Raw genomic sequence first — 72,089 nt, forward strand, 5'->3', positions numbered from 1 at the left:
GTTTTAAAGAACTATTTCTTAACACTTTGGCATTAAGTGCCAAGGTGTTTTTTGTTCGTTTGTTTGCTTGTCTTATTGACAAATCTTCACACACATACAGTCCCTACCTGTATCAGCTGCACATCTTACCGTGCGGGAATCGCCACTGGGCAACCAGACTCACCCACACAGAGGCAACCTCCAGCCCTCGTTCAGTTCCCCACTCACATCGGAATTGGTCAACAGTGCTACTCTTCAGTTGGAAGAGAATGACACTCTCTTTTTGAAGTTAATTTTAGTTTATTTCAGCATAAAACATGTACAAAGCTTAAAATGTCAAACAATATTACCAGGCTTATAATGAAAACACAGCAGTCCCCCAGCCTTGCCGCCCGGGTCTGATTCCCACTCCCTGGAAGCAATGACTTTCCATCCTTTCAGCTGTTTCTTCTCCATGTTTATAAATACTGTGCTTATGCAGGTATTTCCCAATTTTTCCACTTTGGACACTAACTATTGACATTTAACTTTGGATATTTTGGACTTAGCCATTTTCTTCCACCATTCACATAATGCCTCCTTCAAATGCCCACAATGATGCCATATTTTAGTTGTCTTCATATTTTTAACATAAAGATAATATATTGTATATGATTTTTTTCCTGGAACATGCAAACACATACCTATATTTTTAAATGGCATCACTTCAATCATTGGAGGAGTGTAATAAGAGACAGTCCATTAGCTGGTTTTGATAGACATGTTTTTCTTCAATGGCACAGGCTGGCCCTGTAAAGAAGGAAGTAATAACACTCGTTGGCATTTTAGTATTCCAGATTTACATAATCATAATAATGCAAACTCTATTAGTTTTCCACTCTTCAAATCACACCCCAGCCCTCCCCACCTCTGAGGCAAAGAGTACTTGACTTGACTATGGTGACAGAACTGACCACGGATGCTAACATTTTTATTTCGTTATGGAAAAGTGAAATAACAGATAATGAGAGATGAGGGAGGAGGAGATGGAAGGAAGGGTGGTGTGCTAATATCCTCCAGTGACTCAATCGGGGAGTCAAAAGGTACTGTATAGATGGAAGAAAAAAATTCATATATGAGATAGATACACAGAGGCAACCAATAGAAGAGCTAAATTATCAGTCAAAAAATGGGTGGGGTGGAGGAAAGGAGGAAGCTAAACCCGTGTATATTTTACGGAAGTGAATCAACAGAGAATATCTTAAACTGACCAAGAAATTAAAAAAAATAAAAACTCACATAAGCATGAGATTTAGAGTTCAGAAGTTCACTACCTGAATGATTTTTGAAGAGATAGTTGAAATTAGTGGCCTCTGCAAAGTGAGATGATTGCGGCTGAGCATTGTTGGTTTTCATTACAAATACTTCTCTATTATTCTTTGGTGTTTTTTCACCTTGTGCATATATTATTTCAATTGTTAAAATGTAAAAAATGTAAAGAGTGGAAATGCATTTAAACAGCACCGTTCTTAAAAGTTGCATTCAGCGTAACACAAGAGCCATAACTACAAATGTTCATTTTGCAATGGCAATTTGCGTTATTATTCCTTCAAGAATTGCACATTTTTTCAGGCACTTCTTTTAATGGTAATATAACCTTCATAAGTCCTTTGTTGTGAAACTTACAAAGTTAGCATTGATGTGGGCAATGTAAGAGGAGCAGGATAATGGGATAATGTATTTTCATTGCACTTACTCTTGCTACAAGGTAAGTGTGCCAACCACTTAAAGATTAAGAAAAGAGACTGCACAGAAGTGAGAAATGCTCCTAATGATGTACCTGGTTTCTTGTACCAAGTCCTACTTTTAGTCTTTTTTATTAACTTAACCAGGTCTCTCTTTCTTGTCCTGGTCCTTCCCACATCTGGAAAACTGGGTTTAGTGTACAATTAGAGATTCAAACTGTAACAAACAGCTTTGGGCTGCACAGACAGGTGTTCCATGTTGTGTCATTAATACATTTCCTTCATCATCCCTTACTCTCAGTCAAATTTCTTGGTCAGGAGGGAAAGGGACATTGTCCATCTTTGCAAAGAATATGGCCCTGAGTAGGCTTTCAATTTGTTGAAGGAATGAAAATTATGGCAAGACCTCTAAGACCATCCACAATCTGAGCTCGACCAACTTTTCCAGCCTTATCTTCCCTTATGTGTCCCTATACCAGGGACATGTGGCCACTCTCCATTTCTGGAGGGAAGCACATTCTGTGCTTCAGACCTTTGCATATCCTGGAGCCTCCACTTAGAATGCATTTCCCCACCTTCCCAAGGGGATATCTTCTAGAACCTTCTTCTTTAAAGAAGCCCTCCCCCACCCCCCACTTCTGCCTCCCCAGGCTCCTTCAGGCCGAGGGGATCCCCTCCTGTGTATTCGCAGCAACCTCCATCATCCTGTCACTCAGTGGAGGCTCCTTGACTATCTCCAGCAATTGCCTCCAGGCACCTATTGCAAGGAAAAAGCTAAAGTGATATTTTACTTTATGCTTGTGGCGAACATATAATCCAGGAGCTTGTTAAACTGATTGAGAAGGACATTTGATGTGCCAGCAAGGGCAAAGGTCAGGAAAACATCGCCACTGAGGGTGCAGCTTTGAGACGTAAGTGCTCTTTAGATGCCAGTGGCCTGTGGGTTAGTCATGAGGACTGCTTAAGAGAGGACTGCCAAAGCCCTTCCATGGTCCGTCGTGTGCACTGTTCCAATTAGCTAGGCTCAGCTATGAACAGATTTGTACTGTGTTCATTTATTTTTGATATTATAGCATTATATTATGTATATGATATTATAACATTTTATAGTCACTTTTAAATGTTTTACTATGGAAATTTTCAAGCATACATAAAAGAAATGAAAATAGTATAATAAACCCTTGTGTACCCATAACTAAGCTTAATAAGGGTCAACATCTGCCAGTCTTATATCATCCATCCTTCCACACACCTCCTCCTCCTCCTGCCATCATCTCCTTCCTCCACCACCTTCTTCTTATTCTGTGGAAACACTGTTAAAGCCAATCACAGGCATCATGTAATGTTAGCTACCTCTCAGGGTATGTCTCTTACAGGTAAGTGCTTCTAAAATAATAATCACAATATACCCTACAAAGTTAGCAAGATTTCCTAATGCCTCCTAACTAGCTAGTCTGTGTTCAGATTTCCAAAATTATCTCTTTAAATGTCATTTTACAATTAGCCTGATCTAATCAGGATCCAAACAAGTTCTGCATGTTGAACTTGCTTATGTTTCTTGTCTTTTTTAATCTTTGAGAGTTGTAATTTGTCCTAATAATTTCTTCCATTCTGAATTTGGCTGGTTTTATCTTCATGGTGTTGTTTAACCAACTCCTCTAGCCCCTGAATTTCCTGAAAAATGATAGATTTAGAGGTTTGATTAGATTCAAATTCAATTCCCTTGGTGGGGCTGCGTGCTTTTCTATTACTGTAGGCAAGAAGACACCTGTGTATCTGGTGGTCCCAAGTGTAGTGACCGAAGACGGATCTGGGTTCCAGTGTTGTCAGCCTGATCCATTCACTGATGATATGGTTTTAAGTGTCCCTAAAGCCTTTGTAAATGATCTTAGCGTATGTATGTGTCACTGCCTCCCTGGGTGTGTATTTATATCATCACCAGTCTTAGCTCTAAGAGTTTCCTCTATTTATTCTGCACTTTCTCAGAATTTCCTGCTCAATCTATGATGCTGAATAGCCACTCCTGGAATTCCTTTTCTTTTTTTACATGGGCAGGCACCAGGAAATGAACCCGGGTCCTCTGGCATCACAGGCGAGCATTCTTGCCCGCTGAGCCACCGTGGCCCGCCCACTCCTGGAATTCTTGAGCTCTCAGATTTCACACCTGACGGCTCCCTATCTCCAGTTAGTTTTTGAGTTGTCTACACTCAGAGTCACAGAGCTATCTAATAGGAGTCCTGCCTTGGTAGCCCATTCTAATGGTTAAGCTGTCACACAGAGTGGTAAGACCTTCCTTTTGCCCCCTTCCTGAAGTTGAGTTCCTTCTCCTCTAGTTTGAGGCTCAGTAGGGCTGAAGAACAGCTGGCCAGCAGACCCTGCAGACAGGGATTCAGTAAATAACAGGAGGCTAACACAAAGCTAGGTAGTGTACAGGCTTCGGTAGTTTATGGAAAGTTGGCAAGGACTAGCATATGTTTTATTGCAACGTCTCAGCTAGGATTCTTATTTTTCTTTTAAAATTAAATACACCAAAGTATACCTAGGGTGTTATATAAGATTCTACAAAGGTTCCATGCACTGGGTAACTTTCCAGAAACTTACAGCCTCCAGATGGGCCCTTGGGCCAGATAAGTCTTGAGGTGCAGAGGACCTGGTGTCTCCAGAGCATCAGCTAGTTCCATCCCCTTATTCCATATTATCGACAGTCCCTTCTGACATGAAAAAGTTAGAATGGCCATAGCCCAAATACCCCTAAAGAGTGCAAGAAAGATCAAAGGTGATGGTGGAGTTATACAGAGAAGGTCGGGTTTAACAAATGAGTATGATTGCTGAGTCATTTTATTGATATTTCTTTTAATCCCTGCTGTTTGGGAGCAGCTAGTAGTAGAAACCTAAAAATGTGGAATTGTAACCCATATCAAAGTCTGAAATCTATTCTACAACTAATTGTTGCAATGTGCTTTGAAATTTCTTGCTTTTTGTATACATGTTATTTTTCATGAAAAAAAAATCTTCTAGCCTCCAGTGTTTTGGAGCAACTAAAAGGAAAATTCTAAAATAGTGGAATGGTAACCCATAACAAACTCTTAAATCTACTCTGTAGATTTAATCTACTACTTGCTGAAGTGTACTTTAAAATCATTGCTTTTTCCTTATTCTCTTTTTATATATGCCATATTTAACCAAAAAAATGTTTAAAAAATTAAATATGGAAAAATATGTGTGCTTTTTTGTACTGTAAATGTCCAGAGAAGATGAACAAAAAATAACCTGGTAATTTGTCAAAGCTCATAGTTAGTGTTGTACTTATTTGTGCCCTTGATATATTAGCAGAGACCTATAGACTTTAAAAGTCAATCAGCCTTTGTACATTTTACCATAACAGAGAGGAAAGATGGAGCAGCAAGGAGAGAGAAGAAGGAGCAGGGACAGTGGAACAAAAGAAACTCAGACAAGGATGGCAGGAGAGGAGAGGAGTGCTTGAGTTTGTGGATCAAAGCAGAGCATGAACCAGGCTTCCAGACTGTAGATCAGGGCTAACCGATGGAAATACAAAACAAGCTGCAAATGTGAGCCACATAGGTAATTTTTAATTTTCTAGTAGCCAAATTAATAAAAGTAAAAAGGAACCAATGATTCATTTAAATGATATTTTATTTAATCAGTATATTCATAATATCAACATTTCAACATGCAATTAATAGGAAAATTATTAATGTGCCATTTTACGTTGTTTTTTTCCATGCTAAGTCTTCAAAGAAATTTCAGTTCAGACTAGCCACATTTCAAGCGCCCAATGACCACATGTGGTGAGAGACCACCGTTTTGGATTGGCACTTTAGATCTTGCCCAGTCTGCTCAGCCTCTTTGTTTCCAGACTGTTATAGTTTCCAGTCTATAAAACAGAAACCCTTCAGACTAGCCACATTTCAAGCGCCCAATGACTACATGTGGTGAGAGACCACCGTTTTGGATTGGCACTTTAGATCTTGCCCAGTCTGCTCAGCCTCTTTGTTTCCAGACTGTTATAGTTTCCAGTCTATAAAACAGAAACCCTTCTCTCTGCCCTGATCCCTTCAGAGGGTTGTATGAGATGCATAGCAGCTAATCAGGGGTGTCCTAGTTTGCAAGCTGTGGGAAAACAATATTCCAGAATTGGAACAGTCTTAAAAAACGGGAACTTAGTAAGTTGTAAGTTTATAGTTCTAAGGTCATGAAAATGTCCAAATTAAAGCAAGTCTATAGAAATTCCAATCTAAGGCATCCAGGGAAAGATATCTTGGTTCAAGAAGGCCGATGGTGTTCAGGGTTTCTCTATCAGTTGGAAAGGTACATGGCAAGATCTGCGAGCTTTTTCTCCAGGAATCTTCAACGGCTTCCTGGGGGGTCTGTCCGTTCTGGTGGCTCTGTCGGAAGATTTTCCAAAATAGTTCCTTCTTAAAGGGCACCAGTAAGCAACCCCACTTTTGAATGGGTGGAGACACATCTCCATGGAAACCATTTAATCAAAAGTTACCACCCACGGTTCAGTGGGTCACATCTCCATGGAAATAATACAAAAGCCCCCACTCAGCAATATTGCGTGAGGATTAAAGAACTTGGCTTTTCTGGGGTATACAACTGATTCAAACCTGCTCAGGAGTGAATGTGCTTTGTCAGCTCAAGATACTGGGTCCCTCACAGACCCTTAACTTGGGGGATGGAAGACAGCATTGCCAGCACATACGAGCAGAATTAGTGGATCAGTCGCTTGCCCATGCACCTAGAATTACCATATATTGAACTCAATGGGGAAGTGGCTGCAGCTCACAGACATCTCAGTTTTACAGACCAGGTAAATTTGACGACAAAAATTGGAGTAAGGAGGTGTGACGGTGACTCAGTGGTAGAATTCTCACCTGTCATTGCCAAAGACTTGGGTTCGATTCCCAGTGCCTGCCCATGAAAAATATATATAGGGTAATGGAGAGGAAGTGGTTAACTGTTGTTTTGCCATCTACTATCACAATGATCCTTTTTTTTTTTTCAAATGAAAGAATACTTTAATCTCAAGCATGGTAAGATGAGAAAAACAGGCTTCTTGTCCTCAGAGAGTTCATACAACAGTGGGAGAACACATAAAGGAAAAAAGGTATATAAAGGTATAGACGAGTATTACTAGGACCCTTGTATTTGTAAGTGCTGGAATGGCTTAAGCAAAAAGGGGGGGATTTATTGCTTACATAACTAAAGCCTTTCTGGTAGACGTGGCTGCCAGCCCAGTGGGCTGCAGAGCTCCTCATCTCTCGGCTCTGCTCTATCAGTCTGGCTCTGTGGAGAACCTCAGCTGCCCCAGGCTCACGGCCCCCAAGATTCAAGTCCAGCAGGAGAGGGAGTGAGTGTGCCTGTTTCCAGTGGCTCACTGACTCTGACTGGGTCCCAAGCCTGTCTCTGGACCCATCCCTGTGGCCCCTGGGATGGTCTGCCCTGACTGACTGCCCAACACACATGGACCAGGAATGTGAGGAGAATGAGTCCCCAGAGGAAAATGAAGAAACTGTTACCCAAATTGGGGTAGAGAGATGCTGGATGGCCAAGAAGCAATGATACGCACGAAGGATTATGGGAACATAGAAAAGATGTGCTGGCATCATGGTGGGCAACCTGTGTAGTCACCCAGGGCCCCCCACCTTAGAAGGCCACCCCACCAGGTTTGATGCCCTGTGGTCACCATTTTGAAATTCTTTATAATTTTTTTAACAAGGGGCCCACATTTTCGCTTTGCTCTGGGCCCCACAAATTAAGTAGCTAATCCTGAACGTGACTTTGGTGCTGAATTACAAAAAAAAAAAAAGCAATGTTTTAAGTGTAGAAAGAGGGTGTGAGAATGGGGGGGAAGAGGAAGTTCTTGACAGAAGGGTCAGCATGGGCCAAAATGGAGAGTTGTGCAAGGCTTCAATGAGACGCTGAAACCACCATGTTTGGCCTCGTTGGAGCTCCTGGTGCCTGTAAGAAGTGGCCCCTGCCGAGGCTGGAACAGCCAGGGTGGACTGGGAGGGACCTTTGAGCAGAGACAGAAGGCTGGCACTCAATAACTATTTCTTGAATTAATTAATAAATTCAAATGAAGTACAACTTTGGGAAGAGAGGATTTTCCAATATCTTGCTGACTCAAAAGAGACCATTACAAGATAGCTGTTGAATTCCCCGCCTCCTTTTCCCACTACAAAGTAAGGCTAACTCTCTACCGTGTAATTTTGGTGCCTACTGATCTTTCTCAGGCTGGTTGGCAAGGTCAGCATTCCACCTCTGTGACTCCAACATCCAAATATTTATGAATCACAGAGATGTTTCTAAGAACGTGTTTTCCGATTGTTTACTTTCCAACAATAATAGTGTGCTTTAATTACAGAGATGACGTTTTAAAACCTAAATAGAACAAGCCTCAATTGTGTGGGCGTTCATTGCTTTGGTGATAAAGGAGAAACAGACAGTGACTCAGGTGGAACATCTGTTTCATTTTCACTTTGTGTTTCCGCCAGTTCTACATGTTGGGACATGTAACAGCGCCAGGGCAGAGGTGTGCTGTGGGGAAGGAGAAAGTTAAAACGAAGGCTTTGTATGTGGGAAAGAAAGCACACAGTCCCATCTCACCCAGCCTCTCTTTGCCATTGGCTAACATGCAGGGGGGAAAAAAGAAGGTGGTTTTCCTCTGGCACAAGTGCTATGAGCTAGTAACGGCCAATGTCTTGTTGCTGAAGGCTCTAAAGGAGTTCTGAAGAGACAACCATGGTTTTTCTGATTTGAGAATCTCTTTCAGTTTCCACCGCAATCTTATTTCAACTGAAACATAAGAGAGGAAATTAATGTTAGGGTATCTGCTAGGTGGTAAGAGCTGAGCCGTTGTGTGCATTGCTCATTTTTGTGCTTCCAGGCACCTTGAACAATGCCTGGCATGAAGCAGGCCCAAAATAAATGTGTGATGAAGAAATGAAAAGGCAAGTCACTTTTTCAATCAGGAAGCAGACGCTAAATGTTGGGACTTGAGGGGAAGAGGGGGTCTGGCCAGCCAGGCACAAAGCCATCTGGGCCTCCTAGTGACTGACATCTGTGTGACTAGGGACATGTCTCCTCTACAGGAGCATATAGGGAATAAAGGCAGGAGCAAAGGGGCTCTTAAAGAGTGACGACACCATCCTGGTCATCACCTTCATCATCCTCACTGCTTGTAGACACAGAACTGAGAACCAAAAACTCAAAGAACTATTTGAGCAGTTCTTTGAGTCTAAGTAGCAGTCTCATTTACTGATAATTTGTTATATGCCAGGCACTAAATTACACTATATCTCTCGCTATTGTTCTCCCATGCACCCTGCACTGTAGGTCATACTAGCTCCATTTTACAGATGAAGCAATTGAACCTAGGGGCAAAAGGGAAGAGGTAAGTAAATTGTCCAATGTCCCAGGCCAGCAAGTGGCAGAGTTGTGACTCTCACTGCCTCCTGCTCAAACTCCTTGATTAACACAGGAGAAATCTGAACCCCAGAGAGGTACTGAGGTGATTCAGTTAGTCCAGAGCCAGGATTTGAACCCAAGTCCTATGTTATTTCCACTTGACTGCAGCATTCTCAATTCCAAGTGAACACACTTTGGCTTTCTTTTTCTTTTGTTTATGCCAATCAATGTCAGGTTTAGCAGCACGAAAACTAACTGATAAGGATCAATTAGCGATTCTCAGGCTCCACTTTAACTCACACCTCCATCCATGAGGGTTTCCCTGAGTTTCTTAAGGGCGGGGACTATTTTATTCTTTCTTGTAGCTCAGTGCCTGGCATACAGTAGGCATTCAGTAAATGCTTGATACATTTAAATTAAGCCAGGATTTGATTCAATGGACTCTCAGTTCTTAGTATCCTTTGATGGCAGGACTGGACGAGAGTAGGCAGCTACAGCCTTTGAAAGACACAGGGTAATATTAATTTTTACCATCATAATAATACAAAGTTTATACTTTTCTCTTTTAAGGATTAACATGCTCTTGTACTTGGAAAAATTGGAACATTCAGAAACATATTTAGTGGAGAAAAAAGTCACCCAAATTTCCACTGTCCAAAGTATAACACTTCTAATATATTATGGAAATGTCTTTCTCCTCTATTCATGTATTTTTCCTCCTTATCTATAATTTTTTTTAACTTGTGATTGTTCTGTTTACAATACATGCATCCTACTTTTTTAAAGCTTACATTATGACTAAAGCCTTCTCTAGCTTATAAGCTCATTGTAAACAACTTTTAAAAAGTGGTATAGCATTAAAAAATAATAATAATAATAACATCTCATTTAAATGAGTGTCTATGCCAAATCTCAGTTATCCCAGGCTTAGGATCATTAACTTCTCCTGTACCTGGGTAACCATTCCTTGCCCCCTTTATCAGAAAGCTAATTGGGGTCGATGTTATTTCTAAAGCCTGAGAGGAAGCACAGATCCAGCCAAGAACCAGTGGGGACAGATTAATGTGGTACTTGGTGTTTGCTAGCTGCTGGAATGCATCACACCAGAGACGGATTGGCTTTTAATAAAAGGGGATTTATTTCATTAGTTCTTCAGAGGAAAGGCAGCTAACTTTCAACTGAGGTTCTTGCTTACATGGGAAGGCACAAGGAGATCTCTGCTGGCCTTCTCTCCAGGCCTCTGGGTTTCAACAACTTTCCCCAGGGTGATTTCTTTCTGCATCTCCAAAGGCCTGGACTGAGCAGCGAGTGCTGAGACGAGGTATGCTGGGCTGCTTGGGCTGTGCTACGTTGAGCTCTCTCATTTAAGCACCAGCCAATTAAGTCAAATGTCATTCACTGCGGCAGGCACGCCTCTTAGCCAACTGCAGATAAAATCAGCAATACATGAGGGTCACATGCCATTGGCTCGTGTCCACAGCAATAGAACTAGGTGCCTTCACCTGGCCAAGTTGACCCCTGAACCTAACTACCACACTTGGTAATTAACAGAACACGTCCAATAGTCCAGAGCCGGCTACATTGCACCCAAGGGCCCACTCGGCCACCGTTCCACCCTCTCTCCCCTCCCTCCTTTGAGCCTTCCAGCTTCTGTGATCTACCTGACATGCCGATGCCCAGGGGCTGCCCCCTTTTTTGACATCCTGTTGCTAAGCACTCGTGTATCCCAAAAGGAGCCCATTAGTTTACCCCCACCCCTTGTCCTACAATATCAATCAGCCTCCGTAACCTGCCTCCCAGCTCTATACCCTAGAACACTTAAGGGTGTCCTGTGACCAAGCAGTACCCAAATCCTAAGGCCTCTGCCTTGAAATTTCCCCCAAATCATCCTCTCCTCTTCCTCCTGCTGCCCTGACTGCAATTCAGGCACTGCTGCTTCACTCCCGAGGCAGACTACGTGCCTGCTTTGCCCCAAAAAGGAGGAGGGGAGAGCACCACTCTCCGCCCAAAGTGAGAAAAGCTCAGCTTCAGTGAAGGGAACCTGAATTTTACAATGAAAAGATCTAGGGGTAAAAAGCTATTTTATGTCAGCATACATACGAATATTGTGTTTGTGGAAAATGTTTAATTTTGAATCAACGACGTAGGGTTGGGGATCCCGCCACCTTCTCAGTTCATCTGGCCTTGAGTTCCATCACCTCACCTGCCCAGTGCTGCATTCCTGATGCTTTCACCTGCATTTCCTTTCAAAGAGAAAAGTAACCAATAAACACACCCTCACTGAAGAGAAAAGCCAACCTCCCCTTAACTCTTGTCCTTCTCTCCCAAATCTTTACTCCCGATATGGCTGTGGTACTGTTGATGTCTTCGTGTTCCCATAGCCCATAGCAGGCAAACATAGTTTTCCTTCTACATCCTGATATTAATAACTCTTTGTACAAGATTGATACCTTTCAAGTAGTCCATGCAAGAACTTATTTATATTTGCAGTGTTAATTGGTGGGATACATGGCACTATACAACCCCTTTCAATCATGTTCACCTTCAGTATGGCAATGTTACTTACAGACCCATTAATGAACTGCCTTCACTTCTATCCATTCCCTTACATTTAAGTTCAACCTCATTAGCTAATCTTTCACCCATCTCTAGCTTCTGTATATTTCTAGGTCCCCTATAGTCTACATTATAAGCTTCTGTATTTCCCTTTACTAAAGTTATAATGGCAAAATATATAGTATCTGTCCTTTTGTGTCTGATTTGTTTCTCTCAGCATTATGTCCTCAAGGTTCAGCCATGTTGTCATATGCTTCAGCACCTCATTTCATCTTATTGCTGCATAATATTCCATCATATATATATATTCACATTTTGTTAATCCACTCATCCGTTGATGGGCACTTGGTTTGTTTCCATCTTTTGGCAATTGTGAATAATGCTGCTATGGACATTGATGTGCAAATGTTTGTTTGTGTCACTGCTTTAAGCTCTTCTGGGTATATACGAGTAGTACTATTGCTGGGTCATAGGGCAACTCGATATTTAGTTTTCTGAGGAAACGCCAGGCTGTCTTCCACAGCAGGTGTACCATTATACATTCCCACCACCAGCGAATAAGTGCTCCAGTTTCTCCACATCCTGGCCAACATCTGTAGTTTCCTACAGATGTTTAGTCGCAACCATTCTTATAGGCGTGAGGTGGTATCTCATTGTAGTCTTGATTTGCATTTCCCTTATAGCTAATGAAGATGAGCCTCTCTTCATGTGCTGTTGAGCCATCTGTATTTGCCCTTTGGAAAAATGTCTGCTCACATCCTTAGCCCATTTTATAATCGGGTTATTTGTTCTTTTGTTGTTGAGTTGTATGATTTCTTTATGGATACAGGTATTCAAACCTTTATCCAGTATGTGATCTCCAAATATTTTCTCCCATTAAATTGGGCTGCCTATTCACTTTTTTCACAAAAAACTTTTGAGGCAAAGAAGCATTTGATTTTAATGATCTATTTCTTTTCTTTCATTGCTTGTGTTTTGGGTGTAAAGTTTAAGACGCTATCTTCTATAATAGGCCTTGAAGATGTTTTCCTATATTTTCTTCTAGGAGTTTTATGGTACTGTCTCTTATATTTAGGTCTTTGATCCACTTTGAGTTAGGTTTTCTCATACGCTATATGTTGGGGGTCACATTTCATTCTTTTTCCATATGAGTGTCCTGTTATTGCAGCATCATTTGTTGAAATTTTTTGGGGGCGGGGAGGAGGAATCCTCCTCAGCCAGGAATCCTACCCAGGTCTCCCGCATGGGAGGCAATGAGTTAGTTTTTGTATAGGGTATTAGATAGGGGTCCTCTTTCATTCTTCTGGCTTTTGATATCCAGTTCTCCCATGCCCATTTATTGAAAAGACTATTTTGTCTCAGTTCAGTGGATTTGGGGGCCTTGTCGAAGATCAGCTGACCATAGATTTGGTGGTCTATTTCCTCACTCTCAATTTAATTCCATTGGTCAATACTTCTATCTTTGTGCAAGTACCTTGCTGTTTTGACCACTGTGGCTTTATCATAAGCTTTAAAATCAGGAAGTGTTAGTCCTCCCACTTCTTTCTTCTTTTTTTAGGATATTTGTAGCTATTCAAGGTCCCTTTCCATTCCAAATGAATTCGGTAACTACTTTCTTCAAAGTAGGTTACTGGAATTTTGATTGATATTGCACTGAATTTTTCGACCAGTTTGGGTAGATCTGACATCTTAACTATGTTTAACCTTCTTATCCATGAGCAGGGAATGTCTTTCAACCTATTTAGATCGTCTTTGATTTCTTTTAGCTAGTTTTATAATTTTTAGCGTATAGTTCCTGCTTAAGTTTATTCCTAGATACCTGATTCGTTGGGTTACTATTTTGAATGGAATTTTTTCCTTAATTGCCTCCTCAGGTCATTGCTTCTATATAGAAACATTACTGGTTTTTGCACATTAATCTTGTATTCCACCACTTTGCTGAATTTGTTTATTAATCAAGTAACTTTATGTTCTAGCTTTTGATAGCTGTCAGAATGCAATATACCAGAAATGGAATGGTTTTTAAAAAGAATTTAATAAGTTGCTAGTTTACATTCTAAGGCCAAGAAAATGTCCAAATTAAAACAAGTCTATAGACATGTCCAAACTAAGGCATCCAGGGAAAGATAATCTTGGCTCAAGAAGGCCAACGAATTTTAGGGTTTCTCTCTCAAGTGAGAAGGCACATGGCAAACACAGTCAAGGTTTCTTTCTCATCTGGAAAGGCACATGGCAAACACAGCATCATCTGCGAGCTTTCTCTCCTGGCTTCCTGTTTCATGAAGCTACCCAGGAGGCGTTTTCCTTTTTTATCTCCAAAGGTCGCTGGCTGGTGGACTCTCTGCTATGTCATTCTCTGCTCTCTCAGAATCTCTCCTTTTCTCTGAAATGTTTCTTCTTTTATAGGTTTCCAGTAAACTAATCAAAACCCACCCAAATGGGTGGAGACACATCTCTATCTAATCAAGTTTAATACCCACATTGATTGAGTCACATTTCCATGGAGATAACCCAACCAAGTTTCCAACCTATAGTACTGAATAGGGATTAAGAGAAATGGTTACTCCCACAAGATTGTTTAGGATTAGATCATGGCTTTTCTAGGGTACATTAATCCTTTCAAACCGGCACACTTTGTCATAGATTTCTCAGAATTTTCCAAGTATAGTACATGTCATCTGCAAATAATGAAAGCTTTACTTCTTTTCTGATTTGGATGCCTTTTATTTCTTTTTCCTGCCTGATTGCCCTAGCTAGAACTTCTAGTACAATATTGTGCATCTCCTTTCCCAACCAGTCCACCCTCATCCCTGCACCAGCAATGTTCCTGAAAAACATCTGCTCGTGTCTATTAAAAGCTGAAAGACTCTGTGACCTGCCTTTGTCCTCGGGGCATAATCCAAACTGATTATTACAGTCTGCTGGTCTCCCTCTCCCCTACACACTCCAGCTCAGCAACCACCTCCTCACCCTCCAAACACTGGATGGGTGTTCGCAATTCCACACTGTCATCCAATCAATGCACATTTACTGAGGCCCTACCATGTGTCTGCATCTGTGCCAGGAGCCGGGACTAAGCAAAGAGCTGAGCAAAGCACAACCCTGGCTTCCTGGCACCCACAGCCTCTGCCTCTGCCTTTCTCTGTGACTGGAATACCTTCCCTCCTCCTCTGCCTGGATAACCCTCAGCCTTCAACATCCAGCTCAAAAGCCACCTCATCCATCAGCCTTTGCCAGCTCTCATGGCAGAGTCCTTCCTGCCCCACTTTAGCTCTTATTACACTGAGCTGTAATTATCTCTTGCTGAACATGTCTCTCCACAAGCTGGGAGCACCTGGAGCCAGAGATGATTCACTGCCTAAGCCCTGACACGGAACCAGCACATAGGAGGTTCTCTTTAAATGTTTGCCCAACAGGCACATTTATTGAACATCTGCTACGTGCTAGATGCTATTTCATGTATATTGATTTGCCACCTAAACATGGCTTTTAAACTCCTCGAAGGCAAGGATTCTCTTATATTGTCCTGGTCACCCCACCGCTGAGAGCACATCTGGCTGCAGGACACATTTTGGTGAATTGACTTGATAGGTATGAACTCACCGGAGTGACTCACTCTACCATCAGACACTCCAGTTTCAAGCACAAGTTCATCATCAGATGATTTCAGTCCATCATATTTTGGGAAACAGAATAAAAGTCCAAATAGCCCTACTCGGTTTACTTAGTCAATAGCAGGGTTTTTGTTTGTGGTTAAAGCAAATTATGGAATAATTGCACATTTGGCAGAGGGGACAGTATCCCAGAGGGCATGAGGATCTGGAATTTGGCAAGCCTGAATCTTCTGGGACTTCAGGAGTATGGATTTTCTGGTAAGGTCAACCCTAGAAGGGTCTAAGCACTCAACAAGACTTTGGTGAGGTGGGGGGTGTCTGTTTTCAACAAGGGAGGCAAGAGTAAAGAAAAACGAACACATATAAAGCTCCCTTAAGTTTGGGGGGCAGTATAGCTTAATAAAACTTTGAAGTACATCAGACCTGTGTTTGACTCAAGTGCCTAGGAGCAATTTTCTTAACTTTTCTGAGCCTTGGTTTCATTACCTATAAAATTGAATAATCATACCTATCTCACAGGGTTATTACAAAGACAAAATAAGATACTGAGTGTTTTTAAAGTGCTTACCACTATATCTGGCATGTAGTATGTGCTCAGTAAATAGTACTTGCTAAATATGACCTGACCACACATTACTTTTTTTTAATGTGTTTTTAAAATCAGTAAGTTATAATGTAAACTATGGACTATAGATAACCATATAATTATATTGTTTCATCATTTCTAACAAAGGTACCATAATAATGCAAAATGTTAATAGTAGGGAAAATTGTGTGTGGGTGTGTGTGAGGGTGTTATATTGGAACTCTGAACTTTCTGCATGATTTTTCTACAACTACTCTAGTTTTCTTTCTTTTTTTTTAAATAATTAATCTATTTGGTAAGTCAGCCTGAGAGATAAAACTCTCCATTGGGCTCTAGACATTTCCGATATCTCAGGGTTCTTGGTGGCCTGTTAGCTTCATGGCTAAGGCACAAAGAGGAAGAAAAGTAACTTTTATCAAGTGCCTGCTATGTGGGAGACTTGAGAGTCCACCGTTCTTTAATCCTCAATACCATTTTGTAAGAGATTTAAGAACGTGCACAAAGCAAAATAGGAGGTGACAATGTGGGATTTGAGCTCAGCTCTATCTGAGTGCAGGTCCCAGGTTCTTTCTGCCATTCCTGGCTCCTTCCCCTCCACCCTCTACTGTCCCCACTTTCCAACCCCAAAGATGCCATGCATGACCAGCCACCAGTGAAGGTTCCTGAAATGCTAGCAGACCCTATTATTGCAATCAGCTTATTGTCACCTTGTTCGCAATCTGGCAAATGGAGCATCTCCCTAGCAGGGGAAAAAGGAGGCTTAGTAGTGCAGATGACTGCAAAGGTTCCTATCCACGAGCAGGGAATAGCTTTCAACCTATTTAGATCTTCTTTGATTTCCTTTAGCAATGTTTTGTAAGTCTCAGTGTATAGTTCCTTTACACCCCTGGTTAAGTTTATTCCTAGATGCCTGTATCTTTTGGTCGTTATTTTGGATGAAATTTTTTTTTCATTCAAAGTGAAATTCTCAGTGTGAGAATTTACTATTCTGAGATTGTGGGGAGCTGCTTTTCTTCTCTGAGCTCAGTTTCCCCATCCAGCAAACAAGGGTCCTAGACTGCATGAAGTTTCACAGGTTTTCCTGCAAGCCCTTGCTGAGAGGCGTATGTGTCAGGGTTAAGTACCCAGCCTCGGGAGCCAGATTACCGGGCTTGAACCCTGCCCTGCCCCTCACTAGCTCTGTAGCTTCTGGCAAGTTATTTACCCTTTCTGTGCCTCAGTTCTCTCATCTAAGGTGATGTTCATAGTCCTTACATCATAGGGATGTTATGAGGATTCAAGGCATTAACTATAGGTAAAGGGCTCAGTACATAGAGGGGAACCCTGAGCACTGCATAAGCATTTCTGTTATTATTTTTACACCTACAGGCAGAAGAGAGAGAACTATTCCCCCAGGGTGCCAGGAATAGGACTTTCCTCTCGAGTCCAAAAATGCATTTGAAATCTTTTCATTCCTTGAACATTTTTCTGACTTTTACGTTCTCATTTAATAGATCCGTATGTGCTCAATATGAAACAATAAGGTTAAGCACTTACTAATTAAAGCAGTCACTCCGGCAAGACCCCGCGGCTCTGTGTGCAGGTGTACCTTTTGGAATATTCGTGCCCAGACTGGGAGAGATGGAAGTAGATGACTTCCAGGGTCTTTTCGGCTCTGATGTCTTATGGTTCTGGAAATCACCACCAGCGGGCTCCAGGAACCTTCTCTGCTGCAGACTGAGTAGACAGCCTATGAGGTACAACCCATGCTGTACAACCCACGCCGTGCATGCTGCAGAGCCGGCGTACAGGTGCCACGGTTGAGGCACTGCCTGAGCCACGGTGAACGTCTTGCATGAAAGTGCAGGCATTCACAATGCTTGAGCGGTTCTGCCCTCGTACCAGTCACCCATGCCCCAGACTTGATCTTCTGTTCCAAGGTAGAAAATCAAGAGGGATGGGAAAGTAAGGTGAGGAAGGAATTTAAAGGAGATGTCCAAGTGGAAAAGCCCCTGAAGGATTTTTTGCTTGGGATGTTTCGAAACAAGGAAAATGGCCAGGTAATCACAGTCTTTGGGGGTCCTTCCGTCCTCCACTATACCCTGTGTAGTGCTTGAAGACAGAAATGAAGGTCCCTCCACTGACCCCACAGAAGTAACCTGGGCAGTGACAGCATCTCATACTCCTCCATAATAAAGATTTAAATTTGCATAGCACTCTAGCAAATATTAGCAACACCCTAAATGCTAAAATAAGGAAATGATTGAGTAAATCAAACGCCAGCCATTGCCCACTAAAAATTATAGTAACGACAGTCAGAATAGTGGTGGCCTCTGGAAGGAGGAGGGTGTAGATGTGATCAGGAAGGGGTTCATGGGGGCACCTAAGTTCCAGAGGTGGTGGCTACCTCTTAACATGGGTGGTGGGTACTTGGTGCTTGCTTTATTATTAAACTGAATATATATATATTTATTCATATATGTATGTTCTATATAACAATCTGTATGTATGCTACATTTCACAATAAAATGAACAGTGAATTTTTAGGAAGAAAAAATATAATAAAAACCATATATGATTAAAAGTGATAAGCACAAGAACCAATTTTAAAATTGCATGCAATCTAAAATCACAACTCTGTGTGTATTAATCATATGCATGTGAAAAAAGACTGGAAGGAAACATACCAAAATGCTAATAGTGTAGAAATTATGGGTAATTTTTTCCTGTTGCCTATTTTCCAAATTTCCATAATGGTAAAATGATTATGCTAAGAAAAGTTCCCCAAAGGACTCTTTAAAAGTATGGTTCTTTTAACCATTTTTAAATCACTGTCAAATCTGTTACCTCATTTGATTCTTACAAGTACCCTGTGGGGGAAGTCAGCCTTCATTGGCTCCATTTTATAGACTGGAAAATCGAGACAAAAGTGTTCATGACTTGCATTAAATCACTTGGTTGGTAGGAGAGAAAGCTGCAGGTGGGTCTTAGGTTCCCTGATCCTTGCTAGTCCCCTGCCTGCTGGGATTTCATCTTGGATACCCAGGGCTCCTGAAGCCCCTCACTTAAAAGGGAAAAGCTGCTCCCTGGGCCCTAGTTCTGTAATCCAAGCTGGATGCCCATGACTTTTTATAATGGACTCACATGAGAAGGCCCCCACAGCTGCAGAGGGAGGCAGGGTTCTCTGCTGCCCTCTAACAAGGCACCAAGCCCGTGGGGTAAAAATGGTTGGAAACGTTCAAAGAGAAAGAAGAAAGGTTGTCCTGACCACGTGCTATGACTGAGAAGTGAGTTGGGCAACATTTCTCAACTCTAGTGTTTGGAAGGGAAGGAAGATTATGCAAATGAGCCTGTCCATGCGCTGTTCAATGGCTTCCCTCAGATGCTGTTCCCCAGCTCTCTTTCCAGGAGCCCACAGGGCAGCTTCAGCAGAGGTTCTCAAGACCCTCAGAGCTCAGCCCAGAGAATGGTGGAGGTCCCTAGAGGGGGTGGGGGTGGGGATGTCTTTCTCAAGGATACCAGAGAAAGAACCCCATTCTCAACGAACCTTTACAACAGCCTTCCTAGTCAGGTGCTGTTACTAATGTCATTTTTTTTTCTTTTTTAATTTATTTTATATCATCCAACCAAAACAACAAACAAACATGAGCATTCTTAACATACAAACATTCTGTGTATGGTGCACAATCAATGGCTCACAATATCATCCCATGGTAGTACATTTATCACCTTGATCATTTTTTAGAACATTTGCTATTAATGTCATTTTTAAGATAAGAATACTTAAGCCAAGAAAGCGAAATAACTTACCCAAGTGACCAACCACCAGGGGCTGAATTAGCACTTTCAGAGCCCATTTTGTAAAACTGCCCTGCGTTTCCTAGAAGACCCCAGTTTGGAGACCCTTTAAATGAGTAATCCCCACCTTCACACCAACTTTTATAGGGAGCATGGGCTTTGGAGAGCAGAATAGAGAAGACAATCCACTTCACTCCAGTTCTGAGAAGAAGAAGTGGGTTGAATCAGGCAGAGAGGGCTGCTAGCTCCCTGCTGCTTCCCGGGCTGATTTTAACTTGTGTTTCACTTGCATTTCTAGAACACCGTGAACAAATACAATCTTCCGGGTTTGGAGAACAAAGTAATGGCAGTGGGGGAGGGAGTGGGAAGGGACTGTGTGCTGGGCTAAGAAACTGCTAAAACCTTTAAATACCTCTTGAACTATTTTTTTTTTTTAATTTGCTTTTGGCTCCCTGCAATGTTTTGGTGTTTAGATGTGGTTGCCACGAGTGGGCTGTTTTTAGCTGCCTAGTTCCTTCCCATCCCCTTTTAATTTTTTTCCCCTTCCTTTTGCACATGCCCCAGCATGAAGTCTCCAATTCTTATCTCATTCAGCAAAGCATACCAAGGCTGCTCTGAATGTGGATTCCCCAGGCGGTTCTCCCCAGTAAAACCTCAGCAATATTCAAGTCTCTGCTTAACCCTCTTTTCACTCAGGATTAACCCCTGCAGTAACTCTGGCCGGGCTTCCTTCTAAAGTGGGGCAGGCATTCTTGGCTTTTGTGTGTAGAAGCCTTTTGGTCTGGGAAGCCTTTATAGCCCCTCCTCTAGGGGATGGCACTGCCTGTGTGTGTGTGTGTGTGTGTGTGTGTGTGTGTGATAAGAGTGTGCACACCGGACACTGGTGACATTAAAGTCAATGTGACATAAGGACGGGACTCAGATATCAATCATCCCTCCCGGTAGCACAGACCGCGTTGGAGGGAGGAGGGAGTCTCCCTTTCTTTTGCTCTTTCCCAGTTTCTCTACAATTCGCAGATCTCCTGGGGAAGGAGGCAGCCAAGAGTAGTTTTTTGCTGTTGTTGTTTTCCTTGGACAAGAGTTTCATTCACGTGGGGGTGGACTTCTCTGTCGAGATTCTTATCGCTTTTAGGGTTTCAGTAGGAAGAGCGAAACAAACAAGGCCAGGCTCAGACTTCTGTGGACGCTGACAGCATTTCTGCCCAGGTGTGACTTGGAGATTCAAAATCAAGAATTATTAGAATTAAACAAGACTAATACCAGGAAACGGGGGCACGACGGTAACAAAAAGAAACCGATAGCGTGTGGCGAACTTCTCCGGTCTTAATTACCCTGGTTTTGCATTGTTTTGTGAACACTGGTCTAGCTGTTTGTGTTCTCTGCCTCCTAAATTGAATCCCCTTTAGAAAAGGACCAAACTTCCAACAAATCTGGCTTGGGGGTACTAATGGAATCAGAGCTCAAAATGCAATCTGGTTAAAGATTTCTGTAGGTGTTTCACAGCGATTAAAAAAAAAAAAGTAAGCTCTCACGTGTACTCCCCACCTCCTTGTTTCACTTTATAATGGTGCTGTTTATTCCAGGGTCGGTTGGTCTACCAGGCGGAGAATCCTGAGTAACTTTCACTGAAACGTAGAAACGCCCTTCCATTTGATGTCGCGCGCCGTTCTAGGGGCTGAGCAGACACGCCCCGGGTTTACCTGCCCGCGCGTGGGAGGAGAGGGTGCGAAGCGGTGCGGGCGCGGGGGGTGGGGCCGGGAGAGCCGTTACCCGGACGAAAATTCAAGCAAATACACCCGCCTTGTGCTTCCCGTGCGACACGCCTGGAAACCGGGGCAGCTCCAGGGCAGAATCCCCGAGGTTCCCGCCTGCAACTCCAGGGCTGCGGGACGCGGGAGACTTCCGAGGCCGCCCTGCGAGTTGTCTGCGGCTCACCCGCGCTCTGGGAAAGGGGCTGGGGGGTGTTTGGGGTGAGGCTAGTGTTTGGGGAAGAGGTGTCCCGGTGCTGGGGATTCGATTTTATCTGCAGCTCTAGGAGTGACTGCCCCCTAGACTGCTCGGCAATCAGCGGGGCTGGGGGCGAAGAACTGTGATTCCCAGGGGTGCGGGGGCGTGTGCGACACGCGGGACCCTCGACCCACTCGGCGCGGGACTCCCAGCTACACCACCGCAGTAAAAAGCCGAGATCCGCAGGTGGGGTGGGATGGCGCGGGGCTGCAGGCAAGACCCGGACTCTCTGACGTCTTGAGAACTTAACCCAAACGACCAAACTGTGGCCTTTGATCGCCTCTCTCCCAAGAGACAGGTGGAAGCAGGTGTCTCTGTCCTTAGCCATACCCACAGCGTGGGACTGGCTCGAGCTCCCCTCCCGGGTGCGTTCGAAAAGCCCCGGGCCACACCCGCGTCCACATCTGGTCGTCCGCGAGCCGTTGAGAAGGTCCCTGATTGTTCCGCTCCCGGAGTCAACCAGCCTGGGGTCGGGAAATCGAAACCGGGAAATGGTTTTAAGGTTCAAATATACAGTTCTGCAGAGGCCTCGGCTCCAGCGTCAGGCTAGCGGATCCCGCGGCCCGTTCTCACTGCGGTCAGTGCGCCCCAGTCCGGTGCCTGCCCAGTCCGCTCTGGGCGCAGAAAAGCCCTAGAAAGGTGAGAATGAGTTTTCCCTCAACACTGACCGCGCACGGGCAACCCCCATCCGCGCCCGACCCGGCCCGGCCGGCCCGCAGAGACCCGAAGCACCTTTTCTGTCCCTCCTCTCCCCGGCCGATGGGCTTCAGCCGTACCCCAGGTTGCCTCTTTTTCTCCAGGTTTCTTAATCTTCCTACGCTCTTGTTCAATCCACTGAGACTCTCCTTGTCAATTTCAGCCGTTTTGTGGTTAAGAAACCCGAACTGACACCATCCTACCACTCGCCATCCCCTCCCGGTCGGGTTCCCAATGAGCCCCGAGGCGTTTCTGCTTGTGAAATCGTGTGGGCTGTGCGGGGGCTGCGGGCGCTCACAGGCCTGTGTCAACCCGCTGGTTTCTCGCGGTCCCCGCCGCGGAGCTCACACTAGGAGGGTAACGGTGTAGGGTCACGGTGTGCGGTGACTTTGGGCACCTATCCCACCCACACGCAGACCAACGCTCCTGTCCCCACCCCACCCTGCGCCCTACTTGAGAAGGAGAGGGCTGGAGGGTGAGGGGGTATTTTCCTGAAGCTCCAGAAAAGAACCACACATTTTAGAGAAAGGCCGCGCCCCCTTCCGGGCCTCACCTAGTCTGGGCCGCTGCCGGGACATACCCTCACCCTACCCCCCGACCCCTCGTCTCCCGCCCGGGGGATCCTAGCGGAGGGAGAGATGCCAGCGCGGTGGAGTCATGCCTCTGGCTTGGGCACCATTGGCTCATGCCTGGAACACGCAGCAGCGAGTAAGCACATCTGGCGGCCGGCCCGGGCGGCTCCGGTCCTGATAAGGAGAGAGAGGGCGGGCGGGTGTGTCCGAGCGTGCTAGGCCGGGAGAACGCGCCTCGCTTGGCCCCTCCCAGGGCTTGCATCATCAGCCCTCTCTCTCCACCCTCGCCCCGCCTTGGCCCCTCCTCCCTTTTTTTTTTTTTTTTTTTTTTGCTCAGCCCAGTTTGGCTGGTTCTCTGGGGGGAAACTATTAATAGCATTACGTCAGCCTGGGACTCGTAACCCTGAGTAAATGGGCGTTCTGCCAGGCCGCCGGCTATAAAAGGGGTGATGCAACGCGCTCTGACCCACACTCGCACACAGCGAGGCGCGCACAACACAGCGCTCTTCCCGCGCGGCCGCCGGAGCGGACCCACCAGCCGGTGCGCCGGCAGCGCGTCCTAGGCTTTCGCCCGCCTGCTGGACAGAGAGCCCGTCCGACCCCGCCCCAACCCCGCCCGCCTTGCGGACCCTGGCCGCCGGGAGCGGAGAAAGGAAGTGAGAGCTGGAAGCCGAGTGGGTGAGCGCGGCGAGGGCGGCCCGCTTTCGTACCTTTTGCGCCCCTCTAGTGAGCAGTCCCCTACCCCTGCGCCCACCGCTGGCCCACGCCTCCAGTCTCCGGTTTCGGTCTAACTGTGGCTGAACTTCTTTCTCCCAGCCACCACTGTTTCTCAGGGCTTCAGAAAGTTTCTCGAAAAGTGAAAGAACTAACTTTCTCTTTTGACTTGAGGTGCGAAAGATTCCTGGCGACGGGGAGGGCGGGTGCCCGCTCGGCAGCCGGTCTCGGAGCGCCTCTTCTTTCTGCCCTCGGCGTTCACTTAACCGGCTGGCGGCTGGCGTGGGGAGGTGGGTGCGCGGGTGTAGCCGAGAGTCCTCCGGTCACTGTCCGGCCCCATCCCTCGCTTCGTGCCCGGGCGCCGCCGCTCTGAAACTGATCCTTTCCGGGCGCGGAGAGGGGCGCGGAGGCCGGAGGCTCACGGAAGGCTGCCCCAGGCGCCGAACGAAATGAATGGGGAAGGGGCGAACCAGCCCGGGCCGCTGGGGGTCGCCGCGCGCACTCGGGAGCGCCGGGCGGCAGGACCACGCCGCGAGCCTGGAAGGAAAGTTAGAAGAAGTTTTTGAGGTGGCGAGCGCGCGGGTAGCCGTCCGGGGAAGGGAGACCCAGAGGGCTCCCAGTACAGGCTCGCGTCGGGCTCCTGGGCGCGGGACTTCCCGTCCCAAGCCTCTCGCATGCTTTCCTCTCGTACCTGTGACTTTCGCTCTGGCTTTCCCACCGGCGGGTCCGCGTATTTCTCTGCTTTGTGCCCGTGGAGACCCACCGTAGTCGGAAGCGATGGTGCGGAGCCAGTTCAGGTAACTGAGGGAATGGCTATATGATCTGGCGGGTGAGGACCCTGAGAATTTATACAGCATTTGATGTCCTCGAACCTTAGCATATCCAGCGGCTGGGAAATGTGGGTACACAGAGATTGCCCGCCCCTTCTGCCTGTCGGCGAGCGCGTTGTGACGTTGGACCCGACAAGTACTCAGGTCCTTTCTTGGTGAAGATTTTCAGATTCTAGAGTGCTGCAACGGAAAGAAAAGGGGCCGGTAAGGGAAGTAGAATTAGGTGGTCTCTGTCTGTTGTCACTAAGTAGCCTCTGAGGCCGTGGGGAAAAGAGGACTTCTCTGTAGGGCATCTCTTCCCTTCTCAACTTTCTTTCCATTGGATTCGTTCTCCACCCATCTTTCTCTCCTTCCCATCCCCTCCATTTCCATCTCTCATCTGCTTAGTTCCTTTCCTCTTAATCGTTTTCTTTTCCCTAATTTCGTTGACTAAATCACATATGCTTCCTTACAAATAAAGATGTAGTAAATCAGGAATCAGGAGCCAGGAAACAAAACAAAACAAAACTGGGAGCTAGAAAATCTAGGTATTCTCCCAATGGAATAATGTACCTTATTCCAGTGTGGGTGAAAGGCACATCATCTATCTGGAGCCTCTCTCCCCCCAACTTAAAGTGAAGGTGAAATTGGTATTACTGTCTCCCTTGCCTTGCACTTACTATTTGTTGTAGAATGATGGGGCAACATATAGGCCCTTAATTTGATACTATCCTGGGCAAAGGCAAGGAAGAGGGTGGGGGCCATATCAGGGAGGCTTACAGTTGTTAGCTGGATGGTTTCAAAGATAGCATGGAAGGCAGTACCCCAGGCCCACGTAAGATGCAGCACCCACTACTTGTGGCAACTGTGGGACTTTAGGACCCTTCCTATGATAACCCCACATTTCTCCCTCCCTATTAGCCACTATTTAATTCCCTCCCTTTCTGTGGTTCCTTTCTTCTATCCATGCCCCTCCAGCATCTTAATCCTGCCCCAGTCTCTTCTGGTGGGCACCAGGTGACTGCCGCTGTTGACCCTCATCTACCTGACCATTGAAGTTGTTCTCTGGTTGCCTTGTTGGTGGATCCGTTGTGGTGTTGGGTCCCTATTAGTGGAGTGAAAAGAGGGGCGGGTAGTTAGCTGGTCAGCAGTTTGGCCTAGACTGGGCCACTCACCAGCTTCACAGCCTGGGACAAGTCATTTTTACCTGACTGGGCCTCAGTTTACTCAATTACATACTGGGCATCTGGCCTACAGGACTTTAATATTGGGTATTCCGTGATTCCCATTGATAGATACCGTGATTTCTTCATTTCACAGCGAGCTGAGCATGGAACAAAGTCATTGGTTTTCAGTGTTGCCCAGCCAGAGGAGGGGGACGGACTTAGCCAGGACACTATGGAGACTTCTCAAGGGAGGAATGCTCTCCTGTGTGAGAAAGCACATAACACCAGTGGAGACATGCTGTGGCCAGCAGAGAGTGGGGTGGAATTAACCTGGTGTGTCAGGAACCCAGAGGATAATCAAAGAGCAAAAGAGGCTGTAAACCGACCTGAATTTCTTGAGGGTTCCAGTTAATTCTTGACTAATGGGACTAAATTGCATTGATACCAAAATAATGAGTGACCCTGAAATGGGGAATGGCTACCTGGGGTGTGTGTAAATCCATCTTCGAAAAGCTCAGATAATCTTCATGACAGCCCTGGGAAGGAACTGGGTCAGGCAGCATTAATCTGTTTTATACTTGAGGAGACTGAGACCCAGAAAGTGTAAGTAGTTTGTGGGTTGGGTGAGTGGTGGTGGTAGGCATGCAAATACTGTCTCTGATCCTAAAGCCTCCCCCTAGAACCTTCAAGTGTCTCCCAGAAAGACCAAGTTAGAAAAGGTTAGTGAAAGACCTAACACTGGTTTCCCAGAACTGTTAAGATGTTGTGTGAGTAATTCTTAGCAGAAAGGAATGAAAATTAAAAGTGAAAATTCAGTGTGGTTGTAGCCACTAGGAAATAAAATTTGGGAGCTGAATTTCCAGTTGAAGAAATATGTGAGTAAAGTTTCACTTTCTTGAAAATGATGAAACTGACAATGATATGGCACCTTTCTGATTGGAGATAACGAAGTGGAAGCAAAATGCAGGCTTTTTGTAGCAGGTCTGGGCAATGTTAAGATCAAGGTAGAAAGTCAGCCGAAGAGACATTCTTAAAACGCTAATTTAAAAATGTGAAGTGGGATAGTATTTTGATATATTAGCTGGTTTTCTTTTCATTCCCTGTAATTCCTTTAAAAAAATCAATTCAGAAAATTCAAGATTCCCAAACATTTCTTTTTTTCTTCAATGAGGAGAATGTTAGACGGCCTCAATTTTCTGAAAAACTGTCTGTCTGAAGATTTAACTTTATTTTCTCGGTAGGCATATAGCCTGGGTTTGAGTTGAATCATACTTTAAGAGAAAAGAAGTAACTAGAAATTATCCGAAGAGGCTAGGCTTTGGACTAGTGTAGAGAAAGCCCAAATCTTATATACAACTGCTTTATTTTTGGAAAGGCTTTGTAACATTTCATCCCCAAATAAGCCCACCCAATGCTTTTCATAAAAACATTGCATACCACTAACATTCTTCGGTGTCTTTCAGCAGAACTACAGACTTTACACCAAGAAGGGGAAAAAAAAATTCCATTCAGCAGACCCCAAGCCCAGAGAGCACTTTAGTACACTTAGTTGGGAGAAATGTAACTATACCCAACTGCAGTGGAATTCAAACTACCCATGTAGAAGGGGGCCATCCAGTTCTCCAAACCAAGGCCAGCCCCGTGGTAGCTCTGAATTCCATTACGCAACTATTTGCTTTTGAATAAAGTCAGAATGCAGAGGAAAACATGGATGCATAGAAGAGTCCTAAGACTGGCTTGAGAAGGCTGGTTTCCTAGAGGAGTTTATCACTGAGCAGGGAGGAGTATTCTCCCAGCGTCCTAAGATTATAGGGTTAAATTGATAGAAGAACTTTAGTTCTGATTCAATGCAGGGCTTTGAGAAAAGAATTACATATATTTTCTGGGTCACTTGAATAGCCAACAGCATTCGTTGGCCTGAAAATCTTGCGTCCATCAATGTATCTCAGATCTTAAGGGGAGTTATAGGTCAGGCGTTCTCTTTGGAAGCACTGGAGAGCAAAGAGGGTGACCAGCCACCTTCCCACCTGGACCGGCAGCCTCTCAAAGCCAGCCTTGGGTTAGAAAAATCCCCGGGAGGGCCAGTCATAACCTCCCTCCATTTGCATAGTGCTTTCCAGAGCACATTCGTGTATTACTCCCTCAACTCCTCATTCGACTCTATGGGAAAATTGGATGTGTTGTTGTTAGCTTTCTTTAACAGAAGAATAAGAGAAGCCAGTAAAGGGTAAGATTATGGGTCCAAGGACCCGTGATGAGGAAGTGGGCCACAAATCTGGATCTTCTAACCCCAGTCTAGGAACTCTGTGGGTAAAAAACCCATTTCAGCATACTCCCAAAACGCAGGCAGCACCCTGAGCGTGCACCCTGAGGGATCAGCGATTCATTACATAGAATTCACGTTTTTCCCAGGGATTTTACTTAGTCTTCCCTCTCCCCTCCATGGATTCAGTTCCAGGCTCCTTACCTCCCCAGACCCCTAAAAAATTTTCTGTTGTTTTGTTTGTGCAATATAGAATAATATTCTCTATTTTATAAATTAAGGGCGTGAAGTTTAGAGTGAAACAGACCTAATTCCAAATCCTGGCATGGCTTCATGTTGGCTCTGTGACTTTGGGCAAATATTTAGCTTGTTTAAACCTGCTGCTTCATCTGTAAAATGGGGCTAGGGCCTAACTCACTGGGTTTTTGTAAGGATTAAATGAGATAATGCACATAAAGTTTCTGGTATGAAGGAGGCACTTGTTAAATGTCAGCGGCTTGCCAGAGGGCTTCCTGTCTGGCTAAATTTAGCTATGAACGCAGGTCCCCAGGTTAAGGAGGTCGTTCGAGTGGCTGCCTGCCTCCCCAGAATGGCAGGAATGAGGGAGAATGGTCCCTGCTCACCTCACTTTTAAAGGACAGTTCTTCGTTTTGAAGATGTTCATGGCAGGAGGACATTTACTGGTGTCTCTTCCAGATCGGCATCGTGGAACTGCTACTATTTCTAACCTTATTTTCTTTTTGTTGTCTCTTTGGGTTCCTTAAGCTATAGAATGATAGAGGTGGAAGAGCACTGGGAACCCATTTGGCCAGCCCCTTCCCACTTAATTCAGTCAGGTAGACTCTCGGGTCAGTAGGCATTGTGAGTAGAGGTTGCCAGGTGGCAGGCCAGTGTCTGGGATAGAGCGATGGCCAACGCCCATCTTGGATGTCCACTGGGTCTCAGGGAGCTGAGGTACCTGGTCTAAGTCATGCCACCCCTTAGTGACAGAACTAGGCCTGGGTCTCCCTTCTTCCCCCAGCCCGAGCCTCTCCCTCCCATCCAAGGCTGAACAATACCCCAAAGGATGTCAATGCTTGGGTCCTCATTTTTCCCTACTCTGAAGTCTTTGTGTCACCAAAAAACCTTAAAAAGCAGCTCTTAGTCCCCTTATGTCCCCCAACCTCTTCCCACGGGCCATCGGAGGAGGGGGCGCTCTGCCACAGTGCCTGCCTCATTCTCATTTACTTGGCTCCAACTTCATAAGCTAGAAGCTTCAGAGATATATTCGCTAAATTCAAGGACCTTCGGCTCCTTGTTTTTATTTCCACTGACTGATAGATTCAACTTGATTTCAAATACCTTCCAAGTTTCTTCTTGAGAAAAGAGACTGAAAATGGGGTTACCTAATGGACTCACTGATTGGCCGTGGGGTGTAGAGAGTCTCTTCCTCTTTTAGTTGAGTGTGAGGCTACGTTTGCGTATATGCTCACCAGCCAAAACTAACAGCCTTGTGAGTTCAGAATAGCTTCAAATGTCAACTCTCATCAACTTCAATTAGGCATTTTATCCATGTCATTGAGCTGAGCATTTTAAGAACCTGTTTCACTCAACATGAGGATGCCATGAAATGAGAAAACAAAACAGCCTCGAGGGCTAGGTGGGAGCTCTGATGTTGGAGATTGCCAGGGGACCTGGTCTCCTGCCCCAGAACCCCTGAAACAGTTTGAGTTTTGATGTGTCTTTCAGCAAAATGATGCTTCAACACCCAGGCCAGGTCTCTGCCTCAGAAGTCAGTGCCTCTGCCATCGTCCCCTGCCTGTCCCCTCCTGGGTCACTGGTGTTTGAAGATTTTGCAAACCTGACACCCTTTGTGAAGGAAGAGCTGAGGTTTGCCATCCAGAACAAGCACCTTTGCCAACGGATGTCCTCTGTGCTGGAGTCGGTCACTGTCAGCGACAGGCCACTCGAGATGGCAGTCACGAAAGCCGAGGTAGGTTCCACCACTGGTGTCCGTTCTTCCAGCACGTGTTGACTACACACCTGCCAGGTGCCAGGCATGTGGTAGGTAGGGGGGACTCGAGAATAAAACAAACTGTATCATGGCCTGCAGTGAACTTACCTTCTACTGGGAGGAGAGAGACAATACCTAAGGTAATTAAATGTATGACATGAGAGACCAGTGCACAGGAGAAAAATAAAGCAGGAAAGGGTGGACAGGGAGAGTGGGTTATGAGTGGGACTGCTGTTTTAAATCAGGAGATCAGAGAAGGCTCCACCAGGAGTGTGACCCTTGATCTGAGCAGAGAGAGGGAAGGAGCCAGGTGGGTATCTGGCAGAAGAGCAAAAAATAAAGGCACCGAGGTGGGGGTCTGGCTGGTGCACATGAAGGCAGTGGGTGGGCTGTGTTGCCAGGGTGGAGGATGGGGTGGGCACCCAAGTAGGAGTGAGGTCGTTGGTGGGTGAGGGGCAGATCATGACTATTGACTGTAGTCATTGCCTATTGTAAAGATGCAACCTTGCACTTAGGGTGAGGTAGGAAGTCACTGGAGGGTGCTGGAGCAGAATGTGATCCACTTTATATTTCTGATGGATTGCCCTAGTGGTGTGTTAAGAGTAGATGGTAAAATCGTACAGAGAGACCATTGCAGGGGCCCAGGCGAGAGACAAGAGGGCTTTGAATCAGATGGGAGCAGTGAAGTCGCTGGAAGGGGCTGGATTCTGATCTCTTTCTAGCTGATTTACTGATAGATTGGATGTGGAGTATGAGAGAAAGAAAGGACGCCAAAGTTTTTGACTTGAGCAACTGTAGGGATAGAGTGCTCATTTGTGATTGAGATTGGGGGTGGGGGGGACTGTTGGAGGCTGGATGGGGGCAGGAGTTGGAATTCCATCCTATGACATCTGTTTGATACCTTAGTAGAGGTGTCCAGGAGGCAGTGGAGGTGTGGGTTTGGAATTCAAAGGAGAGTCAGGGTAGAGATTTAAAGTTGGAAGTCATCAGGGTGTATTTAAAGCCGGGAGACTGGATGAGATCACCTTCTGTGTCTAGTTCTGAAGAAGCACAGAGTGTGGTGATGATTTTTGTCACCGCAAGGATGCAGGTGCCCACAGTGGAGCAGTGAGCAGCCAGCCACCCCCACTTTGTCCTGTAGCAATGCTCACAGTCTTGGCACCGGCTGTCTGCTCCACTTTCTGTTCTGTGCCCAGCACATGCACTGATCCCTACTTGGGGATCTTTTATCATAAATTCTGGGAGTAACAGAGAGAGTGACATGTCAGGGAAGCAGTCGCCGGTGATGTTGTGATGGCTCAAGGATGGCAGAAGCTGATGTCTCCCGGTCGTTTTGTTGGATTTTCCCTCGTGGTTTCAAGTTGAGGACCCATACAAGATGGTTCAAAGAGGCATTTTGGGCAAGAGGTAGTGGGATGGTCTAAAAAAACTGAGTCTAATGGGAGATTGGTTAAGAATCTTTATGGTCCTATAAAAGGTGGGGGAAGGTAATAAGGACTCCTACATAGGATTGATCTGAGGGTTGAATGAGATGGCCTTTGTTAAAGGCCTAATGGAGGGCCTGGCTGGTAGTTAGCACTCAGTGAATGATGGCTGGGGTGGCCTCCGTGATGCTGTATCCATAAGGCGTCATTATGGGCATTAATTGCATCCCACCTAACCTTAGAGGAGGTCATGGAGGGAGGCAGAACTCCCCACAAAATACCCAGGATGGGCAATGCATGATGTACCATGGGACACTCAAAGAGGTGTTTTCCTTTGTTTTATTTTTTAATTTCCTAATTAAGTATCTTGAGGTAACAGGACACATTGAAAATAGTGGGATTCCCATAGAAGGAAGGAAAGCATTTTGGAAGGATAATTGGAGAGTTCTCCAGAGGAAGAAGCAGGCAGCCTGCTTCGTGGACACACTCCTGAAAGCCATGCAACGCATCTGTTCTGATTTTCCTGTGTTTACCAAGTGACCTTCTGATCTTAAGTGAGTTTAATAAGTAGATTTTCCTATTGGAAAGAGGACACACTAGCTGATTCTACTGAATATTCTCGTTGCCTTAGTTGTTGTAATTCTCATTTTTAAGTAAGACACTGAGCCGTGAAAACCCATTCGCAGTCTGTGCGTTTGGGCTGCAGGGGCCAGTTTCCCAGATTCTTCCAGCCCCTCTAGGGAGCTGACTGGGTAGAGGGAGACAGCTGAGCTTGGGCGTTGGGGGATGGGGGACGGGGGAGGGTGGTGGCAAGTGGAGCCGGTCCAGGACTAGGAGACAAAGGCCTGGCTTTCCATCCTGGTTTTGTAGCCTACTGGCCTGGAGACCTTAGGCTGGTGATTCCTGGGGCTTCCCTGGGCACTTTACTACTATCCATTCTGGGCTTCAGTTCCCTCATCCATAAAATGAGGGAGCTGAACTAGAGGGTCTTCAGGTAGCCTTTTCCAAACCTGACAGTCCTTGACTCTGAGATTTGCTCCACTTTCAAGCACTTTCTTTTTTCCTTTTTTTTAAACTTTTTAAAATTGTGCAATACATACATTAAAAAGCATACATTTCCAAGTACATTTTAATAAGTAGTTATAGAACAGATTTTTAAATTTGCTGTCAGTCATAGTTCCGTGATTTTTCATTTTTTCTTCTAGCTGCTCCAAAACACTGCAGACCAAAAGAAATATCAATATAATGATTCAGCAGTCATGCTCATGTGTTAAATGTTATCTTCTCTGTTACAATTCCTCCTCTATTTTTTTTGAAAAGTAACATATATACCAAAAAGCAATACATTTAAAAATACATCAAACAATTAGTTGTAGAACAGATTTCAGAGTTTAGTATGGATTACAATTCCACTATTTTATGTTTTTACTTCTAGTTGCTCTAAAGTACTGGAGATAAAAGAAATATGAATATGGGCGGGCCACAGTGGCTCAGCAGGCAAGAATGCTTGCCTGCCATGCCAGAGGACCTGGGTTTGATTCCCAGTGCCTGCCCATGTTAAAAAAAAAAAAAAAAAAAAAGAAATATGAATATAATGATCCAGCAGTCATACTCATTTGTTAAACCTTACCTTCTCTGCATAACTCCACCATCACCTTTTATCTTTCTCCCACTCTTTAGGAGGTCTTTGGACTATGCCCATTCTAACTTTTTCATGTTGTAAGAGGCTGTCGATAATGTGGGACAGGGGGATGGAACTAGTTGATATTCTGGAGAGGCTGGACCCTCTGCATTTTGGGACTTTATCTGGTCCAGGAACCCATCTGAAGGTTGTAGTTTCTGGAAAGTTACCCTAGTGCATGGAACCTTTGTAGAATCTTACATAGTGCCCTAGATATTCTTTAGGATTGACTGGAATGGTTTTGGTGGGGGTTGGCAAGTTATGATAGGTAGAAATGTCTAACTGAAGCTTGAGTAAGAGTAGCCTCTTGACTCTTATTTGAACTCTCTCCGCCACTGATACCTTATTTGATACACTTCTTTTCCCCCTTTTGGTCAGGATGGCATTGTTGATCTCATGGTGCCAGGGCCAGGCTCATCCCTGAGGCTCATTTCCCATGCCTCCAGGAACACCTTTATCCCTGGATGTCATGTCCCACATAGAGGGGAGGGCAATTAGTTTCACTTGCAGAGTTGGACTTAGAGAGAGAAAGGCCACATTTGAGCAACAGAAGAGGTCCCCTGGATGTGACTCTTAGGCATACCTATAGGTAGGTTCAGCTTCTCCTCTACGTGTATAAACTTCACCGGAGCAAGCCTCAAGATCAAGGGCTTGGCCTATTGATTTGGGTGTCTCTAATGTTTGACACAGTATCTGGAATTTCCTTGGTGGTAAAGTTTAATAATTTTATATTTTTTCTCCCATTCCTCAAGCACTTTCTTATTTTAGAAAATACTGTATCCTCTCCCTCCTATCCTAAATATCTATAGGGTTGCAAAGGAAACGGTAGAGTCGCTGATCTCTTGATGAAGATGTTGTTGGGGATGTCAGTAATAGTAACTGAAGTTTATATAGCATTCACTATAAGCTAGACACAGTTCAAAGCTTATTTACAAATTTGATCTTCACATGAGTTGTATGAGATAGTGTATTAGTTTGCTAAAGCTGCTGGAATGCAATATACCAGAAACAGGAATGGCTTTTAAAAAGGGAATTTATTAAGTTACAAGTTTACAGTTCTAGTGCTGAGAAGATGTCCAAACTAAGGCATCCAGAGAAAGGTACCTTGGCTCAAGAAGGGTGATCTAGGAAGGCATGTGGCTGGCATCTGCTGGTCCTTGTTCCTTTGCTTCCAGCTTCTGATGCTAGTGGGTTCTTCTCTGTGTTTCTGTGGGCATTCGCGTAGCTGCTCTGGGACAACACTCTGAGTTTCATCTCTTAGCATCTGCCAGGACTAGAGATTTCTTCTTTTCGGGTTCCGGTTATTTTTGTGAGTCCTTGCTTAGCACCTGGGCTATTTCTGTCTTGGTCTCCAAACGTCTACATCGACTCTCCATCAGCTCTGAGGTTTCTCTAAAATGTTTCCCCTTTTAAGACTCTAGTAGACTAATGAGGACCCACAGTGAATGGGTGGAGTCATATCTCCATCTAGTCAAAAGGCCACATTCATAATTGGGCATGTCAGATCTCCTCGGAGATAATCTAATCAAAAGTTTCTGCCCTACAATATTGAATTAGGATTAAAAGAAGTGGCTGCCCCACAAGATTGGATGACAATTAAAACATGGCCTTTTGGGCAGTGCACTGGTGGCTCAGTGGCAGAATTCTTGCCTGTTGTGCCGGAGACCCGGGTTCGATTCCTGGAGCCTGCCCATGTAAAAAACAAAACAAAGCAAAACAGAAAAGCATGGCTTTTCTGGGGTACATAATAGCTTCAAACCAGCACAGGTAGGTAATAGTATTGATCCTGTTTTACAGATGAGGAAACTGAGACTCAGAAGTATATGGTGACTTGCCCAAGGTCACATGGGTAATAAGTGGTGAAGCTGGGAGTCAGAGCTAATCTAGTCTAAATCCCACATGTATGCCTTGTATGGTTCTGGAAACAAGCGTAAAGAGTAGGAAAACCTCTTACCACGTTTTCCCCCAGGGCTTTCTTTCTCTAAATTTCTCAAGGCCTCCCATCTCAGTCCAAGCAAAGACAGTGTCACCTAATTCAAAAGAACAGTAGAAAGTCAGACAGGAGGCGACTGCGGTGTGTAATTCCCCATCAGTCCTCAAGGGAGGTCAGGACCCCAGTACACTCCCAAGGAGGACCAGATCCTAAAGCAGGCAGGTTTTGTTCCCTCAGGACCCCCCGGGCCCTGCTCAGGGTGGGACAGTGGAGAAGGGATCAGTATTGATTTCTTAGATGGTCAGTGGATGGCTGTGCTTTATCACCGCAGGTGGCACCCAGGCCAAGGGCTGCTGATGCCACTTTGGGTGGGAATGGGCTTGGGTTTCTCTTCCTCAGGAGCTCCACGGGCCTCCCCAGAACTGGGGGAGGAGGTGCTGTGACACTCCAGGTACAGATAGAGATGACATGGTTGTCCTCGGGTCATGAGCGGAAACCTGAATCAGAGTAGAGGCAGTGAGAGAGAGGGTGGCTAGGGGACGCTCCTGAGGTCATTGCTGGCTCCAGGGGTAAGGACATATTTACAGAGGGATTCTGTTTCCTGCTCTAAGTGATTACAGTGTCATACTGGGGAAGCCCGTGTCATCAATTTGAATTATCAAATTCATTTCAAAATTAAATGTGTTTTTAAAATAAGCTGAATTTAGATTAACTAATATTGCCAATGTAATTTAATTCTTTTTTTTTTTTTAAACATGTGCAGGTACCGGGACTTGAACCCGGGTCCTCTGGTATGGCAGGCAAGTGTCCTTGCCTGCTGAGCCACCGTGGCCCACCCTTTGAACTTTTTTTATTGTATAGTATAACGTATACACAACGCAAAGAAATAGAAAAGCAGTAGTTTTCAAAGCACTCAACAAGTAGTTACAGGACAGATCCCAGAGTTTGTCATGGCTACTGTACTATCCTCTCATATTTTTCCTACTGGTTGCTCTGGAATATAGGAGGCTAGAGGGCTTAAATAATTTTTTATCATCACAATCGGCTTTTTTCCCTTCTTTTTTTTTATGAAAAATAACATACATACAAACTATAAATTTCAAAGCACCATACCACAATTAGTTGTAGAACAGATTTCAGAGTTTGGCATGGGTTAAAATTCCACAATGTTAGGTTTTTACTTCTAGCTGCTCTAAAATACTGGGGACTAAGATATCAATTTAATGATTCCACATTCATATTCATTTGTTAAATCCTATCTTCTCTGTATAACTCCACCATTGCCAATGTAATTTTAGCTAACAGTCCTTTGATAGTTTCCTTACTCATTCTCAAGAGTGCACGTGTGTGTGTAATGGTTTCACACAAAAGCCTAGGGCTTTTTGTTTGTTTGTTTTCCAGTCCCTTTTAGGGTTGCTCTGACTTGTCACTTTTTTACTGGTAATAAAAGGCAGTTTGAGGTGGCATTGGATGGGTGGCATTCCTTGCCTCTCATTAAGTGTGCCCCTTTTGGATTTTATAGGTAGCCCCTGAAGAAGATGAAAGGAAAAAGAGGCGGCGGGAAAGGAATAAGATAGCAGCTGCCAAGTGCCGAAACAAGAAGAAGGAGAAGACAGAGTGCCTGCAGAAAGTGAGTTGCCTTCTGGCCTGGCTCCTCCAGCTTGCTCATGGTTGTCCCCACCACACACCCTCATGTCCCTATCAGAAAGGCAGCTAAAGCGCCCCCAACCCAAAAGTCTTTTCCCAAGAAGGACTTTACAGTTGGTGCAGGAATGTCATTTGCAGAATAAGGAGGTCACAAAGCCGTTAGCGCAATGAGTGTTAGCAACTCTGAATATGCACAAGGCAGGTGTGGGAATTAAAAACCACAGCCGTGTCTGATGCCCACATCCCCAGCAGCCTTGGCTCGTCCATACATGTCCAGCAGCTTCCACACTGTGAGATATGTCAACCCAGTTAGAGAGGCTTCGCTCACCCATTTTCCTGAGAAAAGGAAGCTGCCAGCTCTCATTTGGCTCGCTATGAAAAGCCTTTCATTAATCTCCTCAAACAAGTTATTTCCTTAATCCACAAGCAGTGGTATGTTTTCTTCATGCTCCTGTGTAGTTCTTACAGCTCCTTGGACCTTCTCCCTGCTCATCCAACAGTCTTAGATTCCCACTAAGCTCGGCCAACTCCCCTTCCTGAAGGGGGATGCAGCAGGGGGGACAGCATCCGGGCAGGCAGGCCATGATGCAGCTGCCAGGCACTCTTTCTAACAGCTGTACCCCCCCCTCCGAGTGTGGGCAGGCCAGGGCAGAGTCTTAACCCAGATTCCACAGATCCTCCAAGGGTCCTGCCCATTGCTTCAGGAGTCGGTGAAAATGATAAAAACTTTGTGTGTCACATGAACCATTTTTTTGGAGAGCTTCTCAACAAGATCAGAGACTCATAAAAGATTAAGGACCATGAGTTCCTCCCCAGACCCCAAGGCCCCTTGCAGGTCCAGAAGATCTGCATGCAGGCTGTTGGCTCCATGCAGGGATCTCTGAGCCTTTGGCTGTACCACAGCTACATTACTAGGAGAGTCACAACCTGCTTCTGTGATGGATACTCAAGGGCATCTCTGAAGAAACCCCCAAATTCAAAGGCTTTTCTGGGTCGTTCCAACCTAGGGCTGCTCTCCCACCCTTGTGGGGCGTTGTATCAGGGAGCCAGCAGCATCCCCTCTGCAAACCATTCTGGTGCCCCAGGTGCCCCCTCTGGCCACCCCCTCTGTTCTGGCCGTTGGCTCCTTTCCTGATGCCTCTGTTGCGTGTCCCCCAGGAGTCGGAGAAGCTGGAGAGTGTGAATGCTGAGCTGAAGGCCCAGATTGAGGAACTAAAGAATGAGAAGCAGCATTTGATATACATGCTCAACCTCCATCGGCCCACGTGTATTGTCCGGGCTCAGAATGGGCGGACTCCGGAAGATGAGAGAAACCTCTTTATCCAACAGATAAAAGAAGGAACATTGCAGAGCTAAGCACCTGTAGTATGGGGGCAACTGGAGAGTCCTCATTGAATCCTTCTTCTACACCCCAAACCCTGAAGCCATTGGAGATCTTCCTGTGTACCTCTAGGATCTAGAACCGTTGAGGCGGGAGGGCCCATGGTGACTCAGCTGGGCCTTTCCGCTCTGCCCCAGGGTGGACTTTGGACCTGGACCAGTGCATCTTTTGCCTCAACTCCAGGTTTTAGGCCTTACCGTACTGGCCATGCTTAGATGCTCCACTGGCCCCTGGTTAGGTTCTCGCCCACCTTTCGTCTGGATTCTACAAACACCAGGACTCCCACCACTAGGATTCATGCAGAGGTGTCTGTACCTTGGGTGGGTGGGGTGGGGCCACTTCCTCCATTGCTGCTGCCACTGCCGCTCAAAGGGGAGATGGAGTGAGAATGGCATTTAGCAAAGTTGTGTGTTGGCTTTCTAGCAAAGATGCTATTATGTACTGGAATTATGCGTGCGAGGCCTTCATTTTAAAACTAGGCATTGTGCTCTCTTGATGTTTCATACAGCTCTGGTGTGATGTTTCTATGACTGTTCTCAGATCTGGTTTCTGAGTGTCTGTGGGGCTGTCACCATGTGCAGTATCTTACAAAATGTTCAGATGGCCCGTGGGGCAGAATCCCGCTGGCCAGCCGTGCAGCTTCGGGCTGACAGAGAAGGCCTCCTTTCCCTTGGCACCCAGGTGTTAATTCAGAACCCGTGAGTATGACTGCAGGTCCTCTGTTGCAAACTCAGTGATAATATTGCAAGAAGAAAGCAGAAAGAAAAAAATCCAGCTTCCAAGGGGTTCGGACTCTCTGCTTAGTGACATAGGTCAGGAGTTATTTCTAGGCTGGAAGAGCCAAAAGAATTCCATTTTCCTTTTCTTGTGGTCAAAAACCTCAGTCAGTGGCGGCACACATTTAAAGCGGGGTCATGCCCAGGCTTTCATATTATTGGATATGAACGGCCTTGTTTTTGTCACTTAGATATTTTTTTAAAAGTCTGACCCAGAGCATTTGCAGTGGTGAGAAGATGCACTGGTCACAAGGACTCTGGCCACTGTCTGTTTAAATTCTGATGTTTCTATGAAATCCTCAGAGTGTTTAAGCCTAATCAATATTATCATTACAATTTTCTGTAAGAGAAAGTATTATTTATCCTTATATCCTTTACCTATCAATATAATAAATATTGGAACCAAGATATGGTAAACCTAAGTGTTGTGCTGGCTTCAGTTCTTTTAAATCTGTTGGTTGAGATCTAGTCACCCCCCAATCCTCCCCCTCCATGTCGGGGGGTGTTTATCCTCGAGGTGTCATTCTTTGTCCTTTGGGGTACCATTAGATGGGCTCGTTGACTTTGAAACCTGTTCCTCAGTCTCTGGCCCTCTCATTATCAACCGTGAAACACAGCGCCAAGCATACCTTGTAGGCCACCTGTCAAGTGTCAGGATGGAATTTTGACATAAACTCTGAATTGCTAAACACCTCAACTATTACTTTCTGTGACTGTTCAAGCACCTAAAATGTCCACCTGCTCAACTCAAGCCTTTGACACCTGACATACTGCCACAGAGCTCCTCTGGAAGTATTATTCACTCAATTTACATCTCTTCTCATGGCCGGCTATGCATCTCATTGTCGTAAATATGTATTTCACATACCAGAAAAGAATCAGGGGGCAGGGTGGAAGAGATTTTACACAGGAGGGGTGTGGTAATTCAAAGATATTCCACCAACTTTTCTGGAATTTCCAGGGCATATGATTTCTTAGGTCTGGAATGGGACCAGTCTTCCTTGCTCTTTGCCTGTGCATGTCTATAACACAGACCAGAAGTCAAAGTGGACTGCTTTCTCCGTGCTGCTCTTCAGAGATACAGGTTTCACTGAAGGTTAGAGTCTTCCAGGCCAATGCTTGGAAGCCAGCCCTTTTGAACTTGGGTGTTGTTACTTTAAACATTATCACCTGAGACACAGGTGTCATAATTTTGCTGCTTTAATTACACATCAGGGATTCTTCCTAATCTGTGGAGAGCCCATCTGGTGTTGGAACCATCAACCACGTCATCTTTCAGGAGATAAGCTATTTCCCTCATCATGGTGGAAAGGAAAAATATCCCTTGCATTTACCCTCTGGCTGTGGGTTCAGGTGCCACCAAGTACCATTATGAAACGCAAAAACTTTAAGTTGCCACGGACAATGGTAGATTAGAAAAGAAGGAAGGGGTGGGGGGCAGGTGGTAAGAATATTTGGATCTGAGTAATGCACTGTATTTGGTTAGTATAACTAAGTTCTTCTAAAAAATACATTAAAAATTGTTTTCTGTTTTAGCCAAGTTCGTTAATGTCTGGATATTTTAATAAAATACGAAAAAGATAAATACATATTTGCTGTCAAGTTGTTTACGTCTTCTTGCTTCACGTTTGATGGAGTGGGGAGGTTGAGAGGGGTCTGAGAGAATGAACTTTGCAGGGGTTTCCTTCCCACAGAACTAAGCATCCAATGTGACATGTCTTTCCATCCAGTGTGACATGTCTTTCCATTGTGCAGCTTCCTGAGTGGTGGTGATTTCACACGGGCTGAGGCTAGAGACCGAACCCTCTCCTGCCCTTGCGCTGCCCCCTTGCTGTTCCCTGAGATCTATCCTGACACGTATTCCACAGAAAGAGCTTTAAAGGTTTCTGGCCCAGGACAGGGGTTCTGGAATTGAATCCTTTCACTTTCAATCAAGAAGTAAAATGCTGAATAGTTTCCATAGATGCCTTTTTTTTTTCACATGGGCAGGCACCGGGAATCGAACCCGGGTCCTCTGGCATGGCAGGCGAGCATTCTTGCTGGCTGAGCCACCGTGACCCACCCTCCATAGATGTCTTAATTTCTCTTCATGGGCCTTGAAACCCAAACCCATATCAAGCCCTGTTTTTCTGGTGCTGTTTCTCTGTGGAGCGGACAGTGCTTTCCAGTCAAGGCCCGCCTGAGCTAAGACCGCAGAGGAGGCCAACTTTACCCATTGAGCAATCTTCTGTACTCTCATAGCGGCTCTGACCCCCAAAGCTTCCCTACTTCTCTTATAAAAATCTACTCTCAGGAAATAAGCTACAAACAAAAGGACAAATACTGGATGGTCTCACTAATATGAGCTAATTATGATGGGTAAACCGTGGGAGTTAAATTTGAGAGATAGATTATCAGGAGATAGAAAGTGGGTAGAGATTGGGCAAATGATGCTTAAGGAGTCCAGAATATTTAATAAGCTCAATTGTAAATCTTCAGAAATCACAGTACTGTGTGATGGCAGCACAATACTTTAAAGTGTAACTATCAAAGCTGAGTGTGTATGGTTGAAAGGTGAAGGCTGGGTCATGTACGCCACCAGGACAGCCAAAGGATACAGCCTGGGACTGTATAGCTTAGCCAAACCTATAGTGGTTGATGACTTGGTTAATTGTACAAATATAAGAAAGTTCCTACATGAACTAGAACAAATGTACATCGTTATTAAAAAGTGTTAATAATGGGTGGTAAAGAGGAAAAGTGCAATTAAGGCAAACCAAGGTCTTTAGTTAGTAACATTGTAATACTCTTTCATTAATTGTAACAAAGCCACTATACCAAAGCTAAAAATCAATAATAGGGTGGTATAAAGGGTATGGAATTTTGGGGGGAAGAAATGAGAATGCTCATGTTATTCGTTGTGGTGGTGAATGCATAACTATGTGATTTTACTAAGAGCCATTGGGTGTGCATTTAGGATGGATTGTATGGTGTGTGAACAAAACTTGTAAAAAAAGATTTAAAAGGCAGTAATTTAAAAAAACCACTCAGGAGCAAACTCACACTGACGTTAAAAATGGGTGTTGGTGATTAATGCCAAGAGCAGCTAACATTCACTGCGTCAGGCACTGTGAATTCCTCACATGGGTTATCTCCTTGACCCCTCACGGCAGCTGTTCTGTCCCCACCTTTCACATGAAATGGGGACGTCGGGCAACTTGCTTGAGACCCGTGGTATTCAACCATAATATTTCCAAGCAGTATGTGTATTTTGTGTGTGTGTGTGGCAAATACATATAACATTAAATTTATCATTTCAGCAATTTTAAAGTATACCATTCAATGCATTAAATACATTCAGTGTTGTGCAACCATCACCAGACTCTAGTTCCAGAACATTTTCATGACCCTAAATGAAAAAAACTACATACCCGTAAGCAGTATGTCTTAGCAGAAATGAAGACATACTGGTCTTCTGCCTTTACGGAGCTGCCTATTCTGCATATTTCACATAAATTGAACCATAAGATATGTGACCTTCTCGCCTGCCATGCCGAGACCCGGGTTCGATTCCCGGTGCCTGCCCATGCAAAAAAAAACAAAAGATCTGTAGTCTTCTGTGGCTGTCTTCTCTCACTTAGCATAATGGTTTCAAGGTTCATCCATGTTGTATTATGTATCACTATTAATTCCTTTTCATGGTTGAATAATATTCCATTGTGTGGATATTCCATATTTCGTTTATTCATTCATCTCTTCATGAACAGGTGTGTATATTTTAATCGAGAGTGTTCATCCTCAAGGTATGAATCTCTAAGGTGGAATTTTAGGTATACTATCAAGTGGATGAAGGCAAGACGCGAGAGCTGATGTTGCATGCCCTGCAGCCTAGCAGCAACTCACAGTGGATTGTGATAGCACTGCGCTGCTGCTACATCCAGGCAAGGGGAGCCCACCTCACCCAGGCTCCGCAGAGCTGCAGGGAGCACTCCAGAGGGCTCCAGAGGGCTCTGTGTGCCAGCCCAGTTCCAGTTTTCACTCAGGGCTGTGGCTGAAATCCACCACTGGGCTGGGAAGTTTCTGAAGGTCCATAAGGTCCATAACAAAGCAACGGCAGGACTCATACCAGGGGAGAGAGGGTGCAGCAGTATTTGTTGCAATCAGTACTGAAGACCAGCAGTCCCACTCCTAGGTCTATATCCCGAAGAAACTTTTCTGTGTTCTGGTCTGCACAGCCCAAATTCCCACAAACAACTGATACAAAGGATAAGAATAGTGGGATATGGATGGTGAGGTTATACGATAATGAGATTATACAACAATGAAAAATGAATAGAAGCTACACACATTATAGATAAATCCCATAATGTTGAGTTAAAAGAAGTCACAGATCATTTAAACAATCCAAACACAGGGATCCCAGAATAAGAGTGAAAGCCTTTGAAAGCCTTAAGTCCTGTGTAGCTTAATGTATTGCCTGGAAACATCCCAGAGTATATTAAGCAGATCATCAAAAAGTATTGGCTGTGTTTCTTGAAGATGATTGTATAATGACATAGCTTTCACAGTGTGACTGTGTGATTGTGAAAACCTTGTGTCTGATGCTCCTTTTATCTACAGTATGGACAGATGAGTAAAAAATATGGATAAAAAAATAAATAATAGGGGAACAAATGTTAAAATAAATCGATTAGATTGAAATACTAGTGATCAATGAAAGGGAATGGTAAGGGGTATAGGAAAAAAATAAAGGGAACAAAGGTTAAAATATATTTGGTATATGGAAATACTAGTGGTCAATGAGAGGGAGGGGTAAGAGGTGTGGTATGTATGAGTTTTTTCTTTTTTCTTTGTATTTTTCTGGAGTGATACAAATGTTCTAAGAAATGATCATGGTGATGAATATACAACTATGTGATGATATCATGAGCCATTGATTGTACGCCAAGTATGGAATGTTCATATGTTAAGAATGTTTGTGTTTCTATGTTCTGAAAAAAAAAAAAAGTATTGGCTAAGTCCCTTGAGGGATGGGAGAAAAATTATGGAACTGTTAAACCTTACCACCAGGGCCAGATACTGTGCCAAACACTAGGGACACCCAAATCAATAGACCAAGTCCTTGATCTTGAAGTTTACTCTTGTGAAGCTTACGTATGTACTGGAGAAGCTTAGCCTACCTATAGATATGCCTAAGAGTCACCTCTGGAGGACCTCTTTTGTTACTCAGATGTGGCCTCTCTCTAAGTCCAACTCTGCAAGTGAAACCATTGCTCTCTCCCCTACATGAGACACGACATCCAGGATGAAAGTCTCCCTGGTGGTGTGGGAGATGACCCCCAGGGATGAGCCTGGCCCTGGCACCATGGGATCAACAGTACCTCCCTGACCAAAAGGGGGAAAAGAAGTATAACAAATAAGGTACAATGGCTAAGAGAGTTCAAATAGAGTTAAGAGGCTACTCTGGAGGTCACTCTTATGCAAGCTTCAGTTAGACATTGCTACCTATTAATGTCAAAACCATTTCTGCCAATCCTAAAGAATACCTAGGGCAATATATAAGATTCTATATATATTCCAGATGGGTCCCTGGACCAGATAAATCCTGAAACCTAGAGGGCCCAGCCTGTCCAGAACATCTGCTAGTTCCAACTCCCTACTGCATATTATTGACAGCCCCTTCCAATATGAAGAAGTTAGAATGGCCATAGACCAAATACCCTTGGAGAGTACAATAGAAAGATCAAAGGTGATGGTGGAGTTACACAGAGAAGGTAGGGTTTAACAAACAAACATAATTGCTAATCATTAAATTGATATTTCTTTTAGTCTCCAGTGTCTTAGAGCAGCTAGAAGTCAAAACCTAAATTTGTGGAATTATAACCTGTACCAAACTCTGAAATCTGTTCTACAACTAATTGTGCTGTGCTTTGAAATTTATTGCTTTTTTGTTTATGTTTTGTTTATTTTTCACAAAATAGAAAAAAAAATTGATTGTGATGATACAAAAAATATTTATTCTTTCTAGCCTCCTTCTAGCTGGAAGGAAAAATCTGAGATGATGGTATATTAGCCCATGGCAAACTCAGGGATCCATCCTGTAACTACTTGTTGAAGAGTTCTTTGAACACTATTGATTTTTCCTTCTTTGCTTTGTATATATGTTATATAATACAATAAAAAAAGTTTTAAAATGTACTTGGAAATTCATGGCTGTTTTTTATATTCATTACATTTCACAATTTAAAAAGTTGAAAAGAGAGGTCACAGAATACGTAATTTCACTTATAGAGAAGTGAAATTACGCCTTCTTTGGCAAAACGAGGGAGTGGTAAATAAAAATTCAGGATAGTGGTTCTCTCTAGGAAGGAAAGGTGGAAGATAGGGTCGAAGAGGTGGACACAAGGACTTCAGAAGTGTCGAAATGTTCCATTTTTTGCACAAACTGATGGGTATAAGGTGTTAATGCATTTTAACATCTCTATTATTTCATATTTCCTTTCCCTATGTTTTCATTTTTATATATGCACAGGTATAATTATATATGCACAGGTGTAACATATGACAAAAAACAAAGCTATGAAAAGTTTTGAATGACAAACATTTAGGTAAATTAGATAAATTATCACAAGAAACTCTGGTTGATTATGATATCCCCAGTTCATAAATGAGGACACTGAGGCTCAGAGAAAGTAACTTGCATGAGTCAGTTACCCATTTACTCTATGGGTAAAACCCTGCATCAGCCATGAGGGTCAGCAACGCAGACCATCCAAGGAGACAGGGACACCAAAGGAACCCAAGACATCTGTGTTCACCACCATGACCCACAAATCTACAGAGATGAGCACCAACATGCCAGCTGTACTGGACGGAGCAGAGGAAGATGCGGGGAGGTAGGGAGGCTCCTGGGAGAGAGCCATTTCTCTAGGTTTTTGAACTTGAGTGAGCTCAAAGTCCTCAGCTGCCTTATCTAAAGAGCTTCCAACCACCCTTAAGCTGGGTCTGGCTCCCAGGCTTCTGTCTGCAGGTTCTGGTGGGTGATCCACACTGCAGTTACAAACAGACCTCCCTGTTCCCACCATGGACACTCCTGACAGAGTCCAGGCCTCCCTCAGCCACTAATTAATCCTTTGAAAGCCATGATCAGTATGGTTTCTCCACACCAAATCTTCAGGAACTTTTTTCTTTGGTGGTTCCATCAAATCCTAAGGTCCCTCATCAGGGAAAAGATATTGAGCTAGAACACAGCTTTTGCTTGACTATTCAAAGTTAACTCCTATAGCCACATTTGAGGAAAGCCACAGACCAATTCAAGGGAGTTAGGTGGAGGCTGTCCTGTTGGCGGAAGAAATCAAAGGCATCCGGGAGGGGCCTCAGTTGAAAAGAGAAGAGGGCCTGAGACCTACATGCACCCACCATCTCCTCTGCCAAGGCTCTGTTCCTAAGATGGAGAATTATTAGAGTGAGACAAGGTATTTAAGAAGGAGGGGACATGCCAAAGATCAGATGTGAATTGGCTCTGGGAGGAAAACAGTCTTAGAATCATTAATCCAGTGCTTCTGAGAAAATAGGGGGGCCTACTGGGAGACAAAATTAATGGTTTACTCTTGACCAGTTTTTCCCTCGACTAAAAGTGGGGAAATTTCAATAAGGTTACATCCCATTCCTTTGATTGTATGATTTCCACAGAGGCAACCATAAGTAAACATTAAACTGGAAGAAGAAAATGCATTAGAAAGATTTGTATAGCTCTTGGCCATTTATAAAGTTTTTAAATGTATGTGCTTTCTTCTGATTCTCACAGCTTTACATTTTGCACATTACCAAACTGAAGTCCAAAGCATTTAAAGGAATTATCCAAGCGCAGAATTTGCTGATATTGGAGTTGAGTGCTCCTGCCACCCCCCCAGATGCCCCGCCCCCACCACCTATCCCTGACCCTCCACCCCATACTCTTCCTGGGAAGAAAACTTCACCAGATGAAGCAGAAGCAGGAACAATGGCCCCAAGGCACAGGGAAAGAGGAATGGCCTAGTGAGCAAGACTTCAGGAACAATCTCTGGGCCAAGGTACGGGAAAGACAGCAGTTCCAGTACAACACATTTCATGTAGCACCTACTGGGTGCCGGCCCTGGGCGCCATAGAGAGACAGAGCCAGTGGCAGGGACAGGACAGGTGTGTCAGTAATGATTACAACTTCAAGCGACAGATACAATGAGAGGGGCATGTTCAGGTAACAGCGTCCATTCAGAAGGGAGATTCTGTGGCGTGGGAAAAGAGTTGTGGGTCAGAAAATGCTTCATAGAGGAATACACAGTTTTCAAGGATGAATAGGGCTATTCCCAGGGAAGAAAGTATGGGAGAGGGTACCAGGGCAGGGAAAAGAACTTGTACAAAGCACAAAGGCTGGAAACGTCACTTGTGTTCAGGGCAATGACAGTTATTTTGGTATTGCTGGTCAGAGGGCAAGAGGAGAGGAGGGACACGAGGCTGACAGGCAGCTGGATCTGGGGTGCTGTGTGGATGGCTGGGGCTCTGGGAACCCCTGAAGGCCAGGGCCCGATGGCAGTGGGATCTCTCTGCCTCCAGAGGGCAGAGGATATGGGCAAGGAATCCTCCAGGAAGTACAAATCCCAGACAGAGACGCTGAGCCCTGAACGGGGGCAGCGGTGGCGGGGACAAGGGAAGGACAGGTGGGGAGATCTGAGATGAAACAGGACAACAGTCCATCCCACATCCGGAAGACGGGGAGCTCGTGGGTTGGGCCAAGCACTAAAGGAGGTGGAACTAAAAGTGGGGGCGTTTCCCCGCTATGAGGACGGGGGCTCTGTAAGCAAAAAGAGAGGCTCACGTGGAGGCAAGGAGGAACAAGTGAGCTATAAAACAAGAGGTTGTAGACTCCTAAGGCGTAAAACACCGGGGTAAAGCAGCCACGGGGCACTGGGGGCTTCCGCGTCTGGAGATCACTTTGAGAAGAAAGACCACCGACCGGGTGCTTCTTGGCTCCTCATCTACCTGCTCAGGCGCCCCGACATCGACTTTTCCGAGGTGCCCGGTAGAGCCCCTTGTGGCCGCAAGCTGTTCCTGCAGGTTGGCGCTGGAAATACAGGGGCCAGGCCTCAGGCTGTCAGTCACCCTTTCCCACAATTAGCCTGACGCTGATTCACTGGCCGTCAGCCCAGCCCCGGCAGCTGAGGGTCTCCACAGGTGTGATCAATTGATATTGTTTCTTTCTTTCATTTTAACCATTCTGGTGGTTCTTTTTTTTAAATGGTAAAATATACTTTAAAAATATAATAAGGTGATTTATAGAACACGATAGTTTTTTGGTAATGTCCGTAATGGGGAAGATTAAAAATTGCCTCCTAAATCAACTTTGAAAGTTCATAGGACTCTGGAATCTTGTTCATACATCTTTACGGTTTTTCATTACTATTTGAGGTAAAGGAGCTTATTTCTCTAAACCTCTCCTATTATCACAGGCCAGAAATATTTGCTTCATGGCCAAATACCTCAAACTTTAAAACAACTACCATTTTCTTGTAACGCATAAATTCTACATCAGGAATTTGGGCAGGGCTCAGCTAGTCCTCGTATGCCTCGTAGAATCAACTGAGGTTCATCTGCCATGCTTGGCTGGGGCTCGGGCTGGTCTGGAGGGACGAAGGCAGCTTCATTCACCCATCTGTGTCAGCCCAGGAAATGGCTGGAATTGTCAATATTAAATACCTAGGCGTGGTTTCTCTGACATGAAGGTGTATACTGGCCTCATAGTTAGTGTCCCAAGATAACCAAATAGAAGCCACTTCTTACCAAGTTTCAGAAAACACCCAGTGTAACTTCTATCACATTTTATTGGTTAAAGCAAGTCATGAGACCAGCCCAGATATAAAGGGAGAGAAATTAGAATCCATCTCTTGATAAGGAAGTGGCCAAGACCTCATTGTTGCAGCCTTCTTTGGGCTGAGGAAATTGTAGTGGCCACCACATATCTATCTTTTGTACTTTCTCTCTCTTTATTTCCCTCTCTCATACTCTTCCTTATTTTCTTACTCTCCTCTCTCCTCCCCTTTCAGGAAACTAAATTCACAAGGGCTCGCATTGGGCATTACTAAGTCCCTTCCTACCCTATGCTTCCCCACACATCTTCAAACTCTTCAACTCCTCGGTGAGAGGTTATCAGAACACCTAAAACCATAGCATGGTAGACTAGAAGGTGTGGCTAATTCTAGATGCTCTTTACATATGAGGAAATTGAGGCCCAGAGAAGAAAAGGGAATTTCCCAAGGTCCTATTGAAGTAAGTACCAGAGTTCTGGTGAGTACAGCACAAAACGTAATCTGCTTAGGGTCTCAAAGATGCCAACAGATTCCTTTCCATTTCTGACCACTAGTTTCTGTTCTACAGTCATTGCCTCACCATTACAATTTCCTTTTGACCTGATTGGTCAAGTGGTGAAACCAGTGATGTCAGGTTTCTGCACCCATAGAGGCCTGTCTGAGCCCTGTCCCTTCAGAGATGGATGGGGGACTGTGGGTAGAGCAAATCAGGATCAATGAGGCCTGCCCCCTCCATTTACCCCTCTGCAACCCCAAAGCAAGTAACAGGTTTCTGATCCTGAAGCCCGAGGGTTCTGTGAGCTCTACTACCAATAAGCAGCTCTAGATCAATTTTGAAAATTCCTGAGTATCAGGAGATGGAGGATTTAACTCAGGATGTTGGTAACTGAAGTCCTGCTGAGGATATCTGAATTGTCAGAGGCTAAGAAGACACAGCTTTATAGCCAAACTCATGAAGACGAGGGAGCAAAGACCCAGAGGGCATCCCAGGCTCGGTCACCAGACATCCCATAGCATCAAGGGCTAGATTTGAGGGGAAGAACACGGGCTGCAGGAGACACAGGGCATTGGCACAACAGATCTGGGATCTGAATAGTCAGCGATATGGGAATAACCTGCCAAGAAGCATGTCAGAATATTTTTAATCCACCAGCTTTGTACTCCAAGACTACTTAGGTTGACTGTCAGAACAGTCACTTTGGGACAACAGTGAGAGTCTCTAAGGGCATCTGTGTGACTGGGCAGGGGCAGAAAGGGTATCTGTGAGGACGATGTTGATAAGAAAGGACCAAAGTAACTATTTGCATTGATACAGACTGTCACTCCTTTAGGGGAAAGGCCATGCCTCATTCTGTTCTGCTCCCCAGGCCTAGCACAGGTGTGGGGCATGATGGCACACATAAGGAGCTCCATGAATGCTTGTTCTCATGGCCTGTGGTGGTCATTAGTCATCCCCCTGCATCCAGGCACAATTCTGGCCAAGGATTCCGGCCGTCCATGGGTCCCCTCCTCCCACACTCCTTCCAGCACCGCTCGTCTCACTGGTGGGAGGTTTAGGACATGGAGAGCCTCTGCTAATGGTTTTCAGTCCCTCCTTGCCCACAGACAGACTAGCTGACCTTCCCCAGGGGCTCTCCTCTCTGGATGGCCCTGGGCTCTTGTTCCTGCTGGTGTCCCTCCCAGCAGCCTCGGTGTGTCTGCTAAACACATACAGGGCGATTTCTTTCCTTTCCTATCCCCTTCTGAGGAAAAGAAGTAAAGGAAAATGATGAAAGGAATAAAAATCACTAAATCAGAAGGAAGATCATCACCTGAGAGTGTAATTTCCCCTGAGGGTATAATTTCCCAGCCTCTAGGTGGCCGGAGCCCTTGCCTGTCCCTTTTCCCTGTGGCCTGCTGCTGTGGCTGCAGCAACTTGAGTGGGAACTAAAGCGCAGCTGCCTCTGCGCGCACAGCCAAAACATCAGGAGCCCGCCCCATCTTTCTCTCCAAGCGCCAATGTTTCCATCACTTCTCGGTTGAAGCTGCCTCTGCTAATAGCTATTGGCTGCTTCCTCTCCGGGAGCCACTACGGGGCGGGCCGGGGGAAGCCCAGCGAGGCCTCCTGCCCCGCCCGGGCCGGCGGGGGAGCTGGGGACCCGGAGGCAGCGGGGGGTCCCTCCCCGCGGCGGCCCAGGCGGGTGCAGGGCGGAGGCCGGGGGCACCCTGCCCCTCCCCGTGTGGGGTCCTGCCGGCGGCGGCGGCCTCTCCGAGCCGGGGCGGTCCAGCCCGGACCCGCCGGGGCGGGGGCGGCGCGGCGGGGCTGGAGGGACGCGGGGCCCGGCAGGCGGGGCTGCGGGCTCGAGCTCGGCCCCTGCTCAGGCCAGACCTGCGCACAGCCGCCACCTGCGGGCCCGCCCGACACAGCCTGGGCGGCCCGGGGCCGGCGCAGCCCTGGGGGGCGCGGGGGGCGCGGGGGGCGGGGGGCGGCCAGCAGGCGGGCCCTCCGCCTTCCCCAGAGCCTGCGTGGCGGTGGCGGAGAGGAATGGTAGAAGGTGCCACCGGTCAGAAATGACCCTGCTCTTTGGAAGATTTACTGGCCATTTATAGAAGGCCTGTGTAAAGTATATGGAAAAACTTCTCTTGACTTTCTTCTCAACTTTTTGAAACTTCTGCCACGTTTATTAGTTGCCAATGTATGATAAAGTAAAGATAGAAAAATCACATAACATGTCTTGTAATGCCCATTTGTTAGGGGGAAAAAAAATCATAGAAATGTGTTCTGGGAATGACTTTGAAATGGAATCTAGACTGCCCCCGGAAGCGACACGGGAAGGGACACACATGCAGGCTTGCTCTGTGGGCTAGAGGACAAGGAGCAAAAGGCTGAGAAGGGGAAGAGAAGAAGGTTCTATGCCAGACTGGTCATATTTAGAAGATACTTCATATTATAACTGTAGTCCTATGTCTGCATTTTATTCCTATTTTCTGTATAGTTGACAATGCTCAGTGCGTTTCTGAAATATCTCCTTCCTAGATGTTCTGATGTTCTTGATACATGCTAAAAGTAGAGGTAAAGAACATATTTGTAATCAAATTTTTATTAAAATCCATTTGAACTATATAGTGAGGTTTCAAAAATCGTAATAAAGGAACTATTACAAAGCCCAACCTCAACAAGAGGGTGGTAAAGAAGTAGGGGATTTTTTTTTGGAAGAAACGAGAATGTTTACGTTATTCACTGTGGTGGTGAATGCATAACTATGTGATTATACCAAGGGCCATTGGTTGTACACTTAGGATGGATTGTATGGTGTGTGAACAAAACTGGTAAAAAGGTTAAAGGAGGAGTAATTTAAAATACTCTCAGGAGCAAAGTCACACAGATTTAAAAGGAGTGTTGGTGATTAATGCTAATACAGCTAATATTTATCAAGTCAGGCACTGTAAGTACCTTACATGCGTCATTGACTCCTCACGGCAGCTGTAACTGTCCCCACCTTACAGAACCATGGTTTTCAACTGTAATGTTTCTGAGCAGGTATGTGCATTTTGTGTGTGTGTGTGTGTGTGTGTGACACATACACATAACATTGAATTTATCATTTAAATAATTTTAAATTGTACCACTCAGTGCATGAAATAAATTTACAACCTGGTGCAACCATCACCACACTCTAGTTCCAGAATATTTTCATGACCCTCCAAATGAAAACCCCATAACCATGAGCGGTCACACGTTTTATCACCCTCCCTGCAGCCGCCAGCAATGACTAGTCTTCTGTCTTTACAGAGTTGTCTATTCTGCCTATTTCATATAAATTGACCATAGGATATGTGGTCTTCTGTGGCTGTCTTCTCTCACTTAGCATTATGGTTTCAAGGGTCATCCACTTTGCAGTATGCATTATTACTTCATTCCTTTTCATGGTTGAATAATATTCCATTCTATGGATATTCCACATTTTGTTTATTCATTCATCTGCTCATGAACAGGTATGTGTATTTTGAGAAATAGTATTTATCCTCAAAAAATGAATCTCTAAAGTGGAATTCTAGGCATAACATCAAGCTGATGGGAATGAGACTTGGGAGCAGTTAATTCTCAGAACTTTCAAGTAACTGTTCCAAAATCGTTTACCCTGTGGGAGTTATAACAGTGCAGGGGGCAATGGGCACATGGTGCCCACAGATGTAAATGGTTCCCAAGCCGCTACGGCTTGGCGGGAAGTTAGCATAAGAGGGCCTTTGGTAGTGACTGGAATTTAAGCATACATTGCCAGTGTCCCCCCATTTCACTGAAAACTGGAATGTGAAGAGAGAATAACTAGCCCCCAGCACACACAAATTGTGCAAATGTAATAGAATGAGGAAAGCAGCTGGCCACATGTAAAATCTAATCCCGGATTCAGCCAGACCACTGCGGAGTGTGTTTGAAGGGGATGTCCTGGGTTCTCCATAACATGCACACACCGAGTTAATTATGTGACTTCCCATAATGAGTCTTGCTGGCTTTCTTGAAGGCTTTTAATCAGTTTAGTTTGAAAGCATTTGCATGGCCCAAGTCGTCTTTGTGAGGCCAAGTACCGTGCAGTTTAGAACAGGGGCTGTAGTGTCAGCTGGGCCTGGGTTCAAATGCTGCCCCCACCACCTGGTAGTTCTCCAGGGGAGGCGAGTGGCACAACCTGGACAGTGACAACGGTGCCAGCTTCATTATTATCTGATGATAGGAAAGGATATAGCATGGTGCCTCGGAGATACAACTTTTATTATTATTAGAGGTCATCATTAAGATTATATGGAAGGCCAGGCTAAAGGTCAAGCCTGCCAATTCTGGATTATTTAATAAAATTAAACCATGTGGGGTGCAAAGGTAGTTCACTGGTAGAATTCTCGCCTGCCATGTGGGAGACCTGGGCTTGATTCCCTATCCGTGCACTTCCCCAAAAATAAACAAGCAAAACAAACAATAAACAAATAAATGAAAATTCAACAAATGGTGCTGCAATACTGGGATACTCACATGGAAAAATAATGAAATGTGACCCTGCCATACAGCCTACAAAAAAAAAAAGAAAGAAAGAAAATTAAACCATGAGCTTCAATGGTTTGAATTTGTCCTATCATCTTGCATTCCTGTAGCCTTGTTTAGTTGCTGAAATCTTTTACATTTGGGGGACAATAAAAAATTACCTGCACAAAACTTTCCATTTGGACATCACCTTGCAATCATCCCTAGCAGGGTGAGCCAACCCTCTGTGGAATCAATGGGCTATTTGGGGGGGTGGGGAGGACAGTGTTCCTGCCCTGAGGGGACAGCTGGGCATACAAGGAAAAAGGCTGTGTGACAGTGACAGCTCCAAAGGGCAACAGAGTATAAATGGGGCTGCGCAGGGGCTGCAGGCTGAGTGGTTACTTCTCTCGCCAGGACTGCAGTGGACCTGTTGGGAGCCCAGTCTCCACCTCTACAACCACGAAGAGATTTTGCTTCTAGGTTCAGAGTCCCTACAGCATCCTGTGCCCCGGTAATACTCTGTGCCCACACCCCACCTCTGCGCCCACTCCTCCACCTCTGTGCCCACACCCCACCCTGCCCTTTGGGAGGCTCTGAGGTATAGAGCGGGCGCTGTGAGGTGGAGTGTGTTGAGAGACCTGCTGGGGAGCCACCTCCGTGACAGGTGCGCTGCGGGAGACCCAGCGACCTGCCTTGCCGGTGCTGCTTTGCTACACTAGCCGGCCATGAGCCGTGACCACATGCCTACCAACTACACCACGCAGAGCGGCCCTGCAGTCTGCGTGTTCAATACCAGCATTGAACAAGGGGGAGTGTGACATTTTTAAGTATACCCCCAACTTTGAGAGTGACTTCACTCAGATCACCAAGAGGTGACTGATGTGCACAAGAGTACCGAAGTGGTGACCCTGGGCATCACCTCCGCCAGCTTCCTCCCCGACGTCATGCTGCTGGCCCGACCTGTCACCAGCTGCGACGGCCAGACCACTAAGGGGAAAGGCCACAAGGCTAACACCTTAGAACTCACCAGACTCCAGTCCTTGAAAGTTATGAGAACATCCATATATAATTGGGAGAAATAGCAGCTGCACCTGAAGTTTGCCCCTGGCCGTTCCTGCTACCTGCAGCTGTGCCCCTCTAGATGCCCAGGAAGACCTTCTTGGCTACTGGAAAGAACTTAATTTCTCTCCTGATATGACCAGTGGATAGTAACAGTAGCCACGTTAGACCCACCGGAGATGTGCTACACAAGCCTCGGGGTACGCATGAGGACAAGGCGGGCACCCCATCTACGCCTGTCCACGACGAGGGGGGCAGGAGCAGGGCAGCATCAGGAGCCTCCACATGGCCTCTGAGGTATCTGGGGCTGTGACACGTGAAACAATAGAGTCAGTGAAGCCCACTAGTTTCAAAGAGGAAAAGGGCTCAGGGGAGTATCCCTGGAGAGCTTTTTCCAGTTTTTCATCATTTAATTAAAAATAAATTAAAAGTTATAGAATCTCAGAATGGTATGCTGTGTCTGATTTTCCATGTCCTGCAGCCTAGCAGCCACCTCACTGTGGATTGTGATAGCACTGTGCTGCAGCTGTGTCCAGGCAAGGGGAGGCCACCTCACCTGTGCTCTGCAGAGCTGCAGGGAGCACTCCAGAGGGCAGGTTGCCAACCCAGTTCTGGTTTTTGCTCCTCAAGGCTCCTGAAGTAGAGTTTGTTGCATCCAAGGAGACAGAGGGTGCAGTGGAATTTGTTACAATTAGAACAGGGAACACTAGGAATTCCACTCCTATGTATCTATTCTGAAGAAACTCACTCCCACATGTTATAGGAAACAACTACAAGAATGTTTATTGTAGCAAAATGTTATATAACAAAATAGTGGAAAACAGCCCAAATCTCCAATAGAATTGATGCAACAGGATGTGAAAGTGAGATTATACACAGTAAGAAATAAATAGCAGCTTTAACATAGATGAATACAATAATGTTGCTTTGAAAAAGTGAATCCCCTACGTTGTTACAAAAAAACAAGTCACAGCTTGCTCTTGGGAAGCTTATGTATGTAGCAGAGAAGCTTAGCCTGCCTATAGGTATGCCTAAGAGTTACTTCTGGAGGATGTCTTTCCTTGTTCAGATGTGGCCTTTCTCTCTCTAAGCCCAGCTATGCAAGTGAAATCATTGCCCTCCCCACTACTTGGGACTTGACATCCAGGGGTGAATGTCTCCCTGGCAGCATGGGAGATGACTCCCAGGGATGCGTCTGGCCCTGGTGCCCTGGGATCAACAATGCCATCCTAACCAAAGGGGGAAAAGAAGTGTAACAAAGAATGTATCAGTGGTTGAGAGTTCAAATAGAGTCAAGAAGCTTCTCTGGAGGTTACAAGCTTTAATTAGACATTGCTGCCTAGCATAACCTGCCAAACCCAACCCAAACCATTCCAGCCAACCCTAAAGAATATCTAGGGCAATATGTAAGATTCTACAAAGGTTCCATGCACTAGGGTAACCTTCCAGAAACCTACAACTTCCAGACAGGTACCTGGACAAGATAAGTCCTGACACCTAGAAGGCTCAACCTGTCCAGAATATCAGACCCATCTCCCTACCCCATATTATAGACAGCCCCATCCAACATGAAGAACTTAGAATAGGCATAGTCCAAACACCCTAAAGTGTGGGATAGAAAGATCAAAGGTGATGGTGGAGTTATACAGAGAAGGCAGGGTTTAATAAAAGAGTATGATTGTTGAATCATTATATTGATATTTCTTTTAGTCTCCATATCTTAGAGCAGCTACAAATAAAAACCTAAAATTCTGGAATTTTAACCCATACTAAACTCTGAAATCTGTTCTATGACTAATGTGGTGATATGCTTTGAAATTTATTGCTTTTTTGTATATATATTTTCACACACAAAAAAAAAAAGTCAAACGTGATGATAAAAAATATTAATTCTTTCTGGCCTCCAATGTTCTGGAGCAGCTAGAATGAAAATTCTGAGATGATGGTATGGTAGCCCATAACAAACTCTGGGATCTCTCCTGTAACTACTTATTGAAGAGTGCTTTGAAAATTACTGCTTTATTCTTTCTTTGTTTTGTATGTATATTATAAAATAAAAATTAAAAAAAAAGTCACGGAATACACGACAATGTCACTTATAGAACAGTTCAAAGCCCATATCAAATAGGCTGCACAATGGTAAACACAAAATTAGGGCAGCAGTTCTGTCTAGGAAGGAAAGAAGGGGGAGGGGGTCAAGGATGAAGGCACAAGGACTTCAAGAGTGGGGAACAGTTCCATTTCTTCAGCAAGCTGATAGGTCCATGGTGTCGATGTATTTTGTTCACATTTTAACATCTCTGAATTGAGCCTATTATCTTGGATATATCCTTTCCCTGTGCTTTCGCTTTTATGTTCAGACATATCCTTTCCTTATCTTTCCACTTTTATGTTCAAACAAGAATGATTACGTATGGACAAGAGTGACATCTAAGAAGAAAAGTCTAATTGTAAATGACAAACATTTTAGATAAACTATCAGAAGAAACTCTGGTTGATTGTGATATCCCCAGTCATAAATGAGGACACTGAGGCTCAGAGAAGGTAACTTGCATGAGTCACACAGTGGGACCTTGGCAGAAGAGTGAGCCCCCAGCCCACCTCTGTGGGTAAAGCCCTGCATCAGGCATGGGGGTCGTCAATGTGGACCATCCAAGGAGACAGGGACACCACAGGAACCCAAGACATCTGTGTTCACCACCATGACCCAGGAATCTACAGAGATGAGCCCCAAAATACCAGCTATTTACTGGACAGAGCAAAGGAAGATGTGGGGAGATAGGGAGGCTCCTGGTAAAGAGCCATTTCTCTAGGTTTTTGAACTTGAGTGAGCTCAAAGTCCTCAGCTGCCTTATCTAAAGAGCTTCCAACCACCCTTAAGCTGGGTCTGGCTCCCAGGCTTCTGTCTGCAGGCTCTGGTGGGTGATCCACGCTGCAGTTACAAACAGACCTCCCTGTTCCCACCATGGACACTCCTGACAGAGTCCAGGCCTCCCTCAGCCACTAATTAATCCTTTGAAAGCCATAATCAGTATGGTTTCTCCACACCAAATTGCCAGGAAATTTCTTTTTTTGGTGGATCCAACAAATTCATAATTCCCATGTCAGGAAGAAGATTCTGAGCTAGAATGCAGCATGCTTCTTTTGGGGACATCCACTGTTAAATCCTATAGCCACTTTCGGGGAATGCCACAGACTAATTCGAGGGTGTTAGGTGGCGGCTCCCCTGTTAGTGGTAGAAATGGGGCATTAGGAGGGGTCTCAGCTGAAAAGGAAGAGGGACCCACATGTACCCACCATCTCTTCTGCCATGGCTCCTGCTCCTAAGAGAATTATTGGAGTGAGACAAGTTATTAGAATAGAAAAGGCAGGAACATGCCAAAGGTTAGATATGAATTGGCTCTGGGAGGAAAAACAACCTTAGAATCATTAGCCCAGGGCTTCTGAGAAGATAGGGGGGCCTGCTGGGAGACAAAATTATTGGTTTACTCTTTCTTGTATATCTATATTTTTTGTCAAGAAATCTGTACACGTATATAGTCCATACCTGGTATACAGCTAATGGCTCACAATACCATCACACAGTTGTGTCTTCCTCAACATGACCATTTTTAGAACATTTAGAACATTTCTTCAGAAAAAGAAAAAAACCTTACGTCCCATACCCACTACCCCTCCCTCTCATTGACCACTAGTATTTCAATCTACACAATTTTTTTTATCCCCTCTTTTATCCTTATTGTTCTTTTTACTCATCTGCCATATCCTGGATAAAAGGAGCATCAGACACAAGGTTTTCACAATCATATGGTCACTTTGTAAAAGCTACATAGTTGTAATTGTCTTCAAAAATCAAGGCTACTGGACACCGCTCAATAGGGTCTGGTTCTTCCCCCCAGCCACTCCAATACAGCATGAATTAAAAAGGGATCTGTATAATGCATAAGAATAACCTCCAGGACAATCTATTGACCCTGTTTGAAATCTCTCAGCCACTGAAACTTTATTTTGCCCCATTTTTCTTCCCCATTTTGGTCAGAAAGTCTTTCTCAAGCCCATGATCTCAGATCCCTGCTCATCTGGGGAGTCCTGTCCCACTTTGCCAGGGAGATTTATACCTCTGGGAGTCATGTCCCACATAGGCGGGAGGGCAGTGAATTCACCTGCCACGTTAGCTTAGTGAAAAGGACCCCATCTGCAACAAAAGGGGTGCTCTGGGGGTGACTCTTAGACATAAGTATAAGTAGGCTTAGCTCTTCCTTTGTAGGAGGGTTTCATAAGGGTGGACTCCAAGATCAAGGGCTCGGCCTATGGAATTGGTCGTCCCCACTGCTTACAATAATATCAAGTATTCCCCAGATAGGGAAGTTGAATATTTCCCCCTTTCTCCCCAGGCCCCCAAGGAGACTGTGCAAATACTTTTTTATTCTCTGCCCAAATTATTCTGGGATATATTATGGCATCACACTAACCTACACACACCCACAGGATCTCACACCCTATTCAAGATTCTGTGTAATTATGGTGTTCAAATAATCTGATCATATAAGTAAAATTAGATAATATGCTACCCAAAATAGAAATTTTGCACCAAATATACATCCTTTCCTTTGACCTCACACAGAAGTGAAATTTTTAAATATGGACCATATCATCTTTTACCCTGGATTCTGCTCTACCGTAGTCCTATCCAAATCAGCTTCATTCACATTTCTAGTTGAAGTCTGATCACTTTTTCAACTTTTTAAACTGTTGCTGTATGGGATAATGCTGACTTTTGTGGCTTCAGTGCTCTCACTCAGCATCTCAGGTGCCATATACAGACCTGAAGTTTCAGGGAATGACCAGGTTATACACAAATAGCTCAGTATCTCAAATTTTAGAAATAACAGTTACAACTCCTGATTATATGTGACTGCTATAAGAGATTACAATCTAAGACCCTTTACAATAGGCCCCAACCTGATAACCCATGCACTCAACTTCCGAGTTTGTGCACAATAGTTAGTCCATATGATTGAGGCATGATAATATTTACCCTTTTGTTTCTGCCATTTCATTCAATATATAGTTCTTAAGGTTCATTCACCTAGTTGCATGCCTCGCAGCTTCATTCCTTCTTGCAGCCACTCAGTAGTTCATTATACGTTTATACCATAGCTCCCTCTTCCTTCCCTCAGCCATTGTACCCTTAGGTCACCTCCATCCACTGCAAATCACAAATACCACCTCCATAAACATCAGTGTGCAAATGACCATTTGTGTCCCCGCTCTCAGTTCCTCCAGGTATATACTTAGCAATGGGGTCTCAGGATCATATGGCAACCCCACCCCTAGCCTCCTGTGGAGCCACCACACTGCCCTCCAGAGGGGCTGCCCCTCTCAGCTTCTCTCCCAACAGGGAATAGGTATATCTCTTTCTCCACATTTTCTCTGCTCATTTTTAAACAGCTTTATCCACACATCCTACAATCCAACCAAAGTAAATAGACCTGCCTTTGCCACCATAATCTATATGAAAAGAATATTGGTTTACACTTGAGCAGTTTTCCCATTAACTCAAGGTGGGGAATAAAGATGACATCGCATTCCTTTGATATTATAATTTCCACAGAGGGAACTATAAGTAAATATTAGTCTTGAGGAAGAAAATGCAATGAAAACATTTGTATATTCTTGGCTATTCATAAAATTTTTTAATGCATTTGCTTTCTACTGATTCTCACAGCTCTCCATTTTGCAGATTAGCAAACTGAAGTTCAGAACATTTAAAGGCCTTACCAAACGTGGGAGGTGATGGTGCAAATGTGCTGGTAAAATAGTCAGTGCTCCTTTTCCCATCCCACACTCCCACCCTCCCATAGTCTTCCTGGGGAGAGAACTTCGCCAGATGAAACAGACACGGGAACAATGGCCCCAGGCACCGAGAAAGAGAGAAATGGCCTGGTAAGCAAGTCTTCAGGTGGAGTCTCTGGACAAGGTATGGGAGAAGGGGCAACTCCAGTATGACACCTTTCATGTAGCACCTACTGGGTGCCGGCCCTGGGTGCCATTGGGAGATAGAGCCAGTGGCAAGGACAGGACAGGTGTGTGAGTAACGATTACCACCTCGAGTGGCAGACACAACGAGAGGTGCATGTTTAGGGAACAGGGTCCATTCAGAAGAGAGATTCTGGGGCATGGGAAAGGAGTTGTGGGTCAGAAAATGCTTCAGAAAGGAACACTATTTTGAAGGATGAATAGGGCTATTTCCAGGGAAGAAAGTATGGGAGAGGGTACCAGGCCACAAAAAAGAATTTGTGCAAAGCACAAAGCCTTGAAACACCACGGTGCGTTCAGGGCAATGACAGTTATTTTGGTATTGCTGGTCAGAGGACAAGAGGAGAGGAGGGACACGGGGCTGACAATCAGGCAGCTGGATCTTGGGGAATCTGGGGTGCTGTGCGGATGGCTGGGGCTCTGGGAACCCCTGAAGGCCAGGGCCCGATGGCAGTGGGATCTCTCTGCCTCCAGAGGGCAGAGGAGATGGGCAAGGAATCCTCCAAGAAGTACAAATCCCAGTCAGAGACGCTGAGCCCTGAACGGGGGCAGCGGTGGCGGGGACACGGGAAGGACAGGTATGAAGATCTGAGATGAAACAGGACAACAGTCCATCCTACATCCGGAAGACGGGGAGCTCGTGGGTTGGGCCGAGAACTAAAGGAGGTGGAACTAAAGAAAGTGGGGGCATGGGGGACAGCAGCCCAGCCCCAGCAGCTGAGGGTCACCACAGGTGTGAACAATTAATATATTTCCTTCTTTTCATTTTAGCCATTCTAGCCATTTTTTTTAAATAATAAAGCATATTTGAAAAATATAATATGGTGACCTATAGTAGATGGAAGGGTTTTTGTAAAGTCTCTCAATGGGAAAAATTAAAAGTTCGTTCCTAAATCAACCCTGAAAGTTCCCAGGACTCTGAAATCTTGTTCATACATCTTTATAGGGTTTTCATTACTATTTCAGGTTAGGGAGCTTATTTTCTTAAAACTCTCCGACTACCGTATACCAGAATCTAATGCATCATAACAAACTACCTCAAATCTTTGTGACTAAAACAAAAACCATTTTGACTATCTCAGAAATTCATTAGGAATTGGGGCAGAGTTCAGCTGGGTCCTTCTGTGCTTCGTAGTCTCAACTGAGACACAGATGTGGATGTGTCACGCTTGGCTGGGGCTCGGGCTGGTCTGGACAGACCGAGGCAGCTTCACTCACCCATCTGGTGCCAGCACGGGCAATGGCTGGAATTGTCAATATTAAATACCTAGGCGTGGTTTCTCCGACATGCTGGTGTACACTGGCCTCATATTTAGTGTCTCCAAATGACCAATTTTTTTTTTTTTACCAAACTTCAAAAGCTACCAGCCTTTTATCACATTTTATTGGGTACAAACAAGTCATAAGACCAGTCCAGATTTTTTTTTTTAACCCCAAAGAGTAGTTTATTCCAGCCCCTTTCAAAGGTAGATAGGTGGGATAAATCAAATGACAAACCAATCTCTCTCTCTCACATATACAATGAGGAAGCCCCTGGAGTGGCTTCAGTGCCCTGCCACTGATCTATCCTTTTAGGAGAAAGAAGCTCACCACAGTAATGATTAAAAATGGCAAGAAGTTGCACCACTTAAAACATTTATTTCACATGATTTGCAGTATACAGTGTACTTTAAAAAAAAAAAAGAACTTTGCCCCAGTTCACATTATGAATTAATTTACAAGTATAGAATTGTGCTAGAAACAATATTTTCAGAAGTCTATATGATGTATCACATACAGAAATATCCATAAAAACAAAGTTTTTGTGTACATAAGTGGGAATAGGTAGTCTCTTTGGTTTTGTTTCTGTATTTTTTTTTTAAGTAATGTTGATGTAATTTATATTTCAGTAAGGCAGTTTTATGAGAGCTCTTTTCTGTATATTTCAGAATTGAAAAAGAAGCTTTCAAGTAACACTGTCTCAGAAGATGACACAAGCGGAAAAATTTAAATTTTTTAGTTTGTGCTCCTTCTTTTAAAAAAAAATTAAAAAGCAGTAACACATCAAAGATCCAAAAGCAGGACACAAAGGCAATTCAAAAACATTACCTGCATCTTAATGGAAGGCTTATTCTAAGAAATTCAAAACTATGCACATTTTAATGGACACTTTGTGAATAAATTATTTTGTTCAACAAATGGTGGCTGTGCGTTTGCCATGTACTGGGAACTCTGCTGGGCACTGGGTGGGTGTTGTAGTTTGCTAGCTGCTGGAATGCAACACACCAGAAACAGATTGGCTTTTAATAAAAGAGAACTTTTCATTAGTTCTTCAGAGGAAAGGAAGCTAACTTTCATCTGAGGTTCTTTCTTATGTGGGAAGGCTCAGGGTAATCTCTGCTGGTCTTCGCTCCAGGCCCCTGGGTTCCAACAACTTTCGTCGGGGTGATTCCTTTCTGCATCTCCAAAGGCCTGGGCTAAGCTGTGAGTGCTGAGATGAGGAATGCTGAGCTGCTTAGGCTGTGCTACGTTGTGCTCTCTCATTTAAGCACCAGCCAATTAAGTCAAATGTCCTTCATTGCAGCAGGCATGCCTCCTAGCCGACTGCAAATGTGATCAGCCAAACAGATGAGGTTCACATTGGCTCATGTCCACAGCAACAGACTAGGTGCCTTCACCTGGCCAAGTTGACAACTGAATCTAACTACCGCAGTGGGTGACCACAAAAGCTATCAAGATGGAGATACTTTTGAGCATTGAGTCCAGCCCAGATTTAAAGGCAGAGAAATTAGAATCCACCTCTTGATAAGAAGTGGCCAAGACCACACTGTAGCAGCCTCGTTTGGGCTGAGGTAATTGTGGTGGCCACCACAGATCTATCTTTCACACTTTCCCTCTTCTTATCTCCCTTTCCATACTCTTCCTTATTTTCGCACTCTCCCCTCTTCTCCCCTTTCAGCAAACTAATCTCACAAGGACTCCCACTGGACATTAGTTAGTCCCTTCCTCCCCCACCCTTTCCCCACATCTTCAAACTCTTCAACTTCTGGGTGAGAGGTTACTTAGACACTTAGAACCACAGCCTATTAGACTGGAAGGGATGTGAATATTTCTAGACACACTTTACACATGAGGAAGTTGAAGCCCAGAGAGGAGAAGGGAATTTCCCAAGGTCCTACTTCAGTGAGTACCAGCGTACTGGAGCACAGCACAAAACGCAGGCAGCTGTGGGGTCTCAAAGATGTCCACAGCTTCCTTTCCGTCTCTGACTACTTGAGACTAATGCCACTTGTTTCTGTTCTACAGTCATTGCCTCACCATAACAATTTTCTTTTGACCTGCTGGGTCCAAGGGTGAGACCAGCGATTTCAGGTTTCTGTACCCAGAGAAGCCAGTCTCAGACCTCACTCAGGCCAAAACTTCAGAGATGGAAGGGGGACTGTGGGTGTAGCAAATCAGGATCAATGAGGCCTGCCCCCTCCATTTACCCCTCTGCAATGACAAGGCAAATAGCACCTTTACGTTGGATTCTGAAGTCCAAGGAATCTATGAGCTCTACTATCAACTAGCAGCCTGCAGACCAATTCTGAAAATTCCCAAGCATCTGGGGATGGAGAATTTAACTCAGGCTGTTGACAACTGAAGTCGGGCTGGGGATAAATCTGAGTTGTCATAGGCTGAGGAGACACAGCTTTATAGCCAGGCCCAAGAGACAACAACTCTCTTATGTTAAAGTCTGTTTCTTCTGATATGGACTCCAAAGAGGAGGGAGCCAGGACCCAGAGGGGATCCCAGTCTCGGCCACCAGACATCCCATAGCATCAGGGCTAGATTTGAGGGGAAGAACATGGGCTGGAGAAGACACAGGGCATTGGTACAATCAGATTATGGGATCTGAATAATCAGCGATATGGGAATAACCTGCCAAGAAGCATGTCAGAATATTTTTAATCCACCAGCCTTGTACTCCAAGACTACTTAGGTTGACTGTCAGAACAGTCACTTTGGGACAACAGTGAGAGTCTCTAAGGACATCTGTGTGACTGGGCAGGGGCAGAAAGGGTATCTGTGAGGACGATGTTGATAAGAAAGGATCAAAGTAACTATTTGCATTGATATAGCCTGTCACTCCTTTAGGGGAAAGGCCATGCCTCATTCGGTTCTGGTCCCCAGGCCTAGCACAGGTGTGGGGCATGATGGCACACATAAGGAGCTCCATGAATGCTTGTTCCCATGGCCAGCGGTGGTCCCTAGTCATCCCCCTGCATCCAGGCACAATTCTGGCCAAGGATTCCGGCCGTCCATGGGTCCCCTCCTCCCACACTCCTTCCAGCACCGCTCGTCTCACTGGTGGGAGGTTTAGGACATGGAGAGTCTCTGCTAATGGTTTTCAGTCCCTCTTTGCCTACAGACATCAGACTAGCAGACCTTTCCCAGGGGCTCTCCTCTCTGGACAGCCCTGGGCTCTTGTTCCTGCTGGTGTCCCTTTCTGGCACCCAGGTGTTTCTTTCTGCCAAGCAAATAAGGGGCGATTTTTTTCCTTTCCTATCCCCTTCTGAGGAAAAAAAGAAGAAAATAAAGAAAAAAAATCACTAAACCACAAGAAAAATCCTCAGCTTAGAGTGTAAATCCCCCTGCGAGTGTAATTTCCCGAGCCTCTCAGCGGCCGGAGCCCTTGCCTGTCCCTTATCCTTGCCCTTTGGGAGATCAATGGCTGTTTTAGAAGGTCTGTGTATATCATATGTAAAAGCTTCTCTCAACTTTCTCCCCAACCTTTTAAAACTTTTGCCACATTTATTAGGTTTTCTAGATGTAAAGAGGTTGCTGATGTATCATAAAGTAGAGATAGAAAATCACGCCTTATAACGCCCATTTTTTAGGAAAAAAATCATAGAAATGTGTTCTGGAAATGACTTTGAAATGGAATCTAGACTGCCCCCGGAAGCGACACGGGAAGGGACACACATGCAGGCTTGCTCTGTGGGCTAGAGGACAAGAGCAAAAGGCTGAGAAGGGGAAGAGAAGAAGGTTCTATGCCAGACTGGTCATAGTTAGAAGACATTTTTGTATTATAACTGTTGTTCTGTGTTTGCATTTTATTCCTCACTACTTTCTTTATAGTTGACAATGCTAAGTGCTTTTTGAAATATCTCATCTTCCCAGATTTGCTGAAAGTGCCTAACATATGTTTAAAATAGAGATAGTAAAATGACACATTTTGTAATTATCTTTTTGTTAAAATTCTTATGAAATATTATGGGGTTCTTTGGAATGGTCAAACCACTTCTCAGAATAGCACACATTTTATGTACTGACCTGGGGGAGGAGGCAGAAGGAAACACAAAGAGCTCTATGCCAGTGTGTTTATAATGAGACAAGATTAACCATTGTCCCTATGTTTGTGCATTTGGTTTTAATTTGCTGTGTATATAATGGATGAACATGGCCTATTTATATCTCATCTTCCAGATGTTAAAAAGATTGCCAGTGTAGGACAAAAATATATAGTTAGTAAACTAATATAACTTGCATTAATATAATGTGCATTTTGTGTTAAAATTCCTAGGAAAGACTATCTTTTGAAATTTTGAGCGTTATAGCCCCCAGGGTTTGTGAAGGAGGGATAAAAGGGAAGGGTTCTGAACCTGAATGCTCATATACCATCTCAGTCTTTATTGTCTGTCTTTCCTTCTGATTTCATTTGTGCCCCCAGGCCTCCTCCCTCTATCATTCTCACATTCAGCTTCATTCAGTGTTCTAACATTATTGTATTCCAGTTAGGCAGTATTGTGCTATCCATTTCAGAATTTTTACCATCAATCCCATTGTACAATCTGTATCCCTTCAGTTCCAATTACCCAATCTCTACCCTATTTCAATCTCCTGATGACCTCTGTTCTTAACTGAAATTATCCAAGTTCATTCATTAATGTTAGTTCATATCAGTGACACCATACAGTATTTGTCCTTTTGTTTGTGGCTAATCTCACTCAGCATAATGTCCTTAAGGTTCATCCATGTTGTTACATACTTCATAACTTTATTCTGTCTTACAGCTGCATAATATTCCATCGTATGTATATACCACAGCTTGTTTAGACACTCATCTGTTGATGGACATTTGGGCTGTTTCCATCTCTTCACAATTATAAATAATGCTGCTATAAACATTGGTGTGCAAATGTCCATTTGTGGCCTTGCCCTTATGTCCTCTGAGTAGATACCTAGCAATGGTATTGCAAGATCATATGGCAATTCTATACTTAGCTTCCGGAGGAACCACCAAACTGCCTTCCACAGCAGTTGTATCATCTGACATTCCCACCAACAGTAGATAAGTGTGCCTCTTTCTCCACATCCTCTCCAGCTCTTGTCATTTTCTGTTTTATTGATAATGGCCATTCTGATGGGTGTGAGATGGTATCTCATTGTGGTTTTGATTTGCATTTCCCTAATAGCCAGGGAAGTGAGCATCTTTTCATGTGCCTTTTGGCCACACACTCTTGAAGAACTCTGATCATTAACATCCTAGATAACCATACCCACTCTCCATTCTTCACTCCAGCATGTAATGGCGCACCCACCAATTGCCCCTCCCCATGGCTGCCTCATTCTCCAGTCATACTCTCTCTCCTTCCTTCCATGGCTGATCCCACTCCTGCCCCCAGCATCATTTCCTTTCTCCCATATTCTTTCCCACACTCTTTCCTCCAATTCCCTTACTCTTTTCTCATCATTATTCTCAGACCTGAGGGTCTCTTCCTCACTCCAGCTCATGTCCCACCAAACACACTCATGATGTGAATCTAATCTCCTCCCTGGAACACCAATACATAGACTTAGAGGGTGAAACTCCCCGGTCCAGGAAACAAAGAACCCACGATAGACTTCTCAGGCTGCCCTGGGTGAGGAGGAACTGTAGGAAGACGGGATCTCTTTGCTAGTAGTCAGGACTGCTGTCCTCTCTGAGGCTGAAGCTGCCTTCCCTTCCTTATTTTCCAGGGGCACAAAAGCTTGAACACATTTGCATTTATTCCCTGGCTTGGTTTGATTCAGAGTCAAGGCCTTGGTGGGGTGCTAATTTATGTAAGCCAAATACAAATGAATATGGAAAAATATGTGAACCTGAATTTACTGAAAATCAGAGCCTTCCCTAATGGGAAGACTTAGGGAAATTTTGGCATCTACTTCCCAAGAGAAATTTAAAAGTAGAGTGGCCTCTAGTTGGGGTTTGGGGAGGAACACAGCTGGAAGTCTTTCAGAGGAAGCACAGTCTGGTTTTGTGTCCCTGTCTGTACAGAAGTCAGAAAGAGAAAAAGCATCTGGCCATGAAGCCTTCCCCTTTTACTCCTCTACTGTCTCTGGGCCCTGACTCAGCTCCAAGCATCCAAACCACCCTACAGTGTTCATGCTGGAGATCAGGGGACCCAGGGCATTACACATCTTCACAGAGGCATTTTATTTACATTTCACTGCCTGTGTCAGCACTCCACTATTCTCCTCTCTCTTGCATCTCCTATACTGAACCTTCTCTACTAATCTCTTATTGGACTTGATTGTTCAAGTAAGCAGAGTTCTGGAGCCTGGCCAGGGAATCTAGGAGGTCTGGATGGCCCTAAAAAGAAGGCCTCAGAAGATAGCTCTAGGGGAAGTCAAATGTGGCATAGAGCCTTAGGCATCTCATTTCCTAAAGGAGGGAGAAAAGAGCCAGCCCAAGAAAGGATAGGAAAGAGAAAAGTGGCCCCAAAAGCCCATTCTTCTGACCCAAAGTTAGAAACTCACCTTTTCTTAACTATTTCAAGACAAGGAAAGATTCTTTCAACATCTGTCCATCAATCTACTAGATTCATCAGAAAGTTTTTCCTTATTTTAGTATAAATGCTGGTGGCTGCCATTAGAAGTCACTTTCTTCTAATACTTTCTTCCAGGTAACTAGAAAACAGATTGTGGTAGTTAGATTCAGTTGTCATCTTGGCCAGGTGAAGGCACCTAGTTCTGTTGCTGTGGACATGAGCCAACGGTATGTGAACCTCATCTGTTGCTCATTACTTTCTGTAGTCGGCTAAGAGGCGTGCCTGCTGTAATGAATGATGTTTGATTTAATTGGCTGGTGCTTAAATGAGAGAGCTCAACATAGCACAGCCCAAGTAGCTCAGCATACCTCATGTCAGCACTCGCAGCCCAGCCCAGGCCTTTGGAGATACAGAAAGAAATCACCCTGGGGAAAGTTGTTGGTACACAGAAGCCTGGAGAGAAGGCCAGCAGAGATTACCTTGTGCCTTCCCATGTAAGAAAGAACCTCAGTTGAAAGTTACTTGCCTTTCCTCTGAAGAACTAACAAAATAAATCCCCTTTTATTAAAAGCCAACCCATCTTTGGTGTGTTGCATTCTGGCAGTTAGCAAACTAGAACAGACTTGGTACCAGGAGTAGGGTGCTGCTGTGGTTGCAAATACCAGATATATTGGAACAGTTTTTTTTGATGGCTAAGGGAAGATTTTGGAGGAACTGTGAAGAGAATGATGGAGAAATCCTGGAGTGCTTGAAGAGACTGTTGGTGTAAATGGAACCACTGCCGATCTGGACAAAGGGGGACATAAAAGGGACAAATTGGAGTTTGCAGAGTAAGAACCATGGAAGCTCAGGTCTGAAGCCAAGAAACTTCGGCCAGGAGAGTGGATCCACCCATATACATGGAGAGGGTGAGTTTGCCCTGAGGGCAGATGATGTATCTCCCATCTCATTGCAGTGGAAGAGGTGTGCAGCCTCAGGCCTTGGAAAAGGTATAGCATGCTCCTTGGGGACTGGGGAGAGCCTGGCTGCCACCACATGGAGGGGGTGAGTGTGTGCCCTGGAAATGGCAGAGAGCCCAGGGGTGGCCCCGATGCCTGGAGAGAAGGGAGCCTAGTTGGAAAGAGGCAGGCCACTGCATAGGCCCTTGGAAAGGGTGGTACAGCCACTTTCTAAAGCTGAAGTATGAATGACTTTCAGACTTTGAAATCCAATGGTGTTTGCTCTATAGGTTTTCCTTTCAATTTCTCCCTATGGATCCTGTAACTGTCCCTTCTTTGCATACAACTTGTTTTGAGATTCCAGATAACTTGTTTTGAGATTCATAGGTCCACAGCCAGAACAGAATTTTTTGCACCTTAATATTGTTTAAGGTGATGCATGTAGTTTCCAAGTTGATAAGGGGTGGACATGTGGTAGTTAGATTCGGTTGTCAACTTGGCCAGGTGAAGGTACCTAGTTCTGTTGCTGTGGACATGAACCAATGGTACGTGAACCTCATCTGTTGCTCATTACATCTGCAGTCGGTTAAGAGGCATGCCTGCTGTAATGAATGATGTTTGATTTAATTGGCTGGTGCTTAAATGAGAGAGCTCATTGTAGCACAGCCCAAGCGGCTCAGCATACCTCATCTCAGCACTCACAGCTCAGCCCAGGCCTTCGGAGATGCAGAAAGAAACCCCAGGTAAAGTTGTTGGAACCCAGGGGCCTGGAGAGAAGGCCAGCAGAGATCACCCTGTGCCTTTCCATGTAAGAAAGAACCTCAGTTGAAAGTTTTCTGCCTTTCCTCTGAAGAACTAATGAAATAAATCCCTCTTTATTAAAAGCCAATCTGTCTGAAAGAAGACCCGTACCTCACACCCTATACAAAAGTTAACTCAAAATGGATCAAAGATCTAAACATTAGGTCTAAGACCATAAAACAGTTAGAGGAAAATGTAGGGAGATATCTTATGAAACTTACAATTGGAGGCAGTTTTATGGACCTTAAACCTAAAGCAAGAGCACTGAAGAAAGAAATAAATAAATGGGAGCTCCTCAAAATTAAACACTTTTGTGCATCAAAGAACTTCATCAAGAATGTAGAAAGACAGCCTACACAATGGGAGACAATATTTGGAAACGACATATCAGATAAAGGTCTAGTATCCAGAATTTATAAAGAGATTGTTTAACTCAACAACAAAAAGACAGCCAACCCAATTACAAAATGGGAAAAAGACTTGAACAGACCCCTCTCAGAAGAGGAAATACAAATGGCCAAAAGGCACATGAAGAGATGCTCAATGTCCCTGGCCATTAGAGAAATGCAAATCAAAACCACAATGAGATATCATCTCACACCCACCAGAATGGCCATTATCAACAAAACAGAAAATGACAAGTGCTGGAGAGGATGCGGAGAAAGAGGCACACTTATCCACTGTTGGTGGGAATGTCAAAAGGTGCAACCACTGTGGAAGGCAGTTTGGCGGTTCCTCAAAAAACTGAATATAGAATTGCCATACGACCCAGCAATACCATTGCTAGGTATCTACTCAAAGGACTTAAGGGCAAAGACACAAACGGACATTTGCACACCAATGTTTATAGCAGCATTATTTACAATTGCAAAGAGATGGAAACAGCCAAAATGTCCATCAATAGACGAGTGGCTAAACAAACTGTGGTATATACATATGATGGAATATTATGCAGCTTTAAGACAGAATAAACTTATGAAGCATGTAATAACATGGATGGACCTAGAGAACATTATGCTGAGTGAATCCAGCCAAAAACTAAAGGACAAATACTGTATGGTCCCACTGATGTGAACCAACATTTGAGAATAAACTTGGAATATGTCATTGGTAACAGAGTCCAGCAGGAGTTAGAAACAGGGTAAGATAATGGGTAATTGGAGCTGAAGGGATACAGACTGTGCAACAGGATTAGATACAAAAACTCAAAAATGGACAGCACAATACTACCTAATTGTAATGTAATTATGTTAAAACACTGAATGAAGCTGCATCTGAGCTATAAAAAAAAAAACAAAAAAAACCTCCTGGAACTGCACCCGCATGCATGCCGCCCCCGCCCCGAATTGTACTGTTTGCAAATAAAAATAAAAACAAACGGAAACAGGGCAGGCAACAGGGACTCAGTGGTAGAGTTCTCGCCTGCCATGCCGGAGACCCAGTTTGATTCCTGGTGCCTGCCCATGCAAACAAACAAACCGAAAAACCAGAAACAAAAGTATATACAATGAATGTACTTTTTCCGGATCCCATTTCAAACAAAAGTGGAAAAAGATGTTTTTGAGACAGTTGAGGAACTCTGAATATGGACTGGTTATTAGACGATATTAAGGAATTGCTGTTAATTTTGTTAAGAAGTGTTAATTATATTGTGGTTATGTAAGGAAACGTAACTCTTCATTTTTTTTTTAAAGCTGTTTATGGAAGTATTTAAGAGTGAAACAACATGGTGTCTGTCACTTGCATAAAAAAATAATATTTTCCCAAAAATGGGAGGGGGGAGAAGATGAAATTCATATGAAAAAATGTGGATGGTTCTTGAAGCAAAATTTTTAAAAATTGAATATACAATAAAGGAGTCCCTGTTCATTAAGCACAGTCTGGAATAAACCCAGAAAACTAGAAAGATCTCCAGCGCCTACTCCCCAGTCTCA

The 72,089-nt window shown here is 44.7% G+C and overlaps 1 protein-coding gene across 3 annotated transcripts; it reads left to right on the top strand.

Moving 5' to 3' along the window:
• The first annotated feature begins 23,394 nt into the window (after positions 1–23,394).
• Positions 23,395–40,319, top strand: LOC143681061 (cyclic AMP-dependent transcription factor ATF-3). 3 transcript variants are annotated; one of them, XM_077157779.1, is made up of 4 exons: positions 23,395–24,693; positions 29,626–29,869; positions 36,451–36,558; positions 37,734–40,319. In XM_077157779.1, exons 2-4 carry the CDS (start codon positions 29,630–29,632, stop codon positions 37,929–37,931), a joined length of 546 nt encoding a protein of 181 aa, XP_077013894.1. In that variant the 5' UTR covers positions 23,395–24,693; positions 29,626–29,629; the 3' UTR covers positions 37,932–40,319. The 3 variants fall into 3 exon arrangements, with proteins under 3 accessions (XP_077013894.1, XP_077013893.1, XP_077013895.1); XM_077157778.1 differs by having other exon boundaries at positions 23,395–23,623; XM_077157780.1 differs by having other exon boundaries at positions 23,395–23,619.
• The last annotated feature ends 31,770 nt before the right edge of the window (positions 40,320–72,089 follow it).

Source organism: Tamandua tetradactyla, chromosome 4, assembly GCF_023851605.1.
Source record: "Tamandua tetradactyla isolate mTamTet1 chromosome 4, mTamTet1.pri, whole genome shotgun sequence".
Lineage (NCBI taxonomy): Eukaryota > Metazoa > Chordata > Mammalia > Pilosa > Myrmecophagidae > Tamandua > Tamandua tetradactyla.

Coding starts and splice junctions, on each gene's coding strand:
- LOC143681061 (XM_077157779.1), top strand. CDS start 29,630: ATGATGCTTCAACACCCAGGCCAGGTCTCTGCCTCAGAAGTCAGTGCC. Junction 29,870..36,450: donor TGGCAGTCACGAAAGCCGAG/GTAGGTTCCACC, acceptor TGGATTTTATAG/GTAGCCCCTGAAGAAGATGA. Junction 36,559..37,733: donor AGACAGAGTGCCTGCAGAAA/GTGAGTTGCCTT, acceptor CGTGTCCCCCAG/GAGTCGGAGAAGCTGGAGAG.